The sequence below is a fragment of the Lachnellula hyalina genome, assembly GCF_007821495.1.
Source record: "Lachnellula hyalina strain CBS 185.66 chromosome Unknown contig00124, whole genome shotgun sequence".
Taxonomy (NCBI): domain Eukaryota; kingdom Fungi; phylum Ascomycota; class Leotiomycetes; order Helotiales; family Lachnaceae; genus Lachnellula; species Lachnellula hyalina.
In genome coordinates this window covers 19879-87500 of record NW_022157238.1, presented here as the reverse complement: position 1 = coordinate 87500, position 67622 = coordinate 19879, and the positions used below count along the sequence as shown (strand labels likewise).

General features: G+C 48.0%; 20 protein-coding genes across 20 annotated transcripts in view; 11 read left to right on the top strand and 9 right to left on the bottom strand.

Annotated features, from left to right (window-relative positions):
- The window catches only part of LHYA1_G006431 (Phosphoglycerate mutase-like protein), a gene marked incomplete at both ends in the record, with an annotated part of 1055 nt that extends 145 nt beyond the window's left edge, over window positions 1–910 (top strand). The window contains 4 exons of the mRNA XM_031151370.1: window positions 41–181; window positions 240–455; window positions 531–690; window positions 744–910. Coding sequence (XP_031003393.1) covers window positions 41–181; window positions 240–455; window positions 531–690; window positions 744–910 — 684 coding nt within the window. The remainder of the gene's footprint in view (window positions 1–40; window positions 182–239; window positions 456–530; window positions 691–743) is intronic.
- Window positions 911–1242: 332 nt separating this feature from the next.
- Window positions 1243–2264, top strand: LHYA1_G006430 (putative oxidoreductase; the record flags this gene model as incomplete). The annotated part of the gene is given in 3 exon segments (XM_031151369.1): window positions 1243–1526; window positions 1611–2060; window positions 2078–2264. The coding sequence occupies 3 exon segments, from the start codon at window positions 1243–1245 to the stop codon at window positions 2262–2264; spliced, it is 921 nt and encodes a 306-aa protein (XP_031003394.1).
- Window positions 2265–8283: 6019 nt separating this feature from the next.
- On the bottom strand, window positions 8284–11013 carry CDH-1_0 (Cellobiose dehydrogenase; the record flags this gene model as incomplete). Its single annotated transcript, XM_031151368.1, has 7 exons — window positions 8284–8541; window positions 8586–9665; window positions 9712–9890; window positions 9937–10463; window positions 10515–10657; window positions 10707–10918; window positions 10965–11013. The coding sequence occupies 7 exons, from the start codon at window positions 11011–11013 to the stop codon at window positions 8284–8286; spliced, it is 2448 nt and encodes an 815-aa protein (XP_031003404.1).
- Window positions 11014–12289: 1276 nt separating this feature from the next.
- sdh1_0 (putative succinate dehydrogenase [ubiquinone] flavoprotein subunit, mitochondrial) lies at window positions 12290–14495 on the top strand (the record flags this gene model as incomplete). Its single annotated transcript, XM_031151367.1, has 6 exons — window positions 12290–12331; window positions 12391–12445; window positions 12498–12571; window positions 12619–12947; window positions 12995–14218; window positions 14276–14495. 6 exons carry the CDS (start codon window positions 12290–12292, stop codon window positions 14493–14495), a joined length of 1944 nt encoding a protein of 647 aa, XP_031003403.1.
- Window positions 14496–15150: 655 nt separating this feature from the next.
- On the bottom strand, window positions 15151–16272 carry arg-13 (Amino-acid transporter arg-13; the record flags this gene model as incomplete). The annotated part of the gene is made up of 2 exons (XM_031151366.1): window positions 15151–16014; window positions 16162–16272. The coding sequence occupies 2 exons, from the start codon at window positions 16270–16272 to the stop codon at window positions 15151–15153; spliced, it is 975 nt and encodes a 324-aa protein (XP_031003384.1).
- An 865-nt stretch (window positions 16273–17137) lies between these two features.
- Window positions 17138–17622, top strand: cgrA (rRNA-processing protein; the record flags this gene model as incomplete). Its single annotated transcript, XM_031151365.1, has 3 exons — window positions 17138–17213; window positions 17269–17414; window positions 17482–17622. 3 exons carry the CDS (start codon window positions 17138–17140, stop codon window positions 17620–17622), a joined length of 363 nt encoding a protein of 120 aa, XP_031003383.1.
- Window positions 17623–18137: 515 nt separating this feature from the next.
- On the top strand, window positions 18138–19247 carry LHYA1_G006425 (uncharacterized protein; the record flags this gene model as incomplete). The annotated part of the gene is made up of 1 exon (XM_031151364.1): window positions 18138–19247. The coding sequence occupies one exon, from the start codon at window positions 18138–18140 to the stop codon at window positions 19245–19247; it is 1110 nt and encodes a 369-aa protein (XP_031003382.1).
- Window positions 19248–20103: 856 nt separating this feature from the next.
- Window positions 20104–23228, top strand: LHYA1_G006424 (PX domain-containing protein; the record flags this gene model as incomplete). The annotated part of the gene is made up of 7 exons (XM_031151363.1): window positions 20104–20173; window positions 20233–20462; window positions 20528–20836; window positions 20886–21159; window positions 21206–21330; window positions 21377–21630; window positions 21677–23228. The coding sequence occupies 7 exons, from the start codon at window positions 20104–20106 to the stop codon at window positions 23226–23228; spliced, it is 2814 nt and encodes a 937-aa protein (XP_031003381.1).
- Window positions 23229–23966: 738 nt separating this feature from the next.
- On the bottom strand, window positions 23967–24810 carry SPBC725.10 (Translocator-like protein; the record flags this gene model as incomplete). Its single annotated transcript, XM_031151362.1, has 3 exons — window positions 23967–24169; window positions 24282–24569; window positions 24687–24810. Coding segments are annotated over 3 exons (615 nt in total), but the record flags the coding sequence as incomplete, so codon positions are not given.
- A 1208-nt stretch (window positions 24811–26018) lies between these two features.
- On the top strand, window positions 26019–28957 carry SPBC725.08 (Zinc finger protein; the record flags this gene model as incomplete). The annotated part of the gene is made up of 3 exons (XM_031151361.1): window positions 26019–26160; window positions 26350–28373; window positions 28421–28957. 3 exons carry the CDS (start codon window positions 26019–26021, stop codon window positions 28955–28957), a joined length of 2703 nt encoding a protein of 900 aa, XP_031003402.1.
- Window positions 28958–29689: 732 nt separating this feature from the next.
- TUB1 (Tubulin alpha chain) lies at window positions 29690–31454 on the bottom strand (the record flags this gene model as incomplete). The annotated part of the gene is made up of 5 exons (XM_031151360.1): window positions 29690–30173; window positions 30254–30756; window positions 30882–31191; window positions 31281–31339; window positions 31440–31454. 5 exons carry the CDS (start codon window positions 31452–31454, stop codon window positions 29690–29692), a joined length of 1371 nt encoding a protein of 456 aa, XP_031003379.1.
- Window positions 31455–34511: 3057 nt separating this feature from the next.
- cct4 (T-complex protein subunit delta) lies at window positions 34512–36309 on the bottom strand (the record flags this gene model as incomplete). The annotated part of the gene is made up of 5 exons (XM_031151359.1): window positions 34512–35354; window positions 35401–36036; window positions 36062–36105; window positions 36157–36208; window positions 36262–36309. The coding sequence occupies 5 exons, from the start codon at window positions 36307–36309 to the stop codon at window positions 34512–34514; spliced, it is 1623 nt and encodes a 540-aa protein (XP_031003378.1).
- Window positions 36310–36712: 403 nt separating this feature from the next.
- RPT1 (26S proteasome regulatory subunit 7-like protein) lies at window positions 36713–38183 on the top strand (the record flags this gene model as incomplete). The annotated part of the gene is made up of 4 exons (XM_031151358.1): window positions 36713–36717; window positions 36769–36858; window positions 36909–37253; window positions 37304–38183. 4 exons carry the CDS (start codon window positions 36713–36715, stop codon window positions 38181–38183), a joined length of 1320 nt encoding a protein of 439 aa, XP_031003391.1.
- Window positions 38184–38610: 427 nt separating this feature from the next.
- Window positions 38611–40266, top strand: set6 (SET domain and MYND-type zinc finger protein; the record flags this gene model as incomplete). Its single annotated transcript, XM_031151357.1, has 2 exons — window positions 38611–39129; window positions 39181–40266. The coding sequence occupies 2 exons, from the start codon at window positions 38611–38613 to the stop codon at window positions 40264–40266; spliced, it is 1605 nt and encodes a 534-aa protein (XP_031003392.1).
- Window positions 40267–46294: 6028 nt separating this feature from the next.
- Window positions 46295–48651, top strand: SPAC637.09 (putative exonuclease; the record flags this gene model as incomplete). The annotated part of the gene is made up of 2 exons (XM_031151356.1): window positions 46295–47469; window positions 47517–48651. The coding sequence occupies 2 exons, from the start codon at window positions 46295–46297 to the stop codon at window positions 48649–48651; spliced, it is 2310 nt and encodes a 769-aa protein (XP_031003389.1).
- Window positions 48652–49001: 350 nt separating this feature from the next.
- Window positions 49002–51022, bottom strand: PAY32 (Peroxisomal targeting signal receptor; the record flags this gene model as incomplete). Its single annotated transcript, XM_031151355.1, has 2 exons — window positions 49002–50762; window positions 50849–51022. 2 exons carry the CDS (start codon window positions 51020–51022, stop codon window positions 49002–49004), a joined length of 1935 nt encoding a protein of 644 aa, XP_031003390.1.
- A 701-nt stretch (window positions 51023–51723) lies between these two features.
- gar2_1 (Protein gar2) lies at window positions 51724–53159 on the bottom strand (the record flags this gene model as incomplete). Its single annotated transcript, XM_031151354.1, has 3 exons — window positions 51724–52150; window positions 52203–52859; window positions 53149–53159. The coding sequence occupies 3 exons, from the start codon at window positions 53157–53159 to the stop codon at window positions 51724–51726; spliced, it is 1095 nt and encodes a 364-aa protein (XP_031003400.1).
- A 1001-nt stretch (window positions 53160–54160) lies between these two features.
- esc1 lies at window positions 54161–55824 on the bottom strand (the record flags this gene model as incomplete). The annotated part of the gene is made up of 3 exons (XM_031151353.1): window positions 54161–54564; window positions 54616–55614; window positions 55683–55824. The coding sequence occupies 3 exons, from the start codon at window positions 55822–55824 to the stop codon at window positions 54161–54163; spliced, it is 1545 nt and encodes a 514-aa protein (XP_031003401.1).
- A 6581-nt stretch (window positions 55825–62405) lies between these two features.
- On the bottom strand, window positions 62406–63850 carry CMT1_1 (Alpha-1,3-mannosyltransferase; the record flags this gene model as incomplete). The annotated part of the gene is made up of 3 exons (XM_031151352.1): window positions 62406–63054; window positions 63106–63194; window positions 63269–63850. The coding sequence occupies 3 exons, from the start codon at window positions 63848–63850 to the stop codon at window positions 62406–62408; spliced, it is 1320 nt and encodes a 439-aa protein (XP_031003388.1).
- A 1249-nt stretch (window positions 63851–65099) lies between these two features.
- easA_0 (putative inactive reductase) lies at window positions 65100–66215 on the top strand (the record flags this gene model as incomplete). The annotated part of the gene is made up of 1 exon (XM_031151351.1): window positions 65100–66215. One exon carries the CDS (start codon window positions 65100–65102, stop codon window positions 66213–66215), a length of 1116 nt encoding a protein of 371 aa, XP_031003399.1.
- Between the last annotated feature and the right edge of the window lie 1407 nt (window positions 66216–67622).

Here is a 67622-nt window from a genome sequence, read left to right as displayed (position 1 = left end):
CTGGTGTTCTTCTATGTTCACACGAGGGCAAAACTAACAGCAACAACAGGGCAACTCATTCGTCAAAGACCCCCACCTAACGCCGACGGGCAAAGTCCAATGTCTAGACCTACGACAAAGCTTCTCTTTCCACAAAGATGTCGACATTGTCATGGCGTCTCCGCTTTTCCGCACCGTGCAGGTCCGTCACTCCTCAAAACTAACTACTTCAACCATACATACTAACATCATTTGTGCAGACCGCCGTTTTCGGCCTCAGAGGTGTCCTGCAAAGAAAAGATGTTCCCTTCTTGCTAGTCCCCAAAGCTCAGGAGATCAGCGACAAACCGTGCGATACCGGTACCGACCCTGCAGGTCTCAAGCTTGCTCTGACTGAGATCTTCGAGGAAGAAGAGTATGGGTTTGATGCGGGGAGGATTGACTTTTCGCTTGTGGAAGAGGGGTGGAATTCCAAGGTATAGAATATCCCAATCCGTTTGAGAAATTGACGTCCTTCCGAATATTTGCTAATGTATGTATATGTTATGTAGAAAGGGGAGTATGAAGCCAGTCTTGAAGCAGTGCAGAAGCGTGCAGCGGCGCTGAGATGTTGGCTGTGGAAGCGTCCGGAAGAGCACATTGCTCTTGTCACGCATGGAGCTTTCTTGCATTACTTGACAGAAGATTGGAAGGGCTTGGTTCTTCCTAGAGGTGTGTACAAACGAGATCAATCTTTTGATGAGAGGTCGGCTGATCAAAATTAGGTACGGCGTGGCACACATGTGAGTTTCGGAGATTCACTTTTGATGAGGGATCGAATGAGGATGCGGCTCATATGACGGAAGTTGGGAAGGAGGGAAGAGATAAAGGGATGAGGCCAGATGGTGCTCATTCACATGATATTTCTGGTACAGAGCAGTTCCCAAATTAGACCTATGGGCACAAATTGCAAGGCGCTGGCTTAGAACCGATGGAATAGAGGTAAAGAATGGTAGACCAATAGACCTAGAGTTTTACAGGGTTTTTCTATATTATCTTCTACTTCATTTGCATATCTAAATTCTCCTTGCTACGTATACAAAAGTCCTGCGGGTCTCGGCACACTTGCTATGACAACGCACTTAGACCTTCTTTGCTAGCACAGTTCCACAACCCCCTCTCCCTCTACCCATATTCCTCAAAACAGCTCTTTCAAACTCACCCGAAAAGAGCACAGCTTCATTTCCAATCTATTGCTTCACTCCTCCAAAATTCCCATCAACCATGGCAGGAAGACTCCTCAACAAAGTCGCAGTAGTAACAGGCTCCTCCTCCGGCCTGGGCCGCGCCATATCCCTCCTGTACGCCAAAGAAGGCGCCTCAGTCATCTGCTCTGACCTAAAGCCATCCGCAAACTCCCTCGTTCCCAGCGAATCAGATTTCTCCACCCACGAACTAATCCAAAAGACGGGTGGGAAATCCATCTTCGTCAGAGCAGATGTGTCGAAAGCAGCGGACGTGTCTGGGCTTATCGCTAATGCGGTGGAGGCGTTTGGGAGATTGGATATGTGAGATCTTTCTATTTCTGGCAGCGGTGTTTATGTTTCGTTTGGGAGAATGGGGAGGCTGTGAGCGAATGCTGATGTGGGAAGAATGGTGAATAATGCAGGTGTATCGCTCGAGGCCAAGGACCCGCAACCTATACACCTGACGTCCGAATCAACGTGGGATATCACGCTCGCCGTGAACGCGAAATCTGTATTCCTAGGTTGTAAATACGCTACGGCTCAGATGCTGAAACAGCCTCCTCATGAGTCGGGTGATAGGGGTTGGATTGTGAATATGTCTTCTATAAAGGGACTTGTAGGTGGGCCGGAGAACTGTAAGTCTGATTCCGAGGACTTGGGCTTTAGCTTAGGAAGAGAGAGAAAGCTGATGATCAAAGCGAGCTACTGTGCTTCAAAAGGAGCCGTGACTAGTCTGACGAGACAGGTTGCTTGGGATTACGCTAAACATCGAATTCACGTGAACGCAATATGTCCCGGCTGTATATTCCCCTTGTTCTTTTTCTGTACCATCAAGAGCAGCAAACTGATTTCGGTGTGTGGATAGATACCAGGACGGCGATTTTCGAGGAGACCACTACGCATATGACTCCGCTTGAGGTGCTGGAGGAACGGCATCCGTTCGGGGGACCGGGTGTACCGAATGATATTGCGAAGATGGCGGTTGTGCTTGCGAGTGATGATGCGAGTTGGGTGACGGGTGTCAATTTGCCTGTTGATGGCGGGTATACTGCTCGTTAAGTTCCATTTAAGCAGTATATACAGTTCACCGTAGGGATACTTTAATTGAACTTACTAGCAAAGAGTAGCACAGAGGAGTTTAGAGCGCTGAGAGAAGCAGCTCAAAATTGGTACTTGGAGAATAAAAGGTGTTACATAATCAATCTCTATGTCGCACTAGACTCATAGAGAGTCTCAAGGACCTAAACCAGCGATCTAGTGGAAAGGCTTGGGCTATTCACAAGCGCCTACTTCAGGATGTCAAGAATCCTGTTGTTGACTGTGGCGTGCACTATGTCGATATCATGTTGCAAATCACCGACAGCAAACCTGTCCAAGTGCGTGGCATGGGCCTCCGTCTCACGGATGAGATTCCGTCCGATGGGCAGGTCAATTATGGCCATCTTCAGGTTCTTTTTGCTGATGGGTCAGTCGGCTGGTACGAATCTGGATGGGGTCCTAGTAAGGATGACTGGCTCTTTGATTCTGCTCTGCCACCTTCTGTTATGTTTCATCTCGTGTGCTCTAACCCCTATAACTTTCCTAAAGTGGAAATATAAGCTCCCTCTGCCATCGAAACCGTCTTGAATAGGAAATAACTGACTTCCCATTTTTCTAGTGATATCAGCGACAGCATATTTTATCAAAGACGTGATGGGCCCTCGTGGCTCAGTATCGATTGTGATTAGTGCCGAAGAGCATAACTCTGCAAATAATAGCTCAGCCGATATCAACAGCCACACAAAGACATCAAACTTACGCGTGAATACCATAATTGATGGGCGTCCTCACGATAAGGTACTCTCCATGGAGGATGAGCCGAACCATTATGAGCTTTGTGCACGGGAGCAGCAATTTCTGCTGGATGCTATTCGCGAGGATCGAGACCTCTCACAGCAAATGGATGATGCTATTCGATCACTTAGTATTGTAATTGCGGCTGATCGCTCTATGCGTGAAAACAAAGCAATTGACCTTGAATGAGGAGCAATTATTAGTACGGAAGGCTAGGAATGGGTAATACTTTAATGGTAAGAGCTTACGGGGTAAGGCTACGCTATATCTATTTAGGACACAGTAGATGTGGTGAAGATTCTATTTATATACAATAGCACCAGGATCCCTATTTATCCGGCTCACCGAGTATGAACTCTCTCATAGGCGCTTGACGCTGCAAAGTGGCGCATGGCGATTTTGAACCTCAAGTCCTCATGACCTTTTCATTCCAAAATACTTCATCCTTCTTACAACCAGCTACTTTATTGCAGCTATATTATAGTATCGAAGGATATTCTACCTTGTCCCAGCTATAGACCTGTCTAGCTAGGGAGCTCCTATAGCTGTGTTCTGTGCTAATTGTTCTTGAAGTAGGAGTATTTTTATGTCACTTTAGTCCCAGCCTTGCGACATTCAGAATTCTCAAAAGAGTTAATATCACGATGGATGTTCCAAGCGACACTACTTTACCAAATCATGGTTCACGATCGGTTGATTCTGGTAGTGAAATACCTGTCTCTGGGAGAACATCAAGGGCCAAGCAAAGCGTTCTACACACGTGCGAATTATGTCAGAAGGTAAAGTCTCTTACCCACCAGATTCATGGGCACATATAACTAACCTCTTATCAGAGCTATTCGAGAAAAGAGGAATTTCTGTTTGTCACATGTATTATTTGATTTTCGGCACATCTTGACACAAGTTGCAGGCGCCACCAATTGATTCATCGGAAGCTACCCTACCCGTGTACATTCGAGGACTGCAAGCGAGAGTTTTCCCGAGTTTCCATTTTGGTTTGGCATATGGATGAACAGTGCGTGGCAGAAAATAGATTTTGGTACAAATTGCTGATGTGATAGTAGTGAAACCCAAAGTCTATCCAGAATAAAGTTTGTCCCCTCTGCCCCTGACTCCATCACCGGCAGCTTATTTCAACAATTAGCAAGACATCGAGTGTGACATCTTTGCAAAACGAGTCAGATGCTCTAGAGCTCCTTCTAGATGTGCTAAGAGATGACTTCGAGCTTGCCATATTATATGATGTAGCTCTCTTTCGAGTCAGCGCCGAAAGGTTCGAACGGACTCTCGGGCGTCTCTTCCAGAACTTCGGTACAAATCTTGAAGGCGATGCTCACAATCAGCAAGAGAATTTTGCGGCCAGATTTGTGTACGCGAAGGCAAAAGATGCCGCACGGAGAGTATGCCAAGTCTTGGAATCTAGGATATACGAAAATGAGTTTGTTGAACAAGATGAAGGCTGTGCCACACTCAAACCCGAGTTATCTGAATTGGACTTGAACTTGGACAGCTCAGATGACAGTGCAGAAAAAGCCGTTGACGTCGATGACTATATGTCGTATAAGAAAGCTGCACTTATGTTGCCAGATATGAAAATGTTCCTTGATACTTCAGTGGCACTGCAATCTCTCCGAACCAAACTCAGAACATTCCTGTACCCTTCAGAGGACTATAAGAAAACTCGACGAGGTCATGTGGCGTACATAAAGCATGCAATTAGAGCAGCCTCCTCGACGACACACCTATGGAGCGATTATGAAATTATTTGGGAGGTGCCAGAGTATTTGAGAAAGTATTGCTCCCCGGGCCAAAGGTTAGGGGATATCATGACAATAACTGGCAACACACAAGATGCCATTGCCATGCGATGCCAGGACTATGTTGAAGCTAATTGGAAAGAAGCTGGTCCGGTCATTTTGGATTTGATTCAACAGTTTATTCTTAAAACACCAGTAGAAGGTAGGATATTCTTCACTGATATTGATGCAATGATATTGATACTGCGATTAGTTACCGAGAAATCTATCCCTGAGATGACTCTTGTACTTGATAGTGGACACGGACCCGAGTTCGACAATTCTTGCAAGTCAACCGCGCGACTACTCATGAGAGCAAGTCAAGAGATCAAAGTACAAGTCGTCTCTTGCATATCATGGCTTTGCGCCGCGATACGCTTCTCGCCGCTTGCTACTGTAGCTATGTCGACCTGTCGTATACAATTAATAGTTTATGACTTTCCGAGGACAGAGAGGATTATCGAGATCTCTCTATCTGATATAGAAGAAGTCCCTGGAGATGCACCATGTTGGCATTCTTTGTTCCCTCGGTCAGTAATCGCACAGCAATTTGCTCACCCCAAACGAATACAAGGCAAGGGTCTGGAGATTGCCTTTGCAGACATGGCGTTAATGGCGCGATCTATGGGGGTCCTGGATATTGACGGAGGCCTCGTAGTAAGAGGCACTCAAACTTTACTCTACCCAGTCGAAGAGCTAGATAAAGACGATGCGTTTCAGTGGCACGTTGAGAGGGAAGCTACTTATGGTGCCTGGACCTCAGAGGCCCCATCTGGATTTCTACAGAAGCTAGAGACATCTCAAAAGTGGTTTCGTTCATTGGATCTAAAGCGTCTGGTGAATAGACGAGCGTTTCTTGGATGGGTGCCAAAGGTACACATGGCCATAACAACTCCAAGCTTTCCAAGCACCATCTATACCTCAGGAGCACCTGCTTCTAAAGGGTCGGGTTATGTCAAGTCTTACCAATTGACTATTGGAAGCGATGGTCTCGGATACTTTGGTGCAACAGGGTCAATCGGCTGGTTACCTGTTTCCATTCCATCTATGCTGATGCTCCCTCAATCGAAGGTTATATACGATGTTCTCGAAACAGCGTTGCGACGCAATATCTTATTGTACGACCCCGAGGAAAAAATTGGATGGCTGTTACCAGAAATCTGCGTTGTCTTCTTCATGGCTCGTTGTACCATTGCTGAACTTCGTTGCAAGCTGTTCAGGGATGATGTGGAATCGGATATCAAATATCCCTCGGGAGACACAAGCAGCCCGGAGGCCACATTGAATGCCATAGTGGAGAGCCTTCCCCTCCGGGTTTGTAAGGGGAACTCTTTGGGCGGTCCCAAATCCCTAGGTGGGCCAATGGACGAGTTCTGGTTGAGAATATGGAACACCCTCGACATGATTCGTACAAGGCTATACCAGGCAAATGCCCAAGCAGAGCTGGCTGGAAAATCATGCCCTAAATTCCTTCGTGGAGTTGAACTCCAGGACACAATTCGTACCGAAACTATAATGGAGATCAAAGAAGCGCCAGTCCAACAACCTTGGACCTATCTCTCTAAGTGCCAGCCCATTGTTCTTTTCATTCGAGGACTCCCCCAATGCATCGATCCCATTTCATCGGATTGCCTATGCGAGCCATGGAAAGTCGTACCCTCAGGGAAAAACTATCTTGCTGCAACTGGCAAGTCGGTGAGCAATCTCCTTCATCAGCATAACATGGGATCGAATGGTTCAAGATTAGCCGATCAAATAGAATGGCGACCTCGACAACAGATCATTGATAGCCACTTACATGGCTCTTCCTTTTCTGGAACTCATACCCAAGCATTATATAAATGCAAAAAGCCACAACTTGGGCAGGATTTCTTGGCCCTATTACAAGGCTATGAAGACGGCGGCTTTGTTTTCGGCAATGGCCCGGGTGTTACATGCCCCAATCGTGAATTGGAGCCAAAAAGTCTCTTTTCAACCACCGGCATAAGGACCGAATATTCGTCGTCGACCTTCATCGAATGCAAGAACAAGTTGTCCACATCATTCTGGTCATTGAAACGACGTCGAGTTTCAAATCCAGCGAAACCTCCTACACTATGTGTCGAGACACATAATCAGCCAACACTATTGCAAAGTACAGAAAGCCTAGCAGATGAAGGTGATCCATCACTTTCAAATTCAAGCTCAACCGCTGGGCAAACCATTTCAAGTTTGGCAACCACGATTAGCTCGGAACCCGAAGCTGCATCTCCTAGATGACTACCCGAAAACCACATAACGTGAAATTGGACGCAGCTATATGTCAAGTTCACGCCAGTTGCAAGAGATCAGACAACTTCAGGGTACATTGCCGTTCATTCTAGATCATTTGATGAAGATTTAGAGCTATTTCAATTATTTTAGTAGCAGATTCATTACTTCAAACAAAAGATATTCCAACCAAACACCCAATACCAATCACTCCCTAGCTATATAACTTGTTACTCGGCCCCGTACCAGGCAAGCCCCTCATAGCCTTACTCCCTTCCATCGTTACGTTGGCTTTCAAACAGCTCATATGTGCCATCGAAATCCCAGTATAATTCTTGCTGCCCTATATATAACAAAAATAAACCAAAAGTAATCGGATCATGCCCACTCGTGACCGTTCTCTTAATGCGACTAATCTGAATGTAACGTTGGAAAAATACCTAGGTAGGAGGAGTACTGTACACTGCCAAGTGAGGGCCAGGCTAGACAAGATGTGAGGATTGGTATTGTGGGGAACGCAGTGTAAACCCCCGCTCCGGGCATACAGCAATCGGCGCCGGTCTATAGACGACCAGAAGAAGTGCGACGTCAAACTATGGATTCTTTAATTTAGAATCTAATAGGGTAACTCGTGTATAGTACAATATAATGCTAGGGCCGATCAACCGTAGGAAATGAACAAAAAAACGGGGCTGAGTCCTAGAATCTATTAGTCGAGACGAGATAGCGGTTGAATTAATGCGCTAGGTGCTTGCCTGATATCGAGACCTGATCGTTACATGCGCAAATGCTATCACAAATTTTGAATGCCATCTAGCCTGCATGTAAGCTAGGTACGGAGGGAACATTCCGAAGTCCTATTCGTGTGGACGGAAAGAACCAGCCTCGTCTAATATCTGCTCGTGGCTAAATGATCCTTGTTGGTATTCGTGAAGGGCAGTATTCAGCCGCGGGTACAGAGCCATGTGGCTCTCTTCTACATATATTACGCATATGCGTACCCCGATGTCAATGCATGCAATTCCTGGGTACAGGCATGCTTTGGGTCCGGGGTTCGCACAGGTACGTAAACTTGAAGATACATGGAATTTCTTGAGCCAAAGCAAAGTCAATTTTTTCTGTGTCTAGATCAAAGGTATTTACAAGTTCGAAGAGAAGGTATATACAAAATGTATGAGGGCAGGGCGTCCTTTGAGATTTCAAGACCCCGGCCGGAGCGCTAGAATTTTTTCACTCGCCTTCTCGGCTGCAACCACAATCAGGGCGCTGGGATTCGTGCTTGGCATGCCAGGGAAAATACTTGCGTCTACGACGAAGATGTTGTCTGTACCGTAAACCTTGGTGTTTAAGTCCACGACTGATGATCCGCCTGTAAGTCCGCTGTCGGTACCCATTTTGGTGGTACCGAGCCAGTGGTTGGCACGGCGAGCTCCAATGTTTGCGTAGGTGAGCGGGAGCTGGGAGGTATTAGTTGTGAATTCAGATGTAGGAAGCTACTTACGCTCGCGAGGTAATCAGCGCCGCTCATGCTGGCAGGAGGTAGCAGTAGCGTTATGTTTGGTATAGTGCTCAGTGCTGCCTTCATGTGATCAATCGCTATAGCGACAGATGCTAGATCATTGGTGTCTCCGTAAGGTAGCGTAGAGACCACCATGTTCAAACCCTTCGCAATAGTGGTACGACCACGAGAGAGCTGGCCTCTTCCGAGGTAAAGACTGAGAGTCATAGTATTGCCATCTGGCTCTCCACCAGATCCCTCAACTCTGGATGTCCATTGCATCTGTCTTACAATGCCATCAGGACCTGTGATTTCTTCCCACATCATTGGGCCGATATTTGGCGCTGCTTGAGCAAGAGGGCCGATGCGACTTTGAAGATAACTCGTAGCATCGGCGGCAATTGGAGTATCCCAAGCTGCAGGCCAATCGTAATAAGTGACGTTGGGATGCGAGATAACACAGTCGGTGTTCAAGTGGTCGTCAAGATTATATCCCACAGGCAGATCAATCCAAGAGCTAGATGATATCATCTTTGAGGCATCAGTGCTAGAGTTAACCACTTGGAGCATGTCGGTAGGTCCAATCCCACTTCTGAAAAGAATCTTTGGGGTTCCAAAAGCTCCAGCAGCAAGAATAACACGACCGGTGACTGCGGTCAAGTTGAGAGTACCAGTGTATCCTCCATTGTTTGTTGCCAAAAGATCTAAGCTAGTTGCATGCCCACCTACACGGTTGACACGTTCAACACTGGTGTTCAACCACATGTGGAAATTTTGTCTGCTGCTCGCGCTTACAAGATAGGTAGCCATAGGGCCACCTCGCTCGCCGTGAATGTACATGTAAGGGGTATGAGCATAAGTCCTATTCTTTTGGCTTGGGACGTCGTTCGCTGTCACGCTAGTCCAGTTTGCATTGGCAAGTCCTGTTCGGATAGTGTTGAATCCGGATTGAAGATAGAGTTTTCCGTCCATAGAAGGATGATCGGTGCCTGGAAGTCGTGAAAATACTCGCTGGGTAGCTGCTGACATATCGGCAGACTTCCACCCGGTTGGAAAGTTGACGTCCCAATCCGCAGGGTTGGGCTACTGGAGTCAGTACATGTCTTGCTTCTCGACGCGAAATTCTTACCTTCCACCATAAGCCGGCATTGACTGCTGTTCCTCCACCCAAAATGCAGCCTGCCATTTGATCCGTATCGGTGCAAGCGACACCATCTGATCCACCATTCCATATTCTGTTGCATTCTCCTGGAACATCGAACCATGTCAAGTTCTGTCCATCGAGCCATCCACTCTCAGGTCGAAGTGCTAGGATATGTCAGCTCCATCTCGTACACACTATAGTGATGCTTACTTCCGCCCCATCTCGCAGAGGAAGCTACTCCTTTTTCAATGAGCAGAACAGACTTTCCAGCTTCAGACAGCTTATCTGCAATTGGGATACCGCCAGCTCCACCACCAATCACAACATAATCATATGTGATACCTGTTGGAACTGCACTGGCCGAGATGGAAGTTGGAGTTGAAGTTCCTGATGATGTTGCTGAAGTGTATGTAGTTGTAGCAGTCAGGGTTGCCCATTTGGAATAATCGGACTGTGTAGCAGATGCAACTTTGATTGAAAATTCTCCCATTCCATTATTGTGTTGGTCAAAGCCGGAGTTTGCATCTGTTTTATCAAAGGGAGGTGCGTCGGATTGGGCCCAACCTTGTTCAAATCCTCCCTTCGAGGTTGAGGTATTGAAAGAGGTTTGGGTTGGATCATCGAAGAGCAAGCAATTTGTACACTTGTATACCAGGGTCCAATTGGTGGCATTTACTTTCGAATATATTGGGTAAACCGAGGCAGTTCCCCCGTACGGAACCGGGGCTAGATATCCACTACGTTATTGGTCAGAAATCCAATTTCCTTGCTTCAGAGAATATACATACGGTGTATATCGGAAGGAAGTAGCGATTTCATCACCATTGCCAGTTGGCCACGCTAAGAGCATTAGGTGGTTTTCCATACCTGCACCCACATTGTCTCCCTGGACAATACCAGACCACCCTGTGCCATTAGGTGTAGATCCAATCTAATCGGTCAGCTCCGTCAAATTCGACAGCTCTCTCATCGGAACATACAATCAATCCGATGTATTCAAATGAGTCTACTGTCAAGGCATTCTCTGGCAGAGCAATACCAAAAGTGAAGCCTCCCCAGGAGGTCAATGAGAACTCTCCATCTCCTTCGACGGTCCCATTGACCTCATAGCTGGTGTAGAAAATGATGCCAGTGTTTGGCTCTGTGTAAGTTCCATGAGCGGCAAAGTCTTGTGCCAGCACGGGTGAAAAAACTATATTATGTCAGGGATGGAATAAACATGCAATTGGGATTCTCACAGTACAAGGCACAGCCAAGAACACCACAGAGAAAGTTAATTGTCTTCATATTGGGCATGAACTACACCAGAACACAAGAATGAGATGAACAAGTGAAAACGGAGAGGAGAGAGGAGACACAGAGCAAGATATAACTTTTTTCCGTGGGCTCGTTGAGGAAACGTGATGACAGGAATTGCTCAATTGTTATTGGAGGGAGTAGATGAAAGGCCTTTCCATGGAGTGGCAATGGGATTCATGCGGGTTGTTGGTGCATAGTGCTTGTGTGGGGTAAGGCTGGGCCGTATGACATTTTGAAAAGGGAAATTACCCGTTTAGTGTAGATAGTGCCACCATAGCCATGCAGAGATACCACGGATGGATTCGCCGGGCAACGTGATGGAAAAGCTGAAAATACATCAAAAATGCAATATAGACGGAACTCAGGCCCATCGGCAATAGCTCTCCGCACGCGTGCAATTGTTTTACCGGCTGTTTGATCCCAGCACAATCACTACGCCGCAGGAAACGACAGATCTTTAGACCGCTGAGCCTAATTGATTGCGTAAAAAGGAAAGAGAATTTGATGAACATAGCACCCAGCTGACGCCGCCCTGGGACATTCAGAGTGGATTCAAACAATTAAAAGTCATCTCTGGGCGATGTACTGCATCGCTAATACCGGAACCTAGATAGACACAGGAGGGAATTCCTAAGCTGGTAACGCGAGGTACTGTATTGCTTACCACGGAACGGGGTTCTGTGTGACGGTGTGATAGAGTAAAGCCTGGCCTCTTGTTCTAGACATAAATATACTCCGCCAATGAAAAGTACTCATACTCGTCCTTGCCGCTCTCAATTAGATGAATATTGAAACGCGAGGGACAAGAGCCAAGTGATGTAGAGAAGTCGTTTCATCAAGCACGCAGGATTCCGCCTGCTGATTATCCGGTGCCTGAAGACCGATCTAAACCACGTGACTCTAATGCGTAATAGAAGATATATAGATGGCGATTTAGATAGAGAAATGGCTCATAACGCGTCTGAATCTAAGCCAGATATTGCTATGAATTCTCGAGCGGAACCAAGCGGAAACGACTCTACACGTGATGTTGCTTCCGAAAGAATTTCGTCCTCGGCAAAGGCAACCGGAAGGGAAGAGCTGGTTGTAAGCAAAGATAACCGGCCCTCCTATTGGCTCAAGAAATGCTCTAGCAACTGAACGGCATCAACGAACTCGACATTCTAGAAGTCGGAATCGCCTCAAACAACCAGCATACTCTTCTTTTTCTCTCCTCTTTCTTCTCCCCTCTCCCCTCTTCTCCTCTGGTACTTAACCTTCCAATATGTCTTCGTTTGCAATGCGGAGGTGTACAGCTGGTCCTTCGGTATGCTTGCCTCTTGCCTCGGCCCAAGTAGCATGAGCCTATGCTAATGCTGTGTATAGCTCTCGAAGGCATTGAAGAGCCAGACAAGAACCTTCTCTTCTACAAGATCCGCAGGTATGATATATAGACCGTCTGCAAGTATCAAACAAAGCTGAGAGTCTTGCAGCCAGGATAATAACAAATGCGCCCCTCCGAGCCAAGGAAGCTTCGCCCTTCGCTAGCCACAAATACCCAGTCGTTGTATGTACCCTACCTATGCCTAAAGGCTTTCATCTGATGGTTATTAGGATCACGAATATGATGCGATTGTTGTGGGAGCCGGTGGTGCCGGTCTGCGAGCAGCTTTCGGTCTTGCCGAGGCTGGTTTCAACGTCGCGTGTATATCGAAACTATTTCCAACTCGAAGTCATACGGTAGCTGCACAAGGAGGTATCAATGCTGCGCTGGGTAACATGCACGAGGACGACTGGAGATGGCATATGTACGATACCGTCAAGGGTTCGGATTGGCTAGGAGATCAGGATGCAATTCATTATATGACAAGAGAGGCCCCAAAATCTGTTATTGAGTTGGAGAACTACGGCTGCCCTTTCTCAAGAACCGACGATGGCAAGATGTGAGTTTCATACTTACTAACCATGAAGACTTTGCTGATGTTTGCAGCTATCAACGTGCTTTCGGTGGTCAATCGCAAAAGTTTGGAAAGGGTGGACAAGCATACAGATGCTGCGCTGCTGCGGATAGAACCGGACATGCTCTCCTACATACTCTCTATGGCCAATCTCTCCGACACAACACAAATTACTTTATCGAATATTTTGCTCTCGATCTGATTATGGAGGATGGCGAGTGCAAGGGTGTTATCGCGTATAACCAGGAAGACGGCACTCTGCACCGATTCCGTGCACACAACACTGTTTTGGCTACTGGTGGTTACGGACGTGCGTACTTCAGTTGTACCTCAGCGCATACTTGCACGGGTGATGGAATGGCTATGGTTGCTCGCGCCGGTCTACCTAACCAAGATCTCGAATTTGTCCAATTTCACCCAACTGGTATCTATGGAGCTGGATGTTTGATTACTGAAGGTGCTCGTGGTGAAGGTGGATACTTGTTGAACTCTGAGGGAGAGCGGTTTATGGAACGTTACGCGCCAACCGCCAAGGATCTTGCCAGTCGTGATGTCGTTTCTCGATCAATGACAATGGAGATCCGTGAGGGGCGTGGTGTTGGTCCTGATAAGGACCATCTTTACCTCCAGCTCAGCCATTTGCCAGCTGAGGTTCTCCACGAGCGTCTTCCAGGTATCTCCGAGACTGCTTCTATCTTCTCTGGTGTCGATGTCCGGAAGCAACCTATTCCAGTTCTACCAACAGTTCACTACAATATGGGTGGTATCCCAACCAAGTACACTGGTGAGGTTCTCACTGTTGATGGTGAAGGTAAGGACCAGGTCGTACCTGGTCTTTTCGCGTGCGGTGAAGCTGCTTGCGTGTCAGTTCACGGCGCCAACCGTTTGGGAGCCAATTCTCTCCTCGATCTGATCGTTTTTGGTCGCGCCGTATCCCACACCGTCCGGGATAACTTTGAGCCAGGCATGCCCCACAAGGAAATCAGCGCCGACGCCGGTGCTGAATCCATCAAGGTCCTAGACCAAATCCGAACGTCCGATGGCCCAAAGAGCACACACGAAGTCCGTCTAGCAATGCAAAAGACCATGCAGACAGACGTAAGTGTGTTCCGTATGCAAGAGAGTTTGGAAGAGGGTGTCAAGAAGATCAACGAGGTCGACCAGACCTTTAAGGATGTCGGAATCAAGGACCGAAGCATGATCTGGAACTCGGATTTGGTCGAGACTTTAGAATTAAGAAACTTGTTAACTTGCGCGTAAGTCCCTTTCCCCTTTCTTATTATTAGAACAACAGTACTAACAAACCTATCAAGCGTCCAAACCGCCGAATCCGCAGTCGCGAGAAAGGAATCCCGCGGTGCACACGCCCGAGAAGATTACCCCGAAAGAGACGACAAGGAGTGGATGAAGCACACCTTGAGTTTCCAGAAGAAGCCCCATGGCAAGACGGACCTAACATACCGAGCCGTCGTAGCCAACACGCTGGATGAGAATGAGTGCAAGGCCGTGCCACCTTTCAAGCGTGTTTACTAGATGAAATATTTTAGCAATTGCATATTTATCTTTATACTCGATCGAGGGGCTATGAGATGAGAAGAAGCATGTTTTAGTCACGGGGACTCTTTCCGAGTGTAGCTGTAGCAGTAGCATATTTTTGCGGTTGCGGGTGGTGCGGTGCTGGTGGTGCGGTGCGGTGCTTGTTTGCTATGAATGGTTGGTTGAGTTGCTTTGTGTATGTACGTAGGTAGGGATGAAGAATACAAATTTATCAAAACACATGCAGTCCATTCAATACTCCGAATTGACTTTTGATTACATAGCTATGAGTGACTTCTTGAAGCACATGCAGATCGAATATTCCGAATTGACTTTTGATTTGATCCATTGCTGTAAGTAACTAATATAACTGTTCTATATATAGGCTTTGCAATTGGCAGGCATCTCTCTCTCTATATTTAAATAATGCATGCATGCTCTCCAACCCCGCTCCCCCCCTGAAAACGCCAGGACATATGCAAAGCGCCACCCATATGAAATGAAAGGGAAATCAAGCATCCTTTCTATCTACCATGCATCTATTCCCAACGCCAACCCGCTTATGCAAGAAAATACCATCAATTCTAAATGAAGCAAGCGATCGATCGATCGATCAATCCAAACTACTCCAAGCATGCACCTCCATCTACGCCTACGGGCCAACGTGAAACCTCGCTTTCAGCGCATCGAAGATGATAAAAATAAAGGCACTACTGGGCGCACTTCTCGCGACCGTAATGCCACAGCCCCTATATAAACCCCGGAGACCGTATTGTCTCCAGATAGCTGTGCCCTCGGCCCAGAAGGCTTGTTTGCCGCCGGTCTGCATGCGGCTCTTGATGGTGTCGGCAGGGAAGAAGAGGAAGTTGTAGGACATGCCTGCGCTGGCGCCTGCTAGGGCTTGTTGCCAGAGGGGGAGGGGAGGGAGGTCGTGTGGATTGGATTGGATTGCTGAGGTGGCAGATTTGGGGGATGGAGTGGAGTTGAGATGGCGGAAGAGGAGCGTCATGCTTTCCTTACTCCCGAACCAAGCAGCACAGCCGCCCGTCTCCCTGATCAACGTCCCCAACTGTCCCCTCCAAAAACCCCTCACGCCCTCACTCCTCCAAACCTCCCTCACCACATCCCGGATCCCCTTGCCCCTCCTCCCCTCCCCATCAACCTGTATGCGGCACTTGACGAGCTCCACAGGCGTCAACACCAGACTCGTAAACGCACCGCTAATTGCACCAGTGCACCACAAGGCGCCCAGTGGCAGCACTTTCTCACGCTCGTAAAACCCGCCCCAGAAAAGCGTTTCTCGCCCGACGCGCTCCCAGAAGAACAGAGATGAGGTTTCGAGCGCAGCGCCGAGCAGAGGCGCGCTGATGCCGCGGTATAGAGAGAGCAGCGGGGCGGTGCGCAGGGATTGGCGCAGACAGTCGAGGGGGCCGGTGTAGGCGTCTGGGCGGGATTGGAGGCGCACTTTTATGGTGTCGAATGGGTATTCGATGTATTTCCCCGCTATACCTGCGATCTGTAATATTGATACGACATGTTAGCAATTGTTATTATATTACACGCGTGCAAGAGGGTTGGCATGAGAGTGAGAGTGAGAGTACTGATATGGTTTTGGAGGTTTGTGTGACGCGAGTTTCTTGGATTGGGGAGTATAAGTACGTACAGAGCCAAAGACTATATCTTCCATGGCGTCAATTATGGCTTCTTTGCCTTTGACGGAGATGGCTGGAGAGTTATCAGAAGAGAACTCTGGTTTGGTCGCTGCTGCTGCCATCTTGGTCGTTGACAATCCAAAAAATGCGGCGTTTCCGTGATTTCGTAGTGGGGCAGATGGACGATGGATGATATTATATTTTCCGAAGGTAGTACAGTACAGTACTCCAGGTCTTTAGAAAAGACGAATTGGGGTGTTCAAGTGCTTCTTGATGCTTCTATGTATAGACTCATGGAACTGCGGTGTCGGGATGACGACAGGCACAGGGACGATGTAACAGTGAGTGGCTTTGCAGAAGATATATAGCCAAGCGCGGGGGGGATGGACCATCCGTTTAAGGAGAAGACGAGACGGGCAGGTGGGCTGGAAGAGAGCAAGCAAGAAGGAAAAAGAAAAAGGGAAGATGATCTTCTCTTTCTCAGTTTACAATCCAGGTTATCGTGCCAAGTAGTTGTGGGGAAAAGGTGCGCCGAGTGCGTTGTATCGAGAAAAGCATTTCAAAGTAGAGGGTCCCGGGGGGGGCGGTCAAGAGGGGTGCTAATGAAGGCAAGAAGAGTCTTACTGTGTTTGTGAACCCCTGCAAAGCAATGGAAGGCCACCTCAGCAGCGGGACTGTTATATTGAGTTTGTGTTCATTAGGTACTTGTAGCCAGCCAGGTTGTGGTGGAGTGTGGGAAGGGAAGAGAAGGGAACGGGATCAAATTCTCGAGTGACATTGCACGAGCACGAGGAAAAAAGCCCGCACTTTTTGTAACGAGGTGGAGATTCCCTGCAAAATCTTATCAGATCAGATTAGATCAAGAACTTTTCCGACCCACTTCACGATACAGTAGAAAATAATCCGGCCGTGCAATCTGGGTGCGGGACAACATCTTCTACAAAATATTAAGCACTCTTGTCATATCTCGTAATATCCCCGATTATCATGTCTACAGAAGTAGCAACGGCTACTGCGCCAAGCCTACCCACAACTGTCCCAGCACAGGGCATGCGCAAGAATGGTTTGCCTTTCCACCCTCCCTCTCTTTCTCAAGCCTCCAGCTAATTCTTTCCCAGGCAAGCAATGGCACGAACCAAAGTCTGCATTCCGGCCTAAAGCAGGCAATGGTACATATGAGAAACGTCAAGAAGAGCGGAAGTTCATGGCTGCTGTAAAGGCCAAGGAGAAGGAGATGAAGGAGGAGAAGGAGACTGAGAGACAGGTAGGTTATGGTTCTGCTGGTGCGCGTTTAGCAGGAGAGAAGAGAAGAGCTAATTGTGCTGCCACAGAGGAGGATCACGGCGCTTAAAGAGAAACGTGCGGTCAAAGAGGAGAAAGCTAGATACGAGAAGCTGGCCGAGACGATGCACAAGAAACGGGTTGAAAGGCTGAAGAGGAAGGAGAAGAGGAATAAGATGTTGAAGTCTTGATGTGGCCATATCTTGACAAGCTTCTACGGCATTACTGGCGTTTGGGGACTGAAAATGGCGTTTGTGAAGTGGCTGGACTCTGAGTTGTTCTGCTCAGCAAGTTGGCGGATACGTTTATACCACACGGCAGCGCACAGAAAGACACGCAAATACCTGCCCTCTTGCGTGCTGCTCTCTTTTGGCAAGCATATGATAATATAAAGCCTCGGGCATAGGTCACCGAATGTGATCGGAATATGATTCACAAGGAATGCAAACTCTATACTGTATGGGCTTTTGATGAAGCAAGTTCACATACGAATAACGAATTTACAACACCGTCAACTAACCCCCAGAGTTTTTTATTATTATTCCACATAAATTACATTTTTACAATGGGAAAGTTTAAGAGGCTTTTTTGTGACAAAATCCATCTTCACATGCCTGCATCTCGGGCTCGCTCAAGCTCCCGTACAAGGCTGAGAAAGCGTGAACTTCCAAACTCAAAGCACAACTTCCCTCCTCAAGAACAAACCATGTCAATCCCCATCCCTATCTACGATTATCCCAAACCCCCAGAGATTACCACCTCCTCCCCGACTAGACCCCAACGGCAAGCCGCCCGCTCAATCACCGAAGTCGGCACCTCCAAACTACATGCTCGCAACCACCATGGACATCACCATCCGCATCTACATCGTAAAGACAAAGACAAATTACCAGAAGGAGAATTCCCGCAAAGCTCTCTACAACCCTCAGTAAGCAGGAGCGAGCCAACTGAAAGTCGGGATGTGAGTCGCCAGGCCAGTGTGTTTGAGGTGCCGATTCCGTCCGAGGGGGAGAAGAGGAGGGAGGTAGGAGATAAAGAGGTCATGGAGGAGAAGGAGAAGGGGGTTTTGAGAGCTACGTTCGTTCCCCTCATGCCCCATATCATATCGAATTCAAACTATGGAATAGAACATCTCACTGATATTTGTACTTGTGGTAACAGTGAACTACGCAATGCATTAATGAGTTTAAACACCCTCTCAGATAACACAACTCGCCGCCTAGACAACACCTACTACAGCGTCCTCGAGAAACTTAGCGTACTACAAAACACAATCATATCCCTGAAAGAGTTAGCAGGCATGACAAAGGCCCTCAACTCGGAATTCAAGACCGAGAGCGAGGAGATTGTTAGTGATATCAGTAGCCATATCAACGCGTTTGAGGGGTTTGAGAGTCAAGAGAGCAGGATTGCGGGGTTACAGGCACGCATAGTGCAAGGCAGGGAGAAGATTACTGTTCTAGGGGGCAGAGTTGATGTTGTTAGGGAGAGAGTGGAGGGTTGGGAGAGAGCGGAGTTCGCGTGGCAGGAGAAGACGCGGAAGAGGCTGAGGTTTTTGTGGATTGTTATGTCGGTGGTTGCGGTGCTTGTGCTTGCGCTTGTGGTCCTGAGGTATACACCTGCGAAGACTCAAGGGCCTGGAGTGATTAAGGGGGTGAATATGACGGAGTTGGAGAAGAAGGTGGCGGAGATTGGCGGCGGGGTGTTTAATTTGCCGAGGGGGGTAGCGACAGGTGGTAAGTTGAAGGGATTGCAGGATGGAGACGAGGAAGATTTGGGGGATGATCCGAGGCTGAGACTCCTTGATGAGTTATGAAAGGCTGTACGGTAGAGGGCTAATAGGCTCAAGACTTGAGAGAAGCTATTCTTGTCTAGGGATTAACAGGAAGCGGTACGACATGATTACGCATATTCCCTGGATTTGATGCCGAGTAGCATAATTCATCAGCCCTAGAGTTGAACACCAGGTGGGTATAACAGTCAGCTGTTGCTGGATATCGGGCGCCGAAGATATGGGTATTGGTATCATGATAGTATTTTGCTCCGGAGGTGCTTTTTCTCCCGAAGATTATCTTCAGGGTTGAGGTTGCTTTCCAACTCCTCAGGTGTTTATAATTCCAATACGAACCTACTCCTGTTTCGAGCACATATGATACGAGCCAGGCAAAATGATTCGTAGCCGCGATGACGACGATCCTGGGCTGAAGCCGTCACTCTACTCGTGATCCCTGTTGACAGCATCACAGGACAGGACGGGCACAACTACAAGGGACCAACTTGAAACTTATTTTTACCTGTGACTAGAGAATATCTGTAAACAATAATATATCAACATTCTACATTCACATCTATATTTATACTGTAATTAATCAAAAGTTCATTCACAACCATAAGCGGAAGGATTAATCACGAAACCCCTCGGGCCTCAGCCCCTCTACAATACCCCGCTAAAGGCCGTACGTCTGTTTGCATACAGTACATAACTCGCAAAGCTGTACAGTAATCTTAAACCACAAACCTCGCACCAGTCAGGAACCCGAGCTCGAGAAGAGCTTTTCAGCATCAATAGATCGGCAGATATCTATCAGAGTGCTCTCGCCATCACACGGTACGGTGAAGCAAGTCAGGAACGGAGAGCCTGTGAGAAGGCTTAACGGCAGCAGCAAGCAATCATGTCTTCAAACAGCTCCTCCGCCGTCGCAGCCCGAGAGACACAGGCGCTTACAGGGAAACAAGAACATTGTACGTCTCCCCAATACCTCTTGATTTCTACAGAGTACAGTTCTGACAGCTACCCACAGATCTCAAGCGCGAGCTCATAGCCCAGCAAGTCAAATTCGAAATTACCGAGCTAAACTCCCCCACTGCTCTACAACGATTCGGAGCACCCTTCAAGTCGGACTTTGGAGAGGTGTCGCCGCTGGATTCTGATCTGCCGATTCTGAGGTATATTTTCGTCCATCATGTGCGCGAGTTCCCGTTCTTGGATAAGGCAAAGGAGAAGGAGTTTTGGCAGGACAAGTTGCAGGTGGTGAGTTCAATATCCGCTATGGTGTAAGGATTGAGGGGGTGGGGGGCTAATTGGGCGTAATGTAGTTCTTACAATCGTTCGCAAGCAAGCATATTTCTTCCTCGGAAGATAGACTGGAAGAGACGAAGCGACGGAAGCTGTCTATAAAGGCGCAGAAGCTGGTGGAGCTGATGATGGTCTCGGGTATACCTACGGCCTCTGGATATGAAGAACGGATACGCTTTTCCGAGTTGGAGGTTGTGGATGCGGGGGCTATTGAAAATGGGGTTCTATCGACAATGCCAGAGGGCCATTATCTGAATGGGTGGGATGTCAATGTTGCGGGTGTCAGGACGGTTTCTGTGAAGAGGAATATCAGATACCACAAGCATGCTGTAAGTTTCCCTTGGGGGGTGTTTTTGGTCCCTGCTGACAATGCTTTAGGAATTCATATTGAGGGTCAAGAGAAAGAACGAACTCGAATTCTTTATTGGAAGACGATATGGAGATTTCAAGAGGCTTCACAACAAATTACGCACCGAGATGCCAGGAAAAATCCTCCCTCCATTACCAAGGAAGAATAAGCAAAGCTCTACCGCATCGAACCTATTCAGTGCTGTTACTGGTGGTGGTGACGATGATAACTCTTCAGTATCTTCCGTTAGTACCATGGGAACATTGAAAGTTGATACTTCCTTGACCAACCTTTCAATTCGTGGTATGCTAATGTCTAATCTAAGCCTACTTATGCTAATTCCGTGCAGATCACCGTCGAACCCCTTCCAAAGCTTCATTTGGGAGAAGCTCTCCTAGACCCAGCACGGATTCCGGAAGGCCATTTGTCCCCTCAACTCCAGCAACTCCTACAACTCCAATTCCCAATCAAGAGGTACATGGCACATACAAAATTTTGAAATACCGCTAACAATCTATAGCCTATCACGTTATGGCGCGAGAGCCAACGGATCTCTCTCAGAGCATTCCTTAGATCACTTCTATCTAACCCCCAAATTGCCAGCACCAGAGCTATATCTGAGTTTTTATCCCATGAGCCAATTACACCTACCGATGCAGATGTGGAAGATATTGCACGCCGCAAAGCTATGGATGAGAAGAGAGTTGAAGAGCAGAAGAAGTTCTATGAGATTGCGAGAAAGCGTGCTGCAGAGCTGGATGTTTATATGGAGCAGTATGTTCCAATGAGTGGTGCATGACAATGAGCTAACGAAGTGCAGATTCCGCCGTGATATTGTAGAAGACAATGGCCTTACCAAGCTCTTTAAGGAAATTAAGGATAAGCCGACGATCCAGGACCTCAGCGTCCAATACCAAAAGTTCGCAGAATGGTTACGAATTGAGATTGCGGCTACGATTTACCACCTCTTCCTTGCAGAAGATAACTCACCTGAGCTTTTTGCCCAAGCAAAAAAGATTCATTCCATGATTCCATATACCATTATCAAGAACGCTATCCGAATAGCAAATCCAGCTGCTGTTATGTCCAGTATACTTGATATATTCCTAGCACAGCCATTCGGTGCCAGATCACTGATGCAACGAATATTCTCTCTCACATTGAACGACGGTATCAGGAGTTTCCAGAAGTCCATTGATTCTTTAGTTCTCAAAATTGGGGAGCCAGTCTTCAGTAATAAGTTGAAGAAGTTCACTGATGCTTCCGAAGAAGTAAAAAATTCCATCCGAGAAGAATCTGAGAATGAGAGCGTCGATTTGATCGTTGCTATTCTCAGATCAGAAGACATCGATCCTGCATTGAACTCTGAGCAAATCGGCAAGATTTACAACTCCTGGGTGGCATGGAACAATGTTGTGGACAATGTCGATGAGGAGATGAAGCAGGGTGCACAATTGTTCTCATACCTGAAGCAGCTTCTAAAGCTTTACACTCGGCAACGAGACAAGTCGATGATGCTGAGCATGATTGAGGAGCCTGTCACACTTCAGCTTCTCCGAGACTTATTCACAATATTCTACGAGCCTCTTGTGCGAGTGTACAAGTCAGCAAACGTCTACAACAGCGTTACAGACTTTGCAGTATTTATCGATGACATGATCCAAGTAATATCCAACCATCTAAACACATATAACCCGCCAACTAACAAAAACCTCCAGGTCGTCGACAAATGCCGCGAGCAAGACGTATCCGCTGACCCTAACCAGACCGTGCAAGCTTTCATCGACCTCTGCCAACGCCACGAACACAACTTCTACAAATTTGTCCACGAGGTGCACACGCATGATAATGGCCTCTTTGGTCAGTTAATGGGATGGATAGAAGGCATACTCGAATTCCTGCGCCACGGTCCCAAAGCCGGCAAACTCGACATCAACGCCCTAGTCGCCGGCGCCGTCAGTGTCAAGCAACTCTCGAAAGAAACGGCCGTCTCTGAAATCGACGCCTTGATCTCGTGGCAAGAAGCACGCAAGAAATGGCACCAAGACAAAACTCGGCAGAAGATGGCGGCTGAGGGCAATGGAAGCATCAATGTGGAGAGTGTTCCAGGGGCGCTGCATTTCAAGAGTAATGATTTTGGCATTGATCAGATGGACTTGCAGGAGATTAATTATGATGAGAGTGAGGAGAGTAGTGATGAGGATGAGGCGGATGATGAGCTGGATCCGGTGGAGGCGGAGCGGAAGAGGAGGGCGAGGAAGCAGGATCATCTGCGCAGGACAGCGGGGGAGCCGGTGAAGCCTGTTGTGGTTGAGGTGCAGAAGTTGAGGGAGAGCTTCTTGGCTATGTTGAGAATGGTGTTGGCTGAGTAGAATGCGGGAATAGTCCGACTGGGTTGTACGTGCGAAGGAAGCTCTGGTATCATATGAACGATGCATGCATGCGGGGTTCTGTGCATAGGAGGGAGCGGTAGACGGAGGATTAGGTGGATGGGAAGGGATCGGATTCCTTAGGATTCATGGCGAGAATATGTTTACCTACCTGGAGCGTGCCTGGATTAGATGAGGGTACACTCTACGTTTTACGTTGGGTTGGAGATACATCATTAGCAAGCATGATGGCTTGGCATGGCACGGCATGGTGGCATAGTATAGATGCGATAGAAGGAAGCCAGTCAGTCAGTCAGACTTGTAATTGGTTGAAATGAAATTCATTAGTTCATTGATTCTTAGCGTTCGTTTGATACTGTCTTTCTTCTACTTTAAAGTCGTTTTAGATGAAGTTTAGATAATTTGAGTTGAGTTAAGCTAGGAGGGTTATACTTAGGTAGAATAAGTCTGTTGGCTGTTGGGTTTGTGATAAATCATTATGGTTTGGAATCGTACTGTAGCATTGCTAGCTGGATAATTGGAGATTATCAAGGAGATAAATAAATTCATCGGTATACGCATGTGTTCCTATTCCTAACATGCCCACAACTCCCTACTCGTCTGAAAATCATACCACCTCCTTCACCTCAAGTCAAGTCAAGGATCCACCCCATTCCACTTCTCTTTGCCCTTCGAATTCCCGTTTCAATTTCAATTTACAAATAATTTGATTTGGTTTATTTACTCCTCCTCCTCGTCAACGAACTTCGTGGGCTTGGTATGTGGGTGGTCGACCTCCTTGTGCGACATGTCCCAGTTGTTCAGGTACCCGACGCCGGCACTGAGGTAGGTGGCGAATCCGAGCCAGCCGAGGTAGGGGACGAGTGCTAGGCCGGCGACGGTGTCGACTGAGCCCCAGAGGTAAGTTAGGTAGCCGGTTACACCTGTTGGGTTGTTAGCAGCTGGCGTGCAGATCTTACGACATCACATGTCAAGAGGATGGATTGAAAGAGAAGAGGTGGGTAGGAAAGAACGTGGGGTATATATATAACTTACCAGTCAAAGCAACAATATCAACCGTGGCCTCAATTGGTCGCTTGGCCCAGAAGAACAACGGCATCCAGATTAGATTCAGGCCCAGCTGCACGGTATACAGCGTTGCGCCGTGCTTGGTTATGAGCTGGTGCTCGGCGGACGCAAAGGGCGACATGCCCACTGTGTAGGCGCGGTAGGCCGAGTAGCCCATGAGGCCGTATAGGATGGTCCATGCTGGGCCGAAGACCTGAGGGGGTGGGCGGTAGGGCGGCTGTTTGAGAGCGAGGTAGTGTTTATGGGATTCTTTTGCTGGATGGGAGGGGGTATGTTAGTTTCGTTTGTTTGGTTTGGTTGCGGAAAGTGAAAGAAAGGAATTGGGGTGAGGGGGAGGAGTTGATTCTTGGAAGTATAGGTGTATGGACTTACGAGAAACGCTGAATCCAACTGCTGTTCCCAATGCAATTGGAAGTAGGATTGAGGCGGCGGGACTGGCGAAGACGGCAGCGGGGAGGGTGAGGGAGGGGATGAAAGTAGTCATTGTTGCGATTCTGGCTTGATGTAGTCAGTAAGGTAAGGACAAAGTTTAAGTACTGAGAAGATGGTTCTTCAATTGAAGATTGGGAGTTCCATGTTGTGTTTAAGTACTTGTATCAGATCATGAGCCCCCCCTGTTATGCGATGACGTAGATTCAAAGCCGTTGATTGAAGCTTTGATACCTTACTCCGTATCTCCTATAACAGGTATGCAGAATAGATAGTAGCAAACATATATAAAGTACTTACTTATCGCTCTTTCTGTTTGTGGTATCGTTGTAACTGTGAAGAATGAGGGGGGAGAGAGAGAGAGAGAGAGAGAGAGGACTGAGAGACAGCTATAGCTTTATCAACCCAAGTAAGGAGACTGAGTGGACTGAGTGGCATGTTTTCCCCTCCTTCCGTGATTGATGGCTTCGTGAAACTGGCCAATCATCATCTCCTCATTATTCTATTGCCACGGCCAATCACACCACATCTCCACTCTACTCTGCCCACCCAAATCGGCCCCACTACCCAGCGCCTCATCTACCGCGCGTTAATCTACGGTAACCATGTTGATGTCGCCGTCGCATGCAATGACCGTGAATCCACCCCGATCCTCAGCTCCGACTGCTTCTCCTCATCCTCATCCTCATCCTCATTTGTCCAGCTCGCACTTGGACGAGGAATGCTCAGACACGACAGGAGCAAAACCCAACATTCAATCTTGTTTGTCTATCCTTTTCACCCTTTCTACCATCAAAATCATATCATACACTACCTACCTGATCCTGCTACTGCCTTTTCTTGCACCTTATTATCAATCTACCCCCATACCCATTCTTCAATTCAGACCAGAGCACATCATTGAGAGACTTGTTATTCGTCTGTCTGTAAACAGGCGCGAATCACCGCATTTCTACCTCACTTTTCTACTGCCTCTTGCCCTCGTATCATCAACTTCAGCTCGCGCTCATCAGTTCTTCAATCGTCTTTTACATACTATTCTACTCGTCACTACTTTTTGAACAATCCTCTGACAAGCAATCATGGCGCCAAATAGCAGTAGCTTCGTTGTCCTCACCTCCGAACGACAAACCCCAGGTGTCACTTGACAGGCAGCAAACCCCGAGCCAACAGCTCTACACCCCTCCTAAAAAGAAGCCAATCGTCCTACCAGAACGATCACCAGTCCAGATTCCTCTACGCGACAATTGAAAACGTACATACAGTAACACCGCAATGGACGCATACCAAGGCTACAGAGAGCCACCGCTCGCCAGATCCCCACCCGAAAGGACAAGCTGGGGTGGACGTGATGATGGTTATAGGCCTGCTGAACGTGCGGAACCGCGTGATAACTTCTATCGTGGTCGGTCTCCTGGTACGTTCTCTATTTTTCACATGGTACCCGCTGCCTTGTTTCACTTTGGTGCCGCTCTCCTGGACTACATGCAGCTGCAAGGCTGGAGCTTCTGTTGCACATACATTTGCACAAGCCATTGTTCGGCGTTGAGTTTACTTTTTCTTGGACAAACATAATGAATATCATACTTACATTCCATTTATGCAGGCAATGACCGTCGAACTCGTCCTCGCGAGCGAACTCGTTCACCACCTAATGTAGACCGGTACGAGCCTGCGGGCCGCCCGCCAAGAGATGATTATGACAGAGCTAGAGAGCGTGATCGCGGTGAACGTCGCCGACCATCGCCAGGTCCAGCCAACATTGATCGATATGTTCCAGGCCAAGATTCAGGTCCTCAAATCACCGTCAACCCGTTGGCAGACCCTGCATCCTTGGCTTTCCAGGTCGGATTTTCATACTTTGGAGAGTGGTGGCGCACGAATGAGAAGATCAAGGACGAACGTGAACGCGCGAGGACTGGAAAGCGTGGAGAACCTCTCCGACCTCGTGACAACCCCGAAGATCGTGAGAAGGAGAAGGCTCGCATTCAAGCCGCGTACGATGAATACAAGGAGGAGCTACAGGCTAAGATGGCGAGAGCATTTGTGCAAGAGCACAAAGGCGAACAATGGTTCCAGGAGAGATACTATCCGGAAGTCAAAGATCCTTTGCGCAGTAAACTGAACGAATTTCGACGAGGTAACTACAGTCAATGGGAGCAGGATCTGGAGTCTGGAACATTCGATGAGTATTCATTGGAGGGCATTCCAAAGAGCGAGAGCAACGGTGCTGGTGGGGTGGTTGAGAAGGAAGAAGGCGAAACAACCGCAGCGAATGAGGTTCTTGGTGTTGGTGATCTTGTTCCATCCAAAGGCAGTGATATCCGAGATGAGAACGCTTTCCAGCCAACTCTTCTTATCAAAACCATCGCCCCTCATGTCAATCGCATAAATCTAGAAGCCTTCTGCAAAGAGCATCTAGGTGAAGATGAGGGCGGGTTCAAGTGGTTGAGCTTGAGCGATCCAAATCCAAGCAAGCGCTACCATCGGATTGGTTGGGTTATGCTTCATCCTGCTCCTGAATCTGTCCCTATTGTCGAGCGTCAAGAAATGATGGATGAAGGTGAAGAGGGAGAGGGAGACGTCAAAACGAAGGACCCGATACCCCATTCTACAGCTGAAAAGGCTCTCGACGCAATCAATGGTAAAACGGTCAAAGATGAGGTTAGGGGAGATTTCACATGCCATGTCGGTGTCCATGCGCCTCCCAATCTTCCCCGGAAAAAAGCTTTGTGGGATCTGTTTTCAGCTCCTGAGCGGATTGACAAGGATGTAGACTTAGCTCAGCGCCTTGTGCAAAAGTTCGAGGAAGATTTCGGATCAGACTTCAATGCTGTTCTGAAGATTGAGGAGAGAGTTGAGGATCTGAAGAATCAAGGTCGCTTACTTCCTCCTGTCACTGCACCTACTGCCAAGAAAGAAAAGAAGTCTCGCGATTTCCTTGGTCTTGACGAAGCGATGGATGAGGGTGAAGAGGGAGAAGAAATCGAGGAGGATGAAGAAGAAGGTGCTCTGGATGATGAGGTCGACGACGAAGAGCTGCTTATAAAAAAGAAACAGCTTGATCTCATGGTCGAATATCTCCGCCGTGTCTTCAATTTTTGCTTCTTTTGCGTCTTCGAATCCGACTCTATCCACGAGCTCACTCGGAAATGTCCAGGAGGTCATCTTCGCAGACCACGCAACACTTTGACTACTTCTGCCAAAGCTGCTGCACGAGCCAGCGCTTCAGGCGAGCCTTTCCCAGGAAAGAAGCGTACAGGTACCGACATGGCGGATGATATAGACATGCAGACTCCAGTATCTCCTGAAGGTGATCGAAAGTTTCCACGCAGTGGCGTAGCTTCCAAAGCAGATCAACAACTTCAACGTGCTTTCAACTGGGTCAAGACTTTCGAGGACAAGATCTTGCAGATTCTCGAGCCTGAAGCAGTTGACGTTCGAAAGCTTGGTGGCAAGCCAACTGAAGAAGCACTAAAAGAGGAACTTGTTAAATTTGTCAAGCAAGAGGATGACCATAAATTCAGGTGCCGAGTTCCGGATTGTGCAAAGTTGTTCAAGGAGGAGCATTTCTGGAAGAAGCATGTTGAGAAGCGTCATCCTGAGTGGTTGGAGGGAATGAAGAAAGACGTAAGTTTGTTGATTGAGTTTATCTTGATATTGCTAACATTTTATAGTTTGACCTGATCAATACTTACGTTATTGACCCTGCCCACATTGCACCGTCTCGAAGTGATGCCAACAGCAATGGTCATTTCCCACCCGCCAATGGGCACATGCCTGCTGGAACACCTCGTGGTTTTAACCTTCAAAATTTCGGTATGAATGGCATGCCTCTAATGCAAGGGTTCGGTCCCCCAGGCAACTTCCCTCCTTTCCTCGCAGGCCATGCAGTCCAAGCACCACTTGGCTGGCCTGCCGGAGATACTCGCGGTGGTCCAGTGCGTCGTGGTGGAAGACAATTCCCAACCTCTCGCACCGGTCCATATGATCGCCAACCGAGAAATCAGCGTTGGGGTAGTGATAACGGCCGACTCAGCCCTCCTCCCGGCGCAAGACGCGGTGGATTAGCAAGTGGTGGTGGAAGATGGGGCGATGGTGCAGCTGGTGGTGCTGCAGTTGGACCTCGGGAAGCTGTCCAGGGCAGAAGTCTCAAGTCGTATGAGGATCTTGATGCAGTTGCTGGTGGTGGGTCTGGAGAACTTAACTACTGATGAATCCTTTCCTTCAAAAGTACCCGGGCGTTTGGAATGATGAATACATAAGGGCTTGCTGCTATGGCTATGGCCGCTGGCTTATACAGCTAGCTAGGTTTTGTTCTAGCTGGCTGCTGGTTGTGTATCATAGTGCTAGTGATATTTTCGCGAAAGATTGACGAACATGTTTTTTGCAAGACTTCTCTGCTGCTGCGATGTGATGTGATATGATGTGAGACCGCTTTCTACTTATTGCACTTCCCCTTCCTCACAATATACCCGCCTACCAAATTCATTGTTTGCCAGATGTAATACAATGCAGTGTTTATAGTTAGTTTACTTATCTGATTACCATATGCGGCGTGATATGCCTAGTAACCATCGCCCCCGAATTATCAGTAAAATATCAATCAGTATTCACCCTACTCTCTACTCTGCTTGCTTACTTGAAATGTTCATTAATTCATTCATTGGTTTGAGAAGCTTCTTCATTTATCGTCAAATTCGTTAAAATAGAAAAAGAGGAAGGAAATCGAGCTTGGATGGGTGATGGTTGGATAGATACCGCCTCATCTTCTGAAACGCTGGAGAAGCAAAGGTGGAATAGAAAAAGCCCCGCGCCCGTGCCCGTGCCCGTGCAGTCGAGCCAGGCCTGTAGAGCCGCATAAAGAAAGCCAGCAAGAAGTTCGCAAGCCACGCAAGTTCCACAAGCCTCGTCTAGAGCCTCGCGCCTCGCCTGTGGCTCATGGTCTAATACTCCTCCTCCCCTTCCTCAGGATCAAAACTATCCGCAGCAACCTCTTCATAATCCTTCTCCAGCGCCGCCAGATCCTCCCTCGCCTCACTAAACTCGCCCTCCTCCATGCCCTCGCCTACATACCAATGCACAAACGCGCGCTTGCTATACATCAGATCGAACTTATGGTCCAGCCTGCTCCACGCCTCGGCAATCGCCGTGGTGTTGCTCAGCATGCTGACGCTGCGGTCTACGGATGCCAGGGCGCCATCGTTGGGCGAGGTCGAAGGGACCGAGACGGGCTTCTGGTAGTTGATGCCCAGTTTGAAACCTGTGGGACACCATTCTACGAGGTTGAATGAGGTTTTGGCTTTCAGGGACGCGACGGCTGCGTTGCAGTCGCGGGGGACCACGTCGCCGCGGTAGAGGAGCGCAACGGCCATGTATTTTCCGTTGCGAGGGTCGCAGACTACCATTTGGTTGTTGGGTTCGAAGCACCTGGGATATAGTGTTAGCAACAAGCGATTTAAGGAGGGAGATTGGGATAGGGGTTGAATAAATGGCGCTAGGGGGCTTACTGAAGCGTCAAATCTTGAGTCTTGAAACTCTCATGACTACTCTTCGCAGCGCTGATGACAGGCGCATAACTAATCAACGGGTAATGAATCCTGGGATACGGCACCAGGTTCGTCTGAAACTCATTCAAATCGACGTTCAGCGCGCCGTCGAAGCGCAAACTACTCGTAATACTGCTCACGACCTGCGCGATCAGACGGTTCAGGTGTTCGAAGGAAGGGCGCGGGATATCGAGGTTGCGGCGACAGATGTCGTACACGGCCTCGTTGTCGACAAGAAAGGTGCAGTCGCTATTCTCGATGGTGCTGTGTGTTGAGAGCACGGCATTGTATGGTTCTACCACTGCGGTGCTAACGCGGGGCGCAGGGTAAACGGCGAATTCAAGTTTGGATTTCTTGCCGTAGTCGGTCGAGAGGCGCTCGAGCAACAAGGAGCCAAAGCCTGAGCCGGTGCCACCGCCAAAGGAGTGGAAGATTAGGAAGCCTTGGAGGGAAGAGCAGTTGTCCTGTTGACTTGTCAATTTATGTGCTCTCAAAACACAACACAAGTGGAAAATCAATACATTATACATCAGAAAAGAGACTATCTAGGTAGTAGGGAAGGGGGCATGGAAGATCAAACACAACCTACCAAGACACGTCTAATCTTGTCCAACGTCCCATCTAAAATCTCTTTCCCAATAGTATAATGCCCCCTAGCATAATTATTCGCCGCATCCTCCTTACCACTAATTAACATCTCGGGATGGAACAACTGGCGATAATCACCCGTGCGGATTTCGTCAATGGGACTAGGATCCAGATCAACAAAGATAGAACGCGGCACGTATTTGCCGCTGCCCGTCTCTGTGAATACGGTATCCAGCTCGCCGGAATCATGCAGGTCTTTGGCGTCGGGGTCGGGTCGACCGTCTTTCTTGAGGCCATGCTCGAGGAGGTAACTGGAAGACGGGGGGGTTGTGTTAGGATTGAGTAATTTATTGAGGTAGGTAGGTAGGTATGGAGGGGGGAATGGAAGTGCAAGACGTACAGTTCCCAAGCACTGTTCCCGAGCTGGGTGCCCGCCTGGCCGATATGAAGATGGAGAATCTAGGGGACACATCAATCAGCCTCAATTCCGAACTCAAACAAACCATTGAAATCACAAAATACGCGCCCGTACATATCTCCGTCAAATAGATATACATACCTCGCCTCTAGTCATGATGAGTAATTTGTTTAAAGGTTTGTGTATGGAGGTATAGATGGATCAATAACCTCAATTTAGCCAAAGCAACGAAAAGCAGCGCGAAGCAACTGTCGGGAGGACGTTGAAGGTAAGTTGAAAGGTGGAGAGTTTTGGGGTCGAGAGTAGGTACATGTTGGTGGGGGGCTAGCGCGAACCAATGCACGTTCGAGGGGTTAGCTCCTTCACCGCCTTTGTGATACGCCTACGCCTTCGCCCCTGAATTGAATCTGTCAGCTGGAATGAAGAATGAACGACTAGATACCTACAAATATGAAGGGAATTTACGCGACTAGGTGCAGGGTCATTTTCTACCTATAGAGCATACAGTAACAAAAGCGCAAGGGGGGAAGTGTACTTGGTGGGGGTTTAAGTGATGGCCAACACTCGGCAAATTACTATGTAGAAATCGCTATTTCCTCTTATAAAACATTAATGCATGCTAATATAAACTCTAAGAAGGTCAAAGATATTGATTTTGCCTTCTAAATAATATTTCCATTAATTTCATTTATAAGTTATCTCTCTAGATTTCTTTTAAATTACATGTAAATATAGTAACTTGGACTTAATTTTAGTAAGGAAATATGCGATTTTAGCGGGTTTTTACTTATAAAATTATATTATTAGAATAAAAGCCTACTTTAACTTTATAAATAAATGAGATATAATTAAAGTAATTCTGAAAAGGTTTTATTAGACATAATTTTACTATCTATTTTATCTACTAATTTATAGAGCAGAGAACTTATTAAGTGTGTTTCTCGCTTAAAATCAACGCCTAGCCATCACTTAAAACCCAACCAAGTATATCTTCATGATTGGCTCTGGTATTTTTTATGCTACATGAGCTCTATATTACAATATAGTCATGACTATTACATTCCGTCTATCGTTCAATAGGAAGAAGAGGAAAATATCATATCATCTATGAGGACGGACTTACTCTTCCTCCTAATATTGCGTTGGGGAAGGGAAGTTGGGGAAGGAAAGTACTTTTCGAGAAGGGAGAGAAGGAGGTGTGGTTACTCTTTCCCTCATAACTGTGAACTTTCAACCTTTCTTTGCGCCTTCTTCCATTCACTCTCTAGCCTGCCCGCGTCTACTTAAGCTCGCCTGTCTCTTCTCCCTTCAACCTTCTCTCCTTTTCATCTACGTATACTCGCCACCGCTGCACTGCATCAATCGGGGCTGTCGATGCATGATTGTACTTACACTCGTTTCTCTGTTTACACATTCACTTTCTGACCTCTTCACCTTGCCTCCCACTCGTTTCTCTGTTCACACATTCACTTTCTGACCTCTTCACCTCGCCTCTCACTTCTCAATTTCACCCTTCTCGAGTCACCTTCTCGTCTCTTCAACTTTCACATCTCCAATACCGCTATATCTGCATCAAAGGACGCTGTCCATTCCAAGATGTCAGATCTTGACGAGTACAACTCATCAGACGATGACTTCGGTCCTCCGCCCGAAGATCCACTGGCTCATTTGGGTCAGCAGAGCATCAAGAATATGCTTGAGGGGTCCTTTGAGGACCGACGAAAGTCCAAGGCAAAGTCGAGGCATCTCGCTCTGAATATAGGGACGCCAAAGATGCATATGACTCGTGCACTCATCTGGAACCGCTTCAAGAGCTTCTATGTCAACACTCTGAAGAAGGAGTAAGTTCACCTACCACAGCCAAAAGTACTTTTGGACTCTAATCATCTAATAACAGGCTCACCAAAACTCCTACCGGTGAAGACATCGAGCGATTCTTGACGACTATCACTCAGTATATGAAGCCCGTTGCCAACAGCGTTCCTCGATACGATACTATGAAGAACTACTTGAAACAGCTCATCCTGAAGCTCACCTTTGAGTACCCCAAGTTCAGCCTCAGTGCTCACGAGCGTATCCGCATTTCAAGCACCCTCAAAGATATGCTTGATACTGGTAAGATAACCAAGGAACCCGCAAGAGAGCAACACCCGTTGTTCGAGGATGTACCAGCTGCAAATGCTCCATGGCTGCTTGATACAGTAGAGTTTACAAAGTACTTTTCCACTGTCAACATTGTCCGCAATTCGGCCCTCTCAAGATGGGGTCCTTCAAATTGGGAGCGAGAGGCACCAAAGTATGTTGCAGTTGGGAACAGCCGCGACGCTCCGACTCATTACAGATGGAAGTGCGTCAATTACGCTACAGGCTGTCCTTACACCAGTAATACTGCCCAAGACCTCCAAAAGCACGTTGAGATTTGCAAGATTACCACAGAAGCTGCTGCCGCCGCCCTGCTCAGTATCAAAGCCTTCCCATGCCCACAAGAGAACTGCAAATCATCCTTCGACACTGCACATCAGCAACAGAAGCACTTCAAGGACTATCACGACTACGTCCCAAAATCCTGTACCAAAGCAGGCTGTGATCCTACGGTTATTTTCGATACCTTTAGCAAATGGAAAACTCATGTGGATGCAGCGCACTCAGGGTTCCCTTCAACAGCCTGCCCATTTGACGGATGTAAGTCGACTGTGTTTAAGCGCCTTATCAACCTTGCCCATCATCTTATCCGGTCTCATGATCTGAAAAAGCCAGCAGACCGCTTGCCATATATCCCGAAATGGAGTCCTCGACCATGTAATTTGAAGGACTGCACTGGCAAGACGGGCTATGTATTTTCTACCATCAAAGGTCTCATTGAACATTACGAGAAGTGTCATGACCGTGTCGTTGACGCAGAGTCTGAGCCTTACCTTGCATGGGATTCTTGATTGTGCTTCGAATCGACTGTCCCGATTCTTGATCGGGGGTCTCAATTCTCGTGTTATCTCCAGATACCATTACGACCGGATTTGCTACAGATACTCAAGTATAGCTTTATTCAGATAAGATATTACAGGAAATTGGCATGGCTTCAATGTGGGTATTTATACAAAGTACTTTGTTTTAGCTTCTTGCTTGTAACTATTATACATCCACGATAGCATCATCTTGACAAGAATAAATTCGATTTAGCTTATTGCTTTTAGCTATTGTACATCCATGATAGCTTCATCTTGATAAGCAAATATCGTCGATTCTCAGAATCATTTTTACGGTCTCGGCAGCCAGCTCTACAGCACTGGTGCTCACCAACAACGGCTGCAACACGTTCTCCTCGCCAATATCAATCTTGACCCCACCACTCTTGATACTAACACCCGCATTCTTCTCTCCATACTCATGCTTATGCCTGAGCTCTGTGACAACCTTGATACTATTCAACCCCGCGTTCTCCGCTAGCGTCGTAGGAATAACCTCCATCGCATCAGCAAACGCCTTCCAGCAGATAGCCTCTGTGCCCGTCAAGCTTCTGCTCTGTTTAGACAGCTGGGAAGCGATCTCGATCTCAGGGGCTCCACCACCAGCAATGAGCGCTTTCTTCTTGACGAGACAGCGGATAACGCAAAGGGCATCATGGAGGGAACGCTCTGCTTCGTCCAGGATAAGAGAGTTGGCGCCACGGCAAACGATGCTGACGGTCTTGCCAGCACTCTTCGTACCCGTGACTTTAACAATTCTGCTGCCGCTGCTCTGGCTTTCTTCGATCAAGTCAGCGCTACCAAGTTTGTCTTCGGAGAACGAGTCGATGTCGGCGATAGGCTTGCAGCCGGTGGATTTGCAGATGAATTCAACCTCGTCGCGCTCAATGTCTTTAATGCAGAGGATGTTGAGCTTGGCGAGGAAGTGGAGGGAGAGGTCGTTGACAGCGTCGCGGAGAATGGATTTTTGGATGAAGAGGACGTTGCATTTTGCTTTTTTGATCTTCTTTACCATATTGAGGAGGTAGGTGCGCTCTTCTTTGAGGATTTTGTCCATTTGGCGGTAGTCATTTACTACGATTTGGTTTTCCATCTAGGAAGATTAGTAGGTACATTTCAAGATGAATGGGTAAACTTACATCTGGCTTGGGAGGGCTGAGTTGAAACTGAATGAGTCCTATCCGTGCCTTTTCCATTCTGACTGGTCCACCACCATTCTTAACAACTTGTTGTGTTAAGACTACACCTTCAACCATCTCACTGTCCTCGATTGTGCCTCCGACTTTCTTAACTATCCTGATGTTCTTCAAATCAACATTATCCGCAGTCTTAATATCAATAGTGTTCGTAACAGCATTAACAGCCATAGGACCGAGTAAACCCGAATGTTGCGAAACAATCTTGGAAGAAAGAGAGGTGGTGGCGGCTTGAAGGAGGACAGTCGTATCGGTCAGGGAGACAGGAACCGACATATCGTGGAGGACCTGAACAGCTGCGGCTGCTGCTCTTTGGAAGGACTCGGCGATAACTGAAGGGTGGATTCCCTTTCCAAGTAATCTATCTGCGGCTCCTAATAAACTTCCTGCAATTACTACTACCGACGTAGTTCCATCTCCTGCTTCGACATCTTGTGCTGCTGAAAGGTCTACCAGCATCTTGGCTGAGGGGTGCATAACAGACATGCTTTTCAACATGGTATTTCCATCATTCGTAATCATCGTCTCTCCACGCCCTGTCATGATCATCTTATCCACCAGAGGGGTATTAGCAGGTTTCTAAAGTAAAAGGGAGGTTGTACACACTGCCTCGGGGACCTAAGCTCGTTCTTATAGCATCCGCAACAGCTATTAAGGGTCAGTATAAGCATCCTGAAGCTGTAGATAGCAGTTGCATACCTCTCGCAGCAACAATATTTGCTGTGCGAACAGCCATAGGCTTCTCCTTGTCCTGTTGACATGGTTAGCTACCTAAACTTATATTGAAGCTCCAGAAACTCGCACCTTGAAGGCGGCATTGGTAGAATTCGCCGAAGCTTGGGTGACAGCCATCTTGAAGTATCCTGACTCGTTTTTGGCAAAGTGAGGGTATTCCGGGCTTTATGTGGTTGTTGAGAAGTGCCGTCGCGTGCAATGCCTCACATCGCGTCCAGCTCTTGAATTTCTCACAAGGCGACTGATTTTTGAGAGTTCGGCGCTAGCTACGGTCGACCGAGAAGCTTACAACGCAACCGCGATACGTCCTCAAGCTTGCCTGCTTGCCTGCTTGCCTTTATCAACAAATACTCGCAACCTCAATAATCTACCCTTCCGCTCTATTCGGAATTCGGAATCTCCCACAAGGTCTTGGACATTCTCCGCATCTTGTTCCTGTCTCGCATCATATTCCCGTGCCTTACGCTCCTCTGCGACCTTTTGAACGTATTTCCGAGCGCATCTACTTCCTCCATTCGCCATGCCGTATGTCGACGTACCAAAGCTACCCCTTTCATAGCTAATAGATACTTTCAGGTCCGCTACCGGGAATAGCTGGGAAAAGTACAAGAAAGAGTTTGCGGATGATGAGATAGAAGAGAAGAAGATCACACCTTTGACGGACGAGTAAGTAGCCTCTGACTGCTTCTCAATCCCTCCCGCTGACAGCTCAAAAGGGATATCCAAGTCCTAAAGACATATGGTGCAGCTCCGTACGCAGCCCCCCTCAAGAAGCTCGAGCAGCAGATCAAGGAGAAGCAGAACAGTGTAAATGAGAAGATTGGCGTCAAGGAATCAGATACGGGGTTAGCACCACCACATCTCTGGGATGTCGCTGCAGACCGTCAACGAATGTCCGAAGAGCAACCTTTACAAGTTGCCCGGTGTACCAAAATTATTCAAGATGAGAAGGAGCCAGAGAAGAGCAAATATGTCATCAACGTCAAGCAAATAGCCAAGTTCGTGGTTAACCTCGGAGAGCGTGTCAGTCCAACGGATATTGAGGAGGGTATGAGAGTTGGGTAAGCAGCCCATGAAGCTTTATTGAGCTATAGTACTAATTTCAATGCAGTGTCGACCGAAACAAGTACCAAATCCTTCTCCCCTTGCCACCAAAGATCGATGCCAGTGTTACCATGATGACAGTAGAGGACAAGCCAGATGTTACATACGGTGATGTTGGAGGATGCAAGGAACAAGTAGAGAAGCTCCGTGAAGTCGTCGAGATGCCACTGTTATCACCAGAACGATTCGTCAACCTTGGTATCGACCCACCCAAGGGTGCCCTGCTCTACGGTCCTCCAGGAACCGGAAAGACTCTTTGCGCCAGAGCCGTCGCGAATAGAACAGATGCCACGTTCATCAGAGTCATTGGAAGTGAGCTTGTGCAGAAGTACGTTGGAGAGGGTGCAAGAATGGTGCGCGAGCTTTTCGAGATGGCAAGGACGAAGAAGGCTTGCATTATTTTCTTTGATGAAATTGATGCTATCGGAGGTGCTCGGTTTGATGATGGTGCTGGAGGAGATAATGAGGTCCAAAGAACCATGTTGGAGCTTATTACCCAACTAGACGGTTTCGATGCACGTGGAAACATCAAGGTTATGTTCGCTACCAACAGACCTTCAACGCTAGATCCCGCTCTCATGAGACCCGGACGTATCGACCGAAAGATTGAATTCTCCCTCCCAGATCTCGAGGGAAGAGCGAACATTCTCCGAATTCACGCCAAGAGCATGTCCGTTGAGCGAGATATCAGATGGGAGCTTATTTCACGTCTCTGCCCTAACTCGACTGGTGCTGAACTGAGAAGTGTGTGCACGGAGGCGGGCATGTTTGCTATTCGTTCGCGGAGGAAGGTTGCTACAGAGAAAGATTTCTTAAGTGCGGTTGACAAGGTTATCAAGGGTAACTTGAAGTTCAACTCTACTGCTACTTACATGCAATACAACTAGACATCTGAGGGAGATTGGAAGTATGTACAATAGCAGGCGCAGGTGTCCTGGGTGGTAGCAGTATGCGTCAGTATGCGTCAGGAAATACCAACGTCTTTACGAAATATCTTTCTTTCAAGTCCATTGTGTGAATCAATATTCAGAGAATATGTGCAGTAAACGAGGGTGGCCAGCGAGTTTATGGGCGGATATGAAGATATAGCTCTTGGACACCATACAACTTATAGATTTATTCGCATGATGAACTAACTCACACAATTCCACCCGGGGCTCAAGGGGAATCATTAAAAACAACACTTCTGTGCAACAGCATCTTGGGAATCAGATCGTTCGGAAAAGAAAAGACTCGGTAAAATCTCGGATTTCGCCTCTGAAGGTCAATATCAAATCAACCTCATCAGATTAATTCTTGTACTTCACACCCACAATGGATTTCAATCACTTGGACACTGTGAAGGATCCAGTCTTGGGAAATGGTCTCGCAGCCAGTAAAGACCTCAGTGCCGGAGAACCGATTATCAAGATCAGTGAACCGTTTCTGATCGTCGTCGAAAAGGACGCCCTCGAGAAAGTTTGCTCGTTTTGCTTAATCGAAAGCGACGCCTCGTCTCTCAAGAGATGTACAGGATGCAAAGTCGTTCGATATTGTACGCCAACATGTCAAAAGGCTGATTGGAAATTGATTCATAAGAACGAGTGTTCGCTCCTGCAGAGACTTCCAGGCATTCCACCCACGCCTGTCCGAGCTTTGTATCAAGCACTGCTTCGCTATGTAAGACCTACCTTTGAATTGGATTCCCGCTCTGCAAGTCTCGAGCATCATGTTCAGGATCTGAAGAAAGATCGTAAGAGGTGGGATGAGATAGTACTCCAGGCGAAAGGAGCGCTCGAGTTTTCGAAGACTCCTGCAGATAAAATGGACATGGTCACACGTCTGCTCTGTATCGTAAGTTTCTCATTCGCTCGTGCCACATGCTAGCTACTCATATATTCATAGATGGCTACCAATGCGTTCAGAGCCACTCTCCCAGACGACACGCCCATTGGACTATGTTATGAACCAACCCTGGCTCTGGCAAATCACTCATGCATGCCAAATGCCTTTATCATGTTCGATGGTCGGAGCATATCATTGATGACACTGAATCCAATCAAGACTGGTGAACAAATATTCATTTCCTACGTCGACTTTACACAAAGCCGTGATCAACGGAGAGGAGAGCTGAAACAACGATACTTCTTCGACTGTGAATGCGAAAAATGCAAGTACTCTCGCACGCCGTACCGGGTGTGTAAAGAGACTACCGCAGTTCCATCTGAGAAGCTAGCTCTCTTATACGATTACAAAACCCTGGTTTCTCAAGCTGACGAACGAGAACATGAGATCCAAGCCATTCGACAAGACTTGAATGATCTCAAACAAGAAATATATGTAGCCCATTCTCTCATAGACCTCAGCAAAACCACCGCATCCGAAACAGAACGTCTCAACTTCCTCAAGCAAGCCATATCCGACCTATCACTCTACAAAAACCACAAGCTCTTCGCCCTGCCACCTTACTCAACTGTCCTCGACGAGTTGTACCTGACATACATCGACAACGGGCATTTAACCTCCGCCCTCATACTCCTCCTATTCATCTTCCTAAACTGCGACATCTACAACTGGCCGCAACCGAACCACCCCATCCGCGTAACCCGTCTCTTCACTATCGCCCGCCTCCTCAAATACGCCTCATCCCTCGAGCCCGCTACTCTGGAACAAACCCTGCCCTTTATCCCAAGAGAAATTCTCACAGGGATTGATTTCATAGATGCAACGCACACGATTCTCATCCTCGTGAATGAGTTAGCGCCGCTGAGTCATGGCCAGGGAACAAGGTTTATAGGGCAGGTTGAGCTGGAGTTGAGGGAAGTGGAGGAGGTGCAGAGGTTAAGGGGTGGTGTAGGAAAGGCGTTGCAAAAGTGGCAAAGTGAGGGTAATACTGCGGTGGATGGGAGGAATATTGCGTCGCAGATATTTACTGGGCTGAAGACTTTGGCTGGGTTTGCGTTTGAGGTTATTGGGAAGCAAAACCTTTAAGCGTTGACTGATCAATCTGTTCTTCGGGGGTACTTGAAATGAAAGGGGAAGTCTGTGGTGCAGGCCAAGCCGCCCTCCTACGCCACGGAAATCTTCCATTGGAGGTATGGAATATTGATGTACCTTTATTCCTACCTGCACTACATGTCAACGCTTTTCCTCCACCACAGTCCCAGCCACCAATTCGTAGGTAGCTGTAAATCGAGAGCCAAGGTGTAATTCTAGAGTGCAAGAGATCAAATAAGGTAGAATGTTCGACTTTGTGATATTGCGATATTGTTGCTTAGACGGAAAATGGTTTTGAAACCCAGCACTTGACTTCTACAGTAAACTGATTTCTTGAATAAGAGTAAATTGAGACTTCTGGTATCTAATAGATCACACTATCTAGCTATTTAAAATCATGGACTAGAATATAAGTCCTTTTCGGCAGCTCTTTGTGGCACGTGCCGCTTCCCCCTTTCTACAGAGTGAGGAGGAAATCGCGCAGTCTGTTCGGAATATAGGCGCACCTTTGATTACCATTTGAACAATCACGCATGGAATTCAATAAACGAACGCTTTGCTATTTGTCAGCTGCTACTCGGAAGTAAATACATCACTGGTGCGTATCAACTCCCGTTTAGTCTCCCTCAAACACTTGCACCAAAGTTATGGTCTCCGAGAGAAGTCACGGAATGAGGTGTACATGAAAGGAAGCTGACGCGATAGGAAAGAGTCTCCCTTAAGCACCAATCAAGGCCTTAGGGTGTTACCATCCTTGACTGAAAGGGCCAGGTCTTATTCCGAACTCAGGGCCATAGGATATCATCCTTTAACAGAGAAATAGAAAGAGGTCTAAAAAGAGAAAGCCTATAGTCTCAAACCCCGATTCAAGGCTAAACGAAGCTTTGGCCATGCTTTTATGTGAAGCTCGTGCTAGCCTGGCTTTCCTACCTGTAGTTCGATAATAATGGCGATGGTTCTCTAGTCCTTCATTATTGTTTAATTGATACTTTATGGAGAATATTGTTATCATCTCATATGCCAATTGATGCCATCCGAGTAGAGCTTATTCCTACTTTACATCAATTTATGAGGCGCGAATTTCCATGATGAGTCTCCATTTTGGTCCCATATTCCATAGACTGGGTCGGCATTCTCACTTGGAACGAATGGGAAGGGTCCATTATGAGTGACAAAGCGCTCAACTTGGTATTTCAAGCAATCAGAAAAGAGCTCAGGTTGCGGCTCGAAAATAGATCCTTTTTGACTAGCAGCAACCCATGCTTCGTTCTGGTTATTGCTCAAGTAGCCCTCGAATTCCGCATACTTTAGAGTCATAGACTGATTCAGAAATTGGAAGAAGTCGACAAATGATCCACGAGGTTGGTTTTTGACTCTAGAGTAGGTGAAAGTTGTGTTCGATAGCTCGAACGATCGTAACATGCTGGCATGTCTCAACAATATATGCCGGAGGTGATCCTCAGTTGTTTCAATAGCGTGTAACGAGAGTTCTGTTAGATGTTCCCAGTATTGTACCTTGTTGATAAGGCTTGAGAGATGAATTTCGACGGTAGTAAAAGAGAGCCGAAGTGATTGTAGTGCACGACAACGAGTTATCATTTTGGCCAGGTTGAAAGTATGCTTTGCGGAGCTCTGGTGAGTAGAAAGTTCGAGTGATAGGGTCTTCAGTGCGGGCATATTCTCGTACTTCTTCATGAAGGAAGCGGCCTGATTGTCCCATGATTTGAGAGTGATGCATGACAAGGAAAGTTCGCTCAGATGTGGGACATATCCCGAATCGCGAGCCATTTTGAATAAGTCCAAACTATGAAATTGGGCTCCGTTTAATTTATGTTCATGCTGGGGTTCGCACAGGATTTGCTGTGCAGTCATGCTCATAGATTCAATGGATGGAGCCTGGCAGTAAGTGTCATGGTACATTTTTATTGCACCGCACCGGATACCAGTGAGACCCGGGAGTTTGGTGAGAGTGGTCGCCAACATATTCTTCGCATTATCCCGCCTATGGAGAAATGCTTCGCCAAAGATCCAGACATTCCAAGCCATATAATGACTTTCAAGTTGTAGATCGGTGAATTGACGCTTAAACGTAGGTCTGTCAATGAGGCCCATGCCTCTCCCTGGCCAATTCTGGACCCATTCTCCGAAAGGTACTCCAGATTTAACGATTCCAAATGATCTTACATCGTAGTCAATAGTTCTGACGTGCCTCCGAAAGCGTTGATGCTCCGCAATATCCTGGAAGCGCTCGAAGCTCATTAGGTTATAGCTTAGATAGATCGTACGGAAAAGGGCTGGCTCCGAAGCTGCTTGCAGACCCCGGGAGACAAATCGGAGGTTCTTGAGGTCGGCTCGAGAGAGTGATTCGCAAATATTGACAAGGCTGAGTGTGACAGTCAGCATAGTTGAAATAATAAAGTCGTAGGAATGAGCAAAAGGGGATAGAGTTCTGTTGCATTCAACTTACACCTCCGCAGGCACTTGGTCCATGGCGAGAAATGAGGCAAGAAACCGGAGTACCTGGATGTTCAGAAACGCGGCCCAAGCTGCTTGCAGTGATGGTTCTCTTCACACCTCTTCTTAGTATGTCAGAGGTATCTAAACAGTGATTCATTCATAAGGACATCGACAGGTGCCCACTCTGTGAAGTACGAGTACGCAACACGACGTGATACCCCGCTAGACTAGGTTACTCGAAAACTGTCTACCAGCACGTTTCTTGCCTAAGGTAGGTAAAGAAGCAACACATGAAGTGATTTATTCTTATATCCGGTGTATCGTTACAATGATGGAAAGGCGAGTTTTCAAGCAGGATTTAAAACATGAAGAGGCCAAAAAGCATTGCATCATGAGCACGTGACTCACGCTCTTCAGAAGACCTCGAAGGTAAAACATAAATGGACAAGCTTTCCCCACAGAAGAAGGCAAAAGTCAACTGAACTCGAGATTGATTGACCGGACTGGGACTTTGACGATCTTACAACCATAAACATACTTGACTGATAACCACTCCTGTTCACACTAGTGCCATGCATTTCGCATAAATCCTCTTTCTCACATACCCGCAGTCATCTCTCTCTCGAGCGTGTCCTTAACAAGCTTCTCCCTCGCCGCCAATTTCGCATTTTTCATCCGCTCATCAGTGTCGGCTTTGCTACAAGAGAAGCGTTGATGCTATATAAATATCAGACAGGTTTATAACATAGAGGAAGGGTACTTACCTGCTTGAGCAACGGCTGAGTGGTATATCCTTTGCCGCATAATCCACATTTATAGGGCTTTATTGACGTGGAGTTTACGGCGGTAGGTGTCGAGCTTGCTTGCTCAATTGTTTGGTCTTCCGAATATTTTTCAGCCGTTGCAATGCCAGGCTTTGACATTTGGACTTCGGTGTGCCTGGCTTGGATGTCGTCCAGCCCGTCCCTTTCTATAGATAGTAAAGGAGCATCTGCTGAAGGCTCTCCGCCCGCCATATCCTTTGTCACGCCTGACGACCGAAGATTAGGAGTGGAGCGGATACGCTTGACTCTCGCCGACGCTGAGTGTGCCTTTTGAATTCGCTCTGAAGCTTGATTCTCTGAGACATGCCGTTGAACAGTTCCTCTATCCGTATCCTGGTCTCTCTGAACAGGCGTCGTATTCTCTTTGTTGGAATGAGACGTTCTGTACCGTAGTGATCGTCTATCAACCTTTCCAGATGTGGTTATGAGAGCGCCTTGAGAGTCTCTAGATTGTACCGATACCGTCGACGGCGTTGCTAGGTTGTTCATAGAAGCTGTCCTTCTAACCGACCCTTTCCTCGACTTGCCATGTGGAGGAGCCTTCGAAACTGAATTTGATGCATCGTCGGGCGTGGCTTTCAAAGGCAGTTGTTTGTCAACCCGAGGGTTGTCTCTAGTTGAGTTGATGCCCCCGTTTTCCATGGCTTCGCCCAGTATTGGAGGTGATCCACGCTCTGATGAGAGTATTTCAATTACCTCCGTGCGGGGCGATTTGAAACGGACACGGGATGATCCGGATGCATGTTCCATATTCTGTGAACATTTCTCAAGCACTGACTTTCGTGATACCTTTGTACGCTTTATTGGCAGTGATGGTGCTTCGATTTCTTGATCGGCGGGAGCAGACTTCTCGATGTCGCCATACTTTCTTTTGAGAGATGAGTTGTGCGGCCTACCCTCAAGATCCTCTGACGCAGGAGTTGGTGGTTTAAGGTTGGTAGTTGAATTCGCTGGTTGCTCTGGAGGCCTAACGTGAATTTCTACACGAGGAAGACGCTTTGAGATTTGCGGATGGCCTTGGGCACTTTGCAATTCCTCTGACCTAGCGGCTTGTCTGGTTGAATGTAGTGACGGGGCTTGATTCACGGCCCCTTCGATGGATTCGAGCCGGCTTTTCAATATCTGTAACTCTAATTTTAGATTTTCGACTTCACTCGGTACCTGTCTGACCTGGGCCACATCTTCTATATCCTTGACCTGAGTGTTCAATTGGCCCACTTCAATCTTAAGCTCGTCTACTTCATAAGCCTTCTCGCTAACTTGCTGTATATCGGATATGATGATTTCAATGTCTCTGCTGAGTGACACTCCACTTTTGCCACGTAATTCTTGGTTTATGGAGTTCAACTGGTTTTGTAATTGTCCCAACTTTCCCGAGACTTTTACCAAACCATCTCGATCATGGATTAACTTTTGATGAAACTCTCGACCTGTTGCAAGTTCCGTTCGAACCTCTTTCATAAAAGCTCTAAACGTGTGTATCTCCCCTTCGATGTTGATCAAGGTCTCAGAAACACGATTGATGTCCGTCTGCTGGGTACTGATAGCGCCTTGCGCCCATGCTTTGAACTCTGAGAAGTCTGGGGTAGATTTAACTCTATTTGACGGGGGGGGGCATGCTGCCAGAGCTTGCGTGATTTTCGTTAATTCGAGATCCCATCCTTGAGGCTGTGTAGCCAAGAGGCTGCACCGTAGATGCGCGCTTTGGTACAGGTGGCTTCTGGGCGTTGGGGTTGATCAAAGGCAAGCTCTCTAGGATAGTGAGCCTTGCTTTCTCTCCGGTGGCCTCTGAGATTGCAGATACAGCCTTCTTCATATTTAGAATGAGTTGGTCTCTGTACTAAAAGTCAGTACTTGACATGCTCGAATCTTGTAGGATATCGAACTTAGCTAACAAGTGACCCGCGGGAGCATTGTCACATCGATATCCAACGAATGTTTGGCACTTCTTGCAATTCACATTCTGCAAGGTACTATCGCTTCGGAGTTAGCTTGGTAACATCCAGATTGTGGAATATTACTAATGACATACCAGTTCTGCATTTGAGACCCAGCCTGGCTTGCAAACGAATCTCCGACGCCCTCACAGCCACTAGTATAAGTGAGCATAGGGTACGATGGTATGGACAAGGTAGTCCCGATGTTGATCCATGAATTTTGAAAGCGGCCTAGTTCTGATTTGCATTGGAGACAGTAGCATATGACTACGTCCATGTTGACGGACGAGTGGCGAATCAAATAGCCGGCTTTGATTGATACCTGGCAAGCACAGATACAACAGCGTTATGAAAGTGAGCAGTTAGTCGATGGCTTGAGATGGAGAAAGAAGGCTCGATTGGGGCGACTAGGAAGGGCGGAGATTATCCTAGTTAGTCCTGTAGCTGGGATGCTATATCTTCAATATGTTATATTGAAAATCCGAGACGTGTTTTTTCGTGGCAGGCTCGTGTCAAGAAGACATTTATAGCCTCAATTCCGGAGGAGATCTTGGAGTCAACACAAAGTAGAATATCCCACAATTATTATCACCGGTTTGAATTCCCAAATGTGCATTTTCAATTGAATGGAGTATTCAAATGATCCAAGTTGTTATTGCTCAGGTCAGCCTTGTCTCTCGCTTACTGGTGTTTGTAGAAAGCAATCTAATTGGCTAGCCTCGTCGGCTGAAAACCCAAGAAATCTTCAAGAGCTTCCTTCCCTCCACACAGCCTCACATACCTTACACCTTACACCAACACCAGATGTCTTCCCCCAACCAGCATGTTGCTGATAGCAGCAGTCAAACTCCCTCTGACATGGCTCCAACAAACAACAAGAAGCGCAAGCTCTCTGCAAACAGCGCCGAACACACTGGTATGGATGCCATACCATCATTCCTTGGCCAGCCCGAACTGCCAGAGTTCAATCTGACATCTGCCAGTCGCCCCAGCGAGGATTCAGCGTCGCTCAAGCTTCAAAATGTCGAATCAAAGATGTCGCAAGACTGGCAGACAGTAGAGCCCCGCCGCAAGAAAGCAAAAAAGATCCCCAAGCAGCAATCAGGAAACTACCCCGCCATCGAGTTCTCCAAAGATTCGAGACTCCAGTCGCAGATCAAGATCAGTGACCTACAGAATTTGATTCTCTACATTCTCACAGATGCACCTTCACCTTCTTTTGTATCTGTGCGCCACAGACCCGAGATTCGGAAGGTAATTGTTATTATGGTCCCTGGCCTGGAGAAGGAGATGTTTGCCATAAAGCGAAAAGATGGCAAGGGAAATGAAGAGCATCGCAATAAGAACTACAACTCACCCGATGAATACTATCCAGTTAACCTTGTTGAGGAAGAGTTGCCTGAGTCGTTAAAGCCGTTTGCAGATATGTTCAAGCACCTTTGGCCAGTCAAGACACCAGGAGACGATAAGTTCAGCAAGATGCACTCACCACTACACGCGATTCTCACAGCACCATTGCCCAAGACGAAAGAAGATAAGCAATGGTCCAAAAATAAGAAGGGAGCCAAGCCTGTAAAAGAGCCCCATGGGTGGAAGAATAATCGTACTCCAATCTCGGAATTTGTCCATTCCCCCGAGGAGCTTCTTGAGAATGAATACGTCCTTCATCCTGCCTCGTATAGCGACGAAGTTGAGAAGAATGGGTTGATGGATAATCGGCGTTCTGCTGGGGTCTCGCAAGAGCATGGATGGGTTGATTCTTCAGTCAAAACGCTTGATCAGGGTACACCACCGGATAAAGAAATCGAAACTGGTAGTATAACAGCTGGCCGAGAGGTTCTTGCGATGGACTGCGAGATGTGTATGACAGGGGAGAATGAATTCTCACTTACACGAATTAGTATTGTGACCTGGGATGGTAGTGTTATTCTGGATGAGCTTGTCAAGCCAGAAAGGCCCATCATAAACTACCTAACACAGTAATTTATTTCTCTCTCTCTTTAGGGTATTATTAACATTTCATCAGGTATTCTGGCATCACGGAACAGATGATAGCCCCTATTACGACAACTTTACAGGATATTCAGAAAAAGCTTCTCAGCATTCTTCACCCACGGGCTGTTCTCATCGGCCACTCCCTGAATTCCGACCTCAACGCCCTCAAGATCACTCACCCCTTCATTATTGATACATCTATTATATTCCCTCATCCCAGAGGTCCACCGCTGAAGTCATCCCTAAAATGGCTTGCACAACGCTATCTGAATCGAGAAATTCAGAAAGGCCATGGTACAACTGGTCCGGGAGCTGGCCATGACTCTATCGAAGATGCGAGGACATGTCTTGATCTGGTGAAGCAGAAATGTGAGAAAGGCAAGGAATGGGGTATGGCCGATGCAGCCGGAGAGAACTTGTTTAAGCGTATTGCTAGAATGGGCGTACGGTACAAGAACCAAGGTGGCTCAGCCATTCCAAGTCCACTCACAGGCAAGTCGAGCGCGATGATAGACTGGGGCGAGCCAAAGAAAGGACCCGGAGCAGCTTCATCGTTTCCAATTGGATGCCACAGCGATGAGGAGGTCATGAAAGGTGTCATCCGAGCTGTGAAGGGTGATGTCGACGGAAAGGAAATCCCCGGTGGCGGTGTTGATTTTGTGTGGGCGCGATTTAGAGAGTTAGAGGCATTGAAAGGATGGTGGAATAAGAACAAGCAAACGACTCCTGAGAGCACGACGAATGATACCCCCACAACGGACGTTTCGACAGAAGGTATTGCGTTGACTGATCGACCGAAGACAAGTACTGCCATGGCCGACACTCCTACCGATATCAACCCCTCCGAGCCTCCAGCCGCTTCTTCCCTCCCCCCCCCTCCCCCAGACAAAAGCACACCCATCGATGTCGCAGCAGCGGCCCTCACTAACCGTCTCCACCAAATCTACCAAGCACTACCCCCATGCACCGCACTCATCATCTACAGCGGCTCCGGCGACCCCCGCGAAATGAGCAGACTGCAAGCCATGCAGACGCAGTTCAAAAAGGAGTACAAGATCAGGAAATGGGATGAGTTGAGTGTGAAGTGGACGGATACCGAGGAGCAGGCTTTGAAGAGAGCGGCGAGGGCGGCGAGGGATGGATTGGCGTTTATTGGCGTCAAGTGAGTGGATGGATACGTATGGATGTGTTTGTTCCACGACGACGACGATATGAAAAGATTACTTGGGTGTCGCTGCGAGCCATATTCTTGTGGTCAAATAGCCTAGCCTGGAGTAGAATTCTCAGATATAGCAGCCATACGATAGATACCCATTCATGAAAATTAACTACAAGTAAACGTGCCTTTTGTGTGCTTCATACACATGAAAAGAATTTATTTCTTCCCTAGAAAGCCTACCAAGGCTATGTTTAGAACACAAATCACAAACACTATAGATCTGGACCTAATGACCGTATTTTGTAAGATACCATATTTCCTATCTACATGAATTCTACCTTGGCTCTCTCTCTCAGATCAAAAGTCGAAATCCGCCCTGAAGCTCTCGACATCCATGCCAACCGTAACGCGCTCCGCCAAATCCCTCCTGCCCATCTGGCTAAAGACCCTCCTGAGCGTATCGTACAAGTTGGTACTCTGGTTCTGGCTAATGATGCGATCCAGCTCCGCGTCGCTCAGAGCGCCCGCGTCCAGGAACTCCCGCGCCTTCTCCTTGCCCTCGCTCTCCACCACCTTGTGCATAGCCAGCGCGCCTAGCAGGTGCGAAGCAGCTTCGTCGAAACACCCGATGTTGATGCACGAGACGCCGAGGTTGTAGCGCGCGCGCACAAAGTTGGTGCGCAGCGTGAGCGCCTTTTCGTACGCGGCGATGGCTTCCTCGCTGCGGCCGCTGTTGGCGAGGGTCGCGCCCAGTCGGTTCCACAGGAGGTGGATCTGGTCGCGCTGGTTGCTGGTTCCGGACTCGGTGCTGGCGAGCGCGGCGGAGAAACAGTCGACTGCCTTGTCGTATTCTTCGGCGCCGTAGAAGAGCACGCCGAGCCCGACTTGCACGTCGGGGTCCATGTGCTCGCCGTCGGGGGAAAGCTGGGCGGCGCCGATGAAGAGGTCGGTTACTTTTTGGTGGAGGAGGTGGCGGTCTGTGAAGCCGACGTCTGCTTCTGAGGAGAGGTTGGAGGGGGAGACGATAGTGGGGTATTTGATTGATAGCCAGCGTTCTAGGGTCCGGTATGCGGTGCTGTCGTAGCCTTCATTTGTGTAGCTTACTGCTAGGCCCATGAGAGCTGTGAGGTTGTTGGGGTCTAATTTCAATGTCTGTTCTAGAGCTCGGATTGCTGGGGTTTCTTTCTCGTTCTGTGCTTGTGCTGAACCAAGGAGTACCCAGGCTTCGATATGTTGCGCATCTTTTTGAACTGCCGCTTCGAATGCTAATGCTGCCAAAGAGAGATTTCCTCCCTCGTGAATTATCCGTACACCTTCGTCAAAAGGATTGGTGGCATTCTTGAAAATGTTATCCTCTTCAAACATGTACTCTCCCAATTGCGGGTCTCGGAATGGCGATTGATGTGTTCCTAGAGATTCAAAACCATCCCATTGCTCTAGGTCGCCCATATGGACGCCCATTTCATTCTCCATGTTATCTGTGTTAACCATCTCCCTAGCAGCGGCAGTCTCAGCTTGTATGCCTCTCCAAATAGATTCGAAATCACCAAAGTCATTGGTTTCGGATTCAAGGACTGACCTGTCCATTTGATCAAGCTCTGCCTCCGCGGCTAGAGCTTCTTCCTCTTCCCGTCCCTGGATATCAATCTGCTTGAACTGTTCTTCCCAGTGCTCGTCATCGAGCTCTACCATTTTTCCTTTGCCTTTCCCTTCTTGCTGTAAGTTTTGTTGTGGTGTGTATGATGGCCCATTCATCATCCCCATTCCCATTCCGCCCATACCCATGCCCATACCACCCATTCTCATACCCATTTGTGGTCCTCCTTGGTAGCTCGAATACCCATTGCTCTGGGCCATAGGGCTTGCCGTTCGTGCCGGGACTTGGCCCATTTGCTGGAATCTCTGAAAGTCGGCGGGACTAAACGCAGTACCTTTAGGAGCTTGAAACGAAGCCTCCATCCGCGCCCGTTGTTCTACTGAAGGGTTGAACTCTTGTGCCCATCCCCCAACTCCAGGTGAGGTTGAGCCAGTACGCATATGCGGGTTCTGGTGTAAGTTATGCTGCTCCATAAAAGCTTCAGGAAGCTGGCCGTTTTGCTGCATGAAATCGTTCATCATCTATCAGTGCGATATTAGCAATGTATCATTCAACGCCCTTCCGCACACGATATGTTGTTCGCCCCAAGAGGTCTGTGGAAACTCACATTGTCCTGACTCCCATTCATACCCCCAGTACTCCGCATGCCCTGCATGTTTGGACCTGGCCCTCTCCCCACCAGCCTATCCCTCTGCAGACTCTTGTCATCTTGTACATGTTTCGTAAACTGGCTGAGAGGATTCCCGGCCGTCGAGCACTCGGCACCGCCCATAAAAGACATATTTTGCTGATACCCAAATGTGATGCGGGGGAAGTTCGGATGTGTAATCAATCGCTGTCGCCACTCTTGTTACTAGTTTTCTTGGTTGCGGAGGTTAAAGAATTTCATAAGTCTATATGCGAGAGTCGTAATTCCGTAATATAATGTACAGGAAAAGTGTGTCGTAGAAGTTGTGATTTCTGTAGAGACCATGAATAATGTGGAGGTCAAGAGTGTGGGGAAGTCTTTCATATCATTTTAATCGCAGCCAACAGTTGCAGCCGAGGTGAATGAACGGCTTGGGCTTTGGCAGCCTTGCCCAAATCACATGCCGTTCAGCTACAACTACAATCACCATTTATTATTCATCACGGACTAGCATACATAGAGAATAGGATATTTGCAGGAGTGTATTCATTAATTTACTGCTATTGACATAAGAAAAATTTCTCCCATGACAATCGTGAGTGGAGTTGAAGTTCTGTTCGTCGATCTCGATCTCTCTACGCCTGCCCAAAACCCCTATTTTACAACGATAAAAATGCAATGAGCTTTAAGACAAGATACAGAAAAGTCGAGTTCCCATAAAATTGAGCTCCATAAAATCTCCCGCCAACTTTTTGTTACACTCCACCATCATATACATTGCACAGTGCGTCCTATACCAAACGTTGTACACCATCGATATCGGACATTCCCCTCCATTACATCTTAACGATCGATTAGAAGCTCGACTGGGCGCGGCCACCATCGGTAGCTCTCTCTCTGTTGCCCAGGCTGAAGTCAACTCTCAATTTGCGGCCGTAGATCTCTTGATCCTTGAGAGCCTCCAATCCCTTGGAGGCGCTCTCAATATCAACAAAGTCGGCGTGGGCGAATCCTCTTGGCTGACCAGTGCGTCTGTCAATGGCAACGCGGACATCAATGACGTTTTTGATATCACGGAAGAGCTTGTTGAGATCAGCATCCGACATCTCAAAGGCAAGGTTGCCGATGAAGAGAGTCTTGGATGGTGGGTTTGCAATGTGCTCACGACGGGTCTTGTTCTGGTAGTTGACGACAAGACGGCGGCCTTCGAAAACTTCTTGGTGCTTGCCTGCAATGGCAGCGGCGGACTCCTCAAGGGATTCGAATTCGACATATCCGAATCTTAATGAACGTTAGCTACTATGTCAAGAGTGAACTACGCGTAGAATCTTACCCTTTGCTCATGCCTCTGGGATCAGTTGCAATGATTGAAGACTTGATCTCTCCAAATTGACCGAATTCTCGCTCCAGGTCATTGGCGGTAATATCGAAAAGCAGGTTTCCAATGTAGACGGTGGTTGTAGGAGTCAATTCCATTGCCTCACGAGGAGGTCCGCGACGATCAGATCCTCTGTCGAAGGATCTTCCACTTCCTCTGTCTCCTCTGTCAAATGATCGACCACCTCCATTGCGGTCGCCACCATAGCCACCACGAGAGCCACCATCACGCGGTCTCGATTCTCTCCTGTCTTCTCTTGGTTGGTAGGCGAGGCCTGCAGCGGCGGCAGTGCCAGCTGCAGTATCGGCAAAGGTGTCCTTAGCCTCTTGGACACCCTCCTTCACGCTTTCGGCAGCCTCACTCGCATACGTAGTAGCAGTCTCAGTAGCAGAGCCTACGGCTGAGCTGACGGAAGAGGATTCGCCATCGGCGGATGAAGGAGAGCTAGCATCATCGCTTGCAAAGCGTCTGAATACCGATGGGGAGATACCGGTAGCTTGTACTTTTGATCTGAGGAGGAAGGGAGAGCATGTGTTGATGGATCGCGATTGAGCGATCCAGGAGGTGGATGGCGAGGAAGCAGCGCGGAAAGCGGTACGGCGGATGAGATGCCTTGAGTAATTGTCAGTTCTGTAAAACCCATACGCTGATGAATGGGGCGTATCGTTGAGCTTACATGATTGCGGATTGTATATGTAGAGGACTGGATGAGGATAGTCTTCTTGATGTCTTGTGTAGAGGGTGATGATTTCTCCAAATAATTTCTACATGACTTTTTTGCTTGAAGCAAGTAGCGCGACGCTAATACCAACGCTAGTCTGTTTTAGACATCATATCCTTGTGATCTGTTCTCCTGAGTTTGACGACAACCTCTGTGGTCAAAGCTTTTTTACTCACTCACACAAAAGACATGGTGACTTGATGATTTTCTACAAATTTGAATTTGATATGTGTACTTGTCAGTTCGGATGAAGCCAAAGCTTTCCAAAGTCAACTTTAACATTTCTCTCATGTTTGGTGATGAAGCTCTGCTTTTTGCCTACCTTAATACTTTAAAGATCTTGGTTTAAAAGTCTTGAAGCATTCTAATTAATTCACGGAGTTTTGAGGAGCAATGATTGATATCTTGCAGATTGTAAAAGCCTTTATATTGATTAAAGGTCTCTTAACCATTCCTTATTTCTAGTTTGACTATCTGAGCCGCACGGCATGCCAGAACCCAATTGTAATATATGTTTGTGCACAATTCCCACCATCCTCGAGCCAAACCTCCAATACAACACTGGAAGCTGCAGCGAGGGGCATGAGAAGCCAGGTAAGGCCGGTGCGGGTATATCAAACGCCAAGTAAACCAACCCCTTTCAAGCTTTTGTAACGACCTCTAAGAGGCAAATATTCCATCAACGCCCTGTATCGTAGACGACATCCCCAATTAAATGCAAAATTCTCCTCCCCCAAAAACGCCTTATGGTTTTTATAGTTTTCCAAAGGAAATGGATGTGACGGCCACCAGTTCCATGAAGGGTATTATTGCATGAACGATTCCGCCAACCATGGAGTTGATACAATAAAACAAAGGAAAGAAAGTAACAGGCCCTAGTAACACACTTTAAGCCACCCGGCTTGTGATCTAATGAAGTGGATCTTAGTTATACAAAAGAAAGTTTGCTTGCAAGCGTAGTGAATGAATTCACCGAGGTATATCCTCGAAAATGACATTGAGAGCCGCTGGTGTCGTTGCTGTCAGAAGAATATAATACGGGAAGCCGAGAGTGAGCATCGTGAATTGTCGATCCAAGCATGCGTTTCGGCCCGTGTTGAAAAAGTGATATGATCGTCACTGACAGATATATCAGAACCAGTTCGAATCCAGAAATAGAGACTGCTCAAGCAAATCAAGGAATATCCTGTTCTTAGAAATGCTCGGGACCAGCACGGAAGCCCGTTTGGTATTGAACTCCGCTCATTGCTTCCGGGCCTTGCGGATGGCCGTTGATAGCGTTTCGAATCGGTGGTAGTTGTTCCGCCGATCTGATCACGTAGTTCTCATGGCGAGGGTTTTGATCCATTGGGTTTGAACCATAAACATTTGACCTCATAGATGGGTACTCGGAGGACATGGGAGGTTGGGCAGAGTGTGACGAGTGTGTAGGCCGATGAGGACCAGCGAAGGCAGCGAGCTCTTGGCGTAGCTGACTGTTCTCTAATCGCAAGGCTGCAGACTCGCGGCGCGAGGTCTCAAGTTCGGCCTCCAACGACCGCACTCGCGAAGAGAGGCGTGTGATGTCGTTCATGGCGCGGCCATACTCCGATATAGCTAGAGTCAATCAGTATAGGCTCGCCTTAAGTGCTACATCGTATTGCTTACCCTTAGTCAAGATCTCCCATTTAGAGGCTTTTGAGCCTCGCTCTTGTGGCATAAGGTCTCGGAGTTGATCAAAAAGATCTTTCATTTCGGTCCGACGTTTACGCTCAGCAAGCTTATGGGAAACCCTTAGCTCTGGGGTACGGGAGTATGGCTGGCTACCGCCTGGTGATGTACCAGCATCCCCTGATAGTTCAGAAACATGTCTGTGTTGCAGACTGTGGTGGTGAGTAGAGACATGGAGTTCTGAAGACGCCCGAGAAAGTCTGTTCAAGGCCTCTCCCTGCTCGTCAAAACGTCTCTGCCCCTGTGGTAAGCGTGACTCCGTCGTGTACGCACTGCTCGCGATAGAATCAGCAAAAGAGTTACGTCGGGAATCGTCGTGGAAAAACGATGTTCCCTGTCTGCTTGGTTCTGGGTTTTCCTCGGGGCCAGTATTGTAATCCAATGCCCATGCTTGACCAGGAATTGCGTTTGGTGCTTCAGCGATTTCTCTAGCCGTGGGCCCATGGATCGGAGGTGCGGTTTTTGAAGTCAGAATTCCCTTGGCTGGCGACAGTGGGTCACTTCTCTCTGAGAAACGCGAAGACCGAGGAGAGAACCCATCCGAGTACCGAAAGCCTGGTACCGGTCTTTCTGTTGCGCCCGGGTTTCTTTGCTGAGCCAATGAGCTCTGCAGAGACGTCGTGCTCTGATTATTGGAAGTATAAGGGGATGCACCAAGGCGCATATCGCCAAAATTTGCCCCCAGACGACTGTCGACGGATTCACGGCGGGAATCTCCATTAATCGAGATGCTGCCGTTGTGTAAAGCCGAGTCGATGGTCTGTACGCTCAATCGATTGTTTGGGTTCTGATCATGGCCTTCTGGCACGGTTGGCGACACAATCGAAGCAACGCTCATCGCGCCTACTGGCGAGTTCAGAGGGTGGGTCGACATGTGGTGGACTACGGGGGATGGGGTCTTGTCGCAATGAGAGGTTGTGTTCGAGAGGCTTGAATCTACTGAACTATTAGTGAGTGAACATCTCAAGGTAGAAAGTTGCAAGGGGAATGCCAAAATATCTTACGTTTGGAATTATTTTGCGATGCGTATGCCGAGTCTGCGCTACTTGCTTCCCTAACCACAGTCGGCTCATTCAACATCGAAGAGATAGTCGTAGGAGGCTTGGGATGCTGTTGCAACTGATGACCGGGTGCAGTATGATCCATTGTCAGTGCCAATTTCGGTGAGGTTGACGCTCAGCGCAGGATTTCGGAAAGGCCGTCGAAGGAACGGTATCCAGAGCGAGAATCAAGAGACCGTCGCACAGCGGGATGATTGGGTAAGAAAATGGACAATTGAAGTTTAAGAATATATCTGCATGAACGAGAGACTTGGTCGCGGCGTATCTCGAAGGGCCTCGGAGAATTGTTGGTGGGGAGGACTCGTCGATGATGCCTCGAGCGAGGTGATTGATGATTGAAGTTTGTGGTGCTAAAAAAGGACCAGGGGGCGGATAGGCGTTAGGCGTGAGTGGGTGATGGTCTACACGGAATTGCAGCGAGAAGAGCGAGTGTGGAATATATAAAGCTTCTAGAAATTATGGGTGTTGCAAGGCGTCGTTCGAGTCAGACATAAGCAGCGTGGGTGCTGAATACAAGAAGGGAGAAATGGATGTTATGTGGATGTGTACCGTGGTCTGTCTGGATGCAGTGCGCTGAGAGGGCCGGAAGGTACTAAAGTAGGGACGGTAGCGTGAGCTGACTGGGGAGGTGGAGGTAGTTAGGAGGCCCTAGGAAGATAGAAAGAGAGACCGAGGACGGATGGGGTGTGGATGAGGGAGGGAGCACAGAGGCAGCCAGCCAGACAAAGTACTCTGTAGGGTAAAAGTAGTCAGGACAAGGTTGCGGGAGACAGGCAATACGGAGAGAGGCGAGTCCCAGAGAGGGCAAGGGGGTGGAATAGTGGTAAATAATAATGCCTGCAGCATGTGTGGAAGTGGAAGTGGATGCATGTGGATATATAGATGTGGATATGCCTTTCTGTGGACTGTGGGTGTGGGTGCGAGTGCGAGCGAGTGAGCAGATTCATGGTTGATGGTTGATGGGTTCCAGGATGCTGTGCACGACTCCAACGGGGCGTCACACAAGGGAACAAGGGAACAGACAGGGACCAGGAATCAGGGACATACAGTAGTACCGTAAGTACTTAGCGTCGAGGATGCGTGCGCGGGTAGGGTACGAGGGTACGAAGGCTCAAAGGTACAGTACAGTAGCAGTAATATCCCTACTCCGTACAGTAATTTATCTCCGTAAACCTCAGAACTGCAAGTGCTTATACAGTCCTGTAGGGATCCCCGGCCACCAGTGAGTGGAGCACTTGAGTTGATGGGGATGGGGTTTGTCCACACCATCTGACTTACATCGACCCTAACCCCCAGCGGGCTAGAGGCCCTGCTTCTTCCTTCCTTCACGCTCAGATCTCCGAAAAGAGATGTCCGAGGGGGACACAGTTACAGTACAGCCATACAGTCAGTACGTAGAGAGATCCATCATAGATTGCTTCAAACTCCTCCCTCAGTATACCCTCCGTATCTCAATGGCCATGTCCGATGCCCATGCCCATGCCCATGAGGATCCGCAGGCTCGTAGAGAACTATCGGTACGTGCGTGTGTGTGTGCATGTCCAACGGCACCTGGGGCTGGATCCGGCAACTAATCCATCGATCTTCGACCCGTCTCATTGCCACGAGTTAGACAACAAGACAAGCTCGAGATGCTAGTTAGTACATGTACTAACTACATGCTACTGTACCTTTGTTTGAACCTTCTTACTCGTACTTGCTATCGAGTACCGCACTTTAGTCTACTGCTTCCCCCGCGTTCTACGAAGTACTGGAGGTCTCATGCAAGTAGGCCCTTCTCCTACTAGTCTGGCTCCTGAAACGGAAAAAGAGAAGAGCGTGCTGTGGAAATAATATACAAACGTATCTACAAGTACGGCCTTGTATGCAATGCAGCACGTAATAGATCTCCCCCCTTCCCGCTTTGCAGGAAGTAGTCGATATTCTAGCGTTAGGATAGCTGTACGAAGTATTCCCACGATCTTTCCAAGATCACTTGGTACGGAGTAGGTGTCGTGCAACTCGGGAAGTCTGCGCGTCTACCGGCATGCACACTGTAATGTACATACAGAATATTGTACCTCGACTCAAGTAGCCGTCGTGGCCGTCTAATGTCCTTACTGTGGAGCATGCGCAGAAGTCTCATATCTCGAGTAACTCGAGTCCTCTGCATGTCTTGCCAACTTATAGCACGCAAATGTGGCATTTCGCGCCGGCAAGTTCCAGCTGCCACCACCGGCATGAAGCCGTTGCAGGAGGCTCTATCAGATTCGTTCCTGGCCTGAGGACCTGCTTCTTATCTTCTGACTCGGTACATCTCAGTTTCTCGGTGCATATGAATATGAGTAACAGGCGTTCGAAAGCCTGATATGACCGTGTAACCAAGCCTAGGCGTTCCTAAGGAAAGCTGCTAAAGCACCTCAGATAGAAAAGATCTGCGGTAACTAAATGGTCTCCTGATATGATGGAAAGTATGGAGTAAAAGATGAGTATCGACTTACAGCTTGAGGAAGTGAAACACTTGAAGCATATTTGTGATACGCTGTCAATGAGATTTGTGCTTAAGGAACCATGCACGGCAGAGCAAAGAGGACAGACATTAATATCATTACCCCATACGGCAGTTTTGTGTGGTGCTTGCAACTTCAGCAAGGCTTTTCCTGAAGATTCATTGTATTCAAAGCGGTGTTGAATATCTTGAGTCTTGACATGACAGGTGCTTCACCAGACTTTCCCGTCCTACATGCCCAATTGAGTCCAGAGGTCTTCCAGCGAGGTATCGGATTCCTAGATGAAGCTCGTGCTTGTCTAAGAAGTTCCTCGTAATGTTTCTTTGGCGTTTCTGGGAGTAGAAGCCCGTGTTTCATGCAGCGTGGATTATCAAATGTGGGCACATTAAGCTTACCTCGAGTTACTCAAGCATCTGTTATTTGTGGGTCGATGGCATGTTTCCAAGACTACTACTGTACTAGAGTATAGTATGGGAATTGGGGGCCATTTGGTAATACGGGTTAAAGCCCCTTTTAATCCCGGCTATCAAGCTTCCCCAGTTCCTTGTTCGTCATTTACAGTATTAGGGTAAATACTCCGCCCGTAGTAAGGTATTCAGACTAGAGTATCACATTGATTGAAAAACGCCAATGTTGCATGTCGCATGGCTAGCCAGGCCTTGAAGGGAAGGAGGATTAATATCGATAAACTCCCGAGAGCCCCCGGTCCAGGCTCAAGTTCTTTGTTTGGTGGAACTGGCACTTGCACTGCAAATCACCGAAATAACGACGAGACAATTGTGACTACTACTCTGGACCTAGTCTAGTACACTCGCGTGCCATTTCCTCGCGCTTGATTCTCGTGTCTTTCAGTACCGCAAGCGCCTTGATATTAGACGCATTTTCTCTCTTTGGAGATCTTCCTTGTGGCATGATTTTTGGTTTCAATTTTGCAGTTCCGCAGTCTACCACTGTGATCTCTTAAACCCGGTGATGGGAAAAGCGACAGGGGTATATCTCGTCCTAAAGGCTCTTTCCCCCATCACACTCTTCCTTTTTCACGCGATTGACCACGGGGCTTGAACGTGGTAAACTCGGGATCTACACCTACTGTAGCGGGCATGAGGACGTGCTTGCACAGTCTGACCGCACCCCTCAGGCACGTTCAAATGGATATTGAAGCATTCAACTTAGAAGTACTTGACGGCTGCGCTGTCTATGAGAGATACTAGAACGGGGAAACATCCGATGCAACACGAACTTTCCTCCCCTTCTAGAAGCTCCCGGGGGTGTCCGAGCCCCCGGCTTCCTCTCGTTCGGGCATCTCAGACCTGTGAATCGGGATATCAAACGCGGGACCCCCGGGCCCCTTACAGTACGGTACCTTTGTACTGCCCCTGCGTGAGGCTGCTGATGCTCAGCCATCGCATCGCATCTTTAGCCAGTGATATCCGTTTGAGAATCAACTCACAACATTGGTCAAGAGATTGATCCTTGAGGGATCTTGCGAGCGTCTATTGGATACCGACTATCCGGCACCCGCATACCCTGATCTCTGCAGGTGATGCTGTTGATGCATCTTCCTGAGTGGGTGGTTAAATGCTTGGGTGTGGATTACGGAGCATCCGATATACAGTATAATCAAGGCGTGATATGCATCGGTGACATACAAATGCATATCTTATTCCGAGCGCTGAGCCTATTCCCGAAAGAGGGCTTGCTCTTGTCAGAATACCTTCCTTCAGTGTAGTATTCATGGCCCTGCTTCTGGTATTCCTTTGTCAGGCTCGTGGCGCAAAGCCATTCCGCCATGATACATAATCTGTGCAACGGCTGGTCTTCTGGTTGCGCCACTACAATGTCACCCTATCTTTCTCCTTTTCTAAAGCAGCCATAGTATAGAACTAGTCGTTTTTGCTTTTTAAACAATAGTTGCGACTCCCTATTACCCCGCTTTGTCTGCAAAACAGTAGCAACCAGAGAAACCCCGTATCGAAATGTCCTTGGGTATCAAAGTTGTTATCAAGTACTCCGTATATACCCCGGAATTGTTTGGGTGTACAGGAGTTCTCCATGCAAGATAGAATCTGCTGGATACCTGCTTGCTGCTGAGTACAGAGCACAGCATGTCCGATAAATGACCACAACTTGGTTCAGACAATCCAGTTCCAGAAATTCGGTCCGACCTGTAGTAGCAGAGCTCAGGCCTTTCTTTCATCTGCTGAACGCAGAGTACGCGCGCGTTCGCCATGAAGTGCCTACCGGTGCCTACCGGTACTCGTTATGCCACAGGTCCAAGTCAACGTCCGATGCAGAACGCTGCTGGTGCTGCTTATCAGGGGCACATGTCGCCAAAGCGCAACTGGCCAACAGGAGGTTTAACCCTTTAGGCTCAGCTAAGTAAGGCGTTTCATAGTAGAGATGACATTATCAAACACATGAGCACGCTTTGGCCATACATTTACCAGGATTTGAAAACTCCGCATTTATGCATGTCATCTCTACCTGCATATTCCAAATACCTATAAACCCGGCTCTTTTGCTCGCGATATACAATTACCCCTAGTAATTCCTTACTGTACTTGTCGAAGTCAAGATTAGGCTAATGGAAGTTGACGTCCTGGTGGATATTAAACTTATACAACTCTTATCCGAGCAGCCTATTTGCTACATCCGACAGTACGGTGAAGAGATCTACACGTGTTGAAAAGTATGGCACTGGTTAGTTCAAAGTTCGCTGGTCCAATTGACTCGATTCCTGCTCGAGTACCACGACTCATCGCTGCAATCCATCCGTCCAATCTTTTCCCAAGCATTAACAAATACTCCCATCCCCGCTCGACATGATTCGACGTGGCTACAGTACCTCATTATAGACACAGTACCGCACCGCACAGCAACACCGAGCGATCAGCAAGCCAATGCAAACGGGCCGGCACTTGGTTCCGACCCTACCTTAGGGCACACCCTCGTCTGTTCTGTTGGCTGCGATGCTCTGCGCTGCGCTGCGCTACATAGCTACTTGTAAGGTACCTTGGATATGGATACAACATTACTCCGTACACCACCGGTCTATTGGCAAGGTTGCCACACGGTACGGTCCATCCAGGCACGGGTGCGTGTTGTGCCTCCGTAGGTGGGTGCGTGCGTGCGTGCGCGACACAAGATCATGTACGTTTCCACGCATTGCATATCCAGGTGACCTGACCCAACCCAATCCAAATCCAAATCCACAGCCAGGAGCCAACTCTTCTCCTATAAATCCACAGCTTGGGGACGAGACAAGACCCAGGAACAGGAATGAAACGAAGAGCTTGTCAGCAAGTAGAGGTACTCACGCGCTATCTAGGGTGCGTAAACAGAAACTCTAACTCTCACCACTGCTGGGCCACGCATGGGAAATTCACGGATTTCTCCATCTACTGGGGTACAGTACAGTCCCGAAGAACGGCTCGCTGCATGCAGATAGGTAGATAGATAGACATAGCATTGTAGCACGGAGCTATTGAGTGAACACCAGATGCTGCACTGTTGGTCCGTTTAGTGCTGGGAGGAACGGGTGGGGAGACCCTGTTACCCGGATGCTGGAAGCCGGGCTGCTTCTAGAATGGGAGCGAGAATGAGAATGATATTGAGAATGAGTTGGATGGATGGATGGAGGTTAATGTCGATATCGATATCTGCTAATGCTATTTCCTGCTTGGCGGTGTGAGCGAATGGGGTAAGTGAGTCTGCGGCTTTGTGTGATGGGATGGGATGGGATATGCTGGATGGGGACCGGGTGCATGGTGTACTTCGTGTCGTTGTATCCGTGTCATGAGATAGATCGGCTGTCAAATGACGATGAGGCCCAGTCCAGGATGGGATGTTTTCGCAAGCCTTCGATGCTGTGACTTCAGCTTATAATTCCTATCACTTCGGCACGCATTTTTGAGGAGGTATGCGCAGCGGTGATGAAGGAGGCAGCTTATTAACTACTTCAGCTAGTTAAATTCATGTACTGTATATAAGTATGTAGATGAAGGACTAGATTCTCTAAATATTTATTCTTCTATTAATATTTATACGCCACGGAGATGCTATCCTTGACTCCTTTACTCCATCTAAAGCATGGATATCTAGCCGTTACTATATTTAGATAGTTTAAATTCTCTGACATGACGTTCCAGCCTTGGTATACTTGTGCAAGCGAAATGCTTCAGACATGCTGCCACCCAAGTTCTAACATAATCTGCATCTCATTAACCAAACACTCCAGCCCATTCTCCTCCCCCTCCTCTCCTTTCTCTCTGCCCTGACTCGTCCACTTCTTCACCCTCATCTTGATCACCTGGTTCTCGCTCCAATACCTAGCCCGGCCGAACCCAAACCACCTCGCCCGTCTATTTTCCCACATCCCCGTCCAGCGCTCCCACTTCCTCGGCCACGCACCCCCCTTTACCTCCTCAATCACGCCCTTCATATTCTCGTCCCCGCTGATACTCTCCGGCAGCGGTCCCTGCGGGTTGACCCTCACGTACGTCGATGCGTTGTACGTAACGCGCACATTAGGGTTCATCCACACGCCTTTCTGGTCGCGCAGCTTGTGGTTATCAGAATGAATGAGGCAGCATTCGGAACCTTCCAAGTGCTCGTTTGCAAGAGAGTCTGAGATGCCGCGGAACTTTAATTGAGGGTACGTGTAGAAGGAAGCGGCGGCGAAGGAGACGAGTCCGTTCCAGCAGGATTGCAGGGGGACGGGTTGGAGTGAGAGGAGGGATTGCAGAGAGGGGCGTGAGAGGAAGTATGGGTAGTAGATTGAGCCTGTTTTGAGACCAGATGAATCCCGCAACGCAAATGTATCGTAACTAAGTTGTCAGTAATGTTGTGGTAATCAATTAGAGGTTATAAGGACTTACTATGCATCAGCATTACCCGAGAAATCCATCGCACAAACAGCAGCGTAATCCCCCTCCCTTGTTGAAAGCAAGCTCGCAACATCTTCATTCTACTTGCAGTCAGCACCAGCACCAGCACCAGCACACATCATCACCCTGTTCCAAGCAGCGCCACGTGACTTACCGTAAACACAACATCATTAACCCAAAGCACCTTATCAAATCTCGTCTCGACCTGGAAAAGAGGCTCCATAGCCTGGTTCCTCAACTTGGCTAGATGCGGAATTCGTCTCTTCTCCCACCCCCCGTCCCCAAAACCCTCTCGCCCGGTGTATATCCACCCTTCTCTATCAAACGGGACGTGCTTCGTTCCCTCCATCTGCTCATGCATAGTTTCCCCCAGCACAATCCTATTTTCCACCCCAAGGCCATTAAGAGCCTCTTCCAGATACCTCAAAGCGCCCTTCGTATCATCCAGACTGCCCGACTCCAGAATGGACACAAAGACGTTCTTAGGCCCCAGGAACGAGACGAGGGAGAGCAGAGCGGCGTTCCAGTATAGGCGGAGCATATATTCCGAGTTCCGCTGGATGGAGACGATGAATATCTTTTCTCTGGCTAGGGGTGCGGAGAGTTCTGATGTCCGCTTGGGGCCCGGGGCCGTGCTTGTGTTTAGCAGGAAGTCCAGGAATGTGAGAGTGATGAGGGCAAGCAGAACCAGCCGGGGGCGGAGGGAATGTCTTAGGGAGCGAAGACGGAAGAGCATTGTTCTGTTAGAGGACGCTCGGCCATGTCAAGGGGGACAAGGAGCACTGATCATGACACGTGATGATATTGCGCGAATGAGCGTTGCGACTGTTCAAGGGTAAGGTAGATATGTAGTCGCATAAAGATAGGATAGGATAGGAAAATAGATGAATGTAAAGACGCCAAAGGAGTGTGGTGGGTGAGTGATATAAGGGAAGGTAAGAATCTGGTCAAATGGACGATCTGCTTTGGGCTGAGACGCGAAGTTCGTAATTGACGTAGCCTCGCGCTCCACGGGCAGTGTTCGCTAACAAGAATATATCTATCATAGAGCGATCTTCATACTGCGCCTCCTGAAAGTCACGGCATAGTTTCCGTTTCACGGATATTCTTGAATCCTACTCGTATAGATAGACTAGACATATAAAAATACCAAAAGTCCTAATAGAGAATCGCTAATCATTGGACTACCCCCCTGAACGGTACTTGTATCGTTAGTAAAATCATTTGCCGAAGCGTTTCACCATTAGGTAAGGTAACGACATCGTTACTTCGTACCGTTGACATCTAACTTGCACTACACGCACAACATACACTCTAGCTCTGATCATTGAATAGGTATACATTACTTATTCTTACTTGTGTAGAAAAGAAGTCTTTTGGTTTTTTAAACGACTCATCAGCTGACCTTATCCTAGTTGAAACATTGCATCAACTCTTAAACATCTAGCCGTGTGAATGGCGCAATCCATAGGCGTGGCTCCTCTCACCAACCGACTCGGAGTCGGAGTCGGATGTCTCTTGCTCCCATTCAAGTCCCTCCCCATAATGCAACCTGATTACTATCGTCGATTTACTTTCATGCATGAAGCTGACTGAGATTATGATTGCCAAACCAGCGCATTGGAATAAAGAAGATCGTCATTTTCTTGTGGGTGTGATGTGTGTTGTTGGAAATCGTGATGCTGAACAGCGCAACCTCCTAAGCCGGCTCCGAGGCTAAATCAAGACTCAATGTAAGATTACTGTATCAATCCGTAATCCGTATACCTTTTGATTATCAACTGGTGGGGTGATGTTACAAACCAAGACACATGCATTGCAACATCTAGAATGCTAATCCACCTAAGTATGCCCAGTCAATCCACTCCTCCCAGAATATAAAGGTAAGTGCCATTTCCCTTTCGTGCCTTGTCTGTTCAAACTTGCCCTCTCAAAACCTGCATACAAGCATACAATTTCAGAATTATACATCCCATTATCACAAGATGTCGGAATCAAACCTCTTCAAACCCCTCAAAGTCGGCCATCTCCAACTTCAAAACCGGGTTGTCCTTGCACCACTCACACGTTTCCGTGCCGATGATAAACACGTCCCTCTCCCATTCGTCACCAAGTACTATGAGCAGCGCAGTTCCGCCCCAGGCACACTTCTGATCACCGAAGCAACCTTTATCGCACCCCAAGCAGCCGGCTTTCCCAACGCCCCAGGGATCTGGAACGAAGAGCAAATCAAGTCCTGGAAACACGTGACCGATGCCGTGCACGAAAAGGGTTCTTTCATATACTTGCAACTGTGGGCACTGGGACGAGCTGCCTACGCGAGCGTGTTGAAGGCAGAATTGGGCCCGGATGCTCAGGTAAAGAGTTCGAGCGATGTCCCGATTACTGGACAGGATGTACCTACGCCTTTGACGGAAGCTGAAATCCATGAGTATATTGGACTATATGCTCAGGCTGCGAAGAATGCTGTGGCGGCTGGTTTTGATGGCGTGGAAATCCATGGGGCTAATGGATACTTGGTTGATCAGTTTACGCAAGATATTACAAACAAGAGGACGGACAAGTGGGGTGGAAGCGTGGAGAACAGGGCTAGGTTCGGCATCGAGGTTACAAAGGCTGTGGTCAAAGCTGTGGGCGCCGAAAGGACTGCAATTAGACTGAGTCCCTACTCGCCATACCAGGACATGAAGATGGCGGATCCCGTCCCTCAGTTCACATACCTTACTGAAGAGCTTAAGAAGCTCAAGCTGGCGTACCTCCACGTCGTCGAGTCGAGGGTGAATGGATCAACTGATGTTGAAGAGGCTACTGTAGAGTCCCTCGACTTTATAGTCGACATTTGGGCGAAGACAAGCCCCGTGTTTCTTGCAGGAGGCTTCAAGCCCGATACTGCCAAGGAAGCTGTCGATTCGGTGTACAAGGATAAAGATATCGCAATTGTCTTTGGGCGATACTTCATCTCGAATCCGGATCTGGTGTTTAGACTCAAGCAAGGAATTGCACTAGAGCCGTATGATAGAAGCAAGTTCTACACTGCAAAGGAAGAGGATGGATATATAACTTCGCCCTTTAGCAAGGAATTCGAAGCGGCAAAGGTGTAGATAGATGGTGCTGAACATTTGCATCAACAAATGTAAACTTAGTTTTCGACCCGTTTGTACCACCGCGCTCAGGGGCTCGCTTCATGCCGGCATAACAAAGCATAAGTATAACAGAGGTATCTTTCTTCCCAGGATAAATCCAAAGTATGCAAATAATTACATCTATACGCAATGCGCAGTGAACCATTCAACCCCCATATGGCACATCCACATACAATAAAAGCAGCAATCCCAAAGCCACCGGTACTTACCCATCCGCTCCATCGTACCACAGCCCCACCCGTCCAGACCCTCCGACTTTTACTTACTTACGTAGGTAGGTACCGGCTCCTTCCTTCCCCAGATACCTACCTACCCACAGCCAACACAGATACAATACCGACCTACATGACGCAGGAACCCTCAACTCACCCCGTCCATCCCATCCCACCCTAACGCATATACTCCGTGCCATGCCCTGCAACCCGCAAAGGAATGTGATACAGCACCTACCTACGTACATAAATACCCAATAAACGCAAACGCAAACGCAAGCGCAAACCCCAAAGAGATACCTACAGTACAGTTACAAGTAGGCCCGAATGAAACCTTCCCCAGCCCAACCTAACCCTGTCCTCCTTCCTTACTCCATCCGGACTATCCATCCAAACTGCGGAGTAAAGGAAAGTTAGGAAAGGTCTAAAGGCATGCATGGCATCGGATATCGTCTTCCTCTTTCGGTATCCCTGCTGAGCGCAGCGCACGCCGCGAGCACGCGGAAGCGAGGGGAAAGGAGGGGAGGGAAGTCGGAGAGAAGTGGGGTAGGGTGTAATGTGCATGCATGTCATGTCAGATATTATCCGAAGGGGATGGTGATTAGGGTTAAGGCGAGTTGAAGGTCAGGTAGCCTTAGGAGTAGGTACTGTGCCTAGAGAACTGTATGTAGGTAAGCCTGAAGCGTGAATGTCAGTCAGTCAGCAGGCGGCGCGGAGAGGGGGCGCGACGCACTGCATTGTCTCGTTGCCCGTTTTAGGCTGATGGATTCATGTTGTCGCTGTGACGCTGTGCTGTGCTGTCCCCAGAAACCCGCTTATGCCTGCCATGTCAGCGAGCGAAGGATGACTGATGCTGCTACTGCTACTGCTACGGATTCGGACATACCGGTTGGATGTCTGTCATTCATGTTGTACGAAGTACTGTAAAAAATGCGTATTGTACTGTGTGGTTAATGATCCTGCTCGATCTTTGATGTCATGAATGCTGTGCACGATTTACAGGCGAATGCCGTAGGATTTCTAGAAGCACGCGATGGAAGGCCTAGCATGTACATACTCTGTACAGTACAGAATGTCGTGCAGGCTGCAGCTCTCTCTGATTATGCAGGCGGTGGACTAGACTAGATGGCTACGAAGCACTATTTGTTCTAGC